Raw genomic sequence first — 72,089 nt, 5'->3', positions numbered from 1 at the left:
GTAACCAGAGAGGTGAGCAGAACCCAGGACTAAGCACCATCTGACTCCAGATATGTAAGAAAAATGTACTCATTAGAAAGCTATTCTGGTTTTATGGTTATTTTTATGCAATATTATTATAGTAGTTGACAAGTTATATGAAATTTTAAAGGTATGATGGAACATCTAACATGGCCCGAGTAAGCACAGAATAGAATAAGAGGAAGCGTTGTGTGTTGAACCCCTTGGTAAGTCCCCAAACATTTTGAGTAACTGATACAAGACCACTTTCAACACCTGAGAGAGAAGTCTTAAATGCTTCCAATATTTGACGTTTCTAGTATATTAACGCTGAAGATACAAGGGCTGGAGAGATGGCTCAGTGGTTAGTAGCACTTTCTGCTCTTGCAGAGGACCCGGATTTGATTCCCAGCACCCACATAGTGGGTCACAAACATCTGGAACTTTGATTCCAGGGAAACTAATTCCTTCTTCTGACCTTCATGGGCACCAAGAACTCACATGGTGTGTACATACATACATGAAGACAAAACATTCATAAAATAAATACATCTAATTTTTTAAGGTAACTTTTTCATTAAAGGTGAGGACAAAATGTAGAAAAAGTTTAATGTTTCTCATGCAATAAGTTAAGTATTCCTCATGCAACAGATTGAGCCTTTTAACATTGGGAGGGGCAGAATAAGCCTGTGTGCAGCCTTATTTGTATATAACATTAAATGCCTAAGCATGCCCTTCATAAATGTGAGAACTGAGACTAATGGCCTCTGTGTTGCCCTGTTCCAGTCCAGTCTAAAATAGAGGGTGTGAAGACAGAGGGGGTGTTGGTGAGAACTGAGATTTAATAATGACTCTCCGAGCTGAATTAAGATGAAGTGAGTCACTCTGAGTTGAGAGTAAGGAGAAAGTGCACCCTGATTGCTCCAGGGACCTCCCAAAAGAACCCCCACAGACACCTAGAAAACCCCTCAACCACAGCTAGAAGACTTACTGCATGGACCCCCATCTTGGCTAACTTGGCCACCAAAGAAGCCTTGAGTCATTCCACCAGCACCTCAATAGTTACAAATCTCTTAAAAACTAGCAGCAAGAAGCAGGGGGTAATACCGGTATCACATCGCCACCTAATGGTCATCTTGTAAAATCAAATTCTCCATATCTGAGGTTTATATGAGTCCTTGGAGGTAAGGCAAAGGCTGCTAGTAGGATCTAGAATTCACACACACACACACACACACACACACACACACACGGGCACACGGGCACACACATCCACATGATACATAAAACATAAACAGGTCTATACAAGATTCTTTACACACATCTCGGTATGTACTAGTGTGTAGTGCCTGCAGTTATTAACACCATTATTTTATTATTGTCACGCTACTGTAGAAATACCTGGCTGAGGCTTTGAACTTAATTGGGTTTGGGGGAAATTAGATTTTTAAGAGATATTAAGAATCCATTTCTTCCTTGATTTCATTCAATAAACGGGTACTAAATGTTTAGTGCACACCAGCACTGTGCTATGTAGCTGGATCCAAGTGAAAAAGATATTAAAACAGCTATGAGGTAGCCTCTGTGGTACAGCATTTCCAAAGCTGCAGAGGAGGTGAGCATTCAGGCAGCCCACTCTCAAGTGCTCTAAAGAGACCCTTCCCCACAGTGTCAGAGCAGTGGTGCCTGCTGGACCATTGCTGCAGCTTCCTTCAATGCAAAACTGGACTATGGACACTACTGTGGTCCCCCAGGGTGGAGTCTGATGGCAGCCTATCTTTGGCACTTTGGAGAGTTCTTGGATCTCAAGAGGCAGGTGGGAAACTTCAGGTGTTCTCAAGAATAAAGAGACTGTAGGTTTGTAAAGAATGATTGTGCAGTGGAACTTGGGATGATGGAGCAGGAGTGTGTTCCTGAGTGTTTGGGTAGCTCCTTAGTGTCCCTGTATTGGTGTCATTGGTGGGACGGGTGCTGGCCTCATGTTAGCCTTGAAGGCTGAATGAGTTTGTGCAAGGCACACTCTTTCTGTCATTTGCTATACCCACTGGATTTTTATTACCAACCATGTTCTTCGGACCCCTCCTTTGGACTCCTTGTCAGACCTGGATTCGTTTCTGTAGGCTTATACACCTTTTCCACTACTGAAAGTTGCTCTATTCTACCTCACCCTCATATATGGTTTGGCACTCTGCATCTACCTGTGGTTCCCCCGCCCCCCAATCAGCCATTGCACACTGGCAGCTGTATGGCCCAGGAGACTGTTGGAGGACAGCTAGTTTATTGAAATGGCAGAGCCTAGCTCATATGGCTGGGGGAGGGGGAGAGAAAAAAGGACCAGAGAGAAAATGCACCTAATTTACATATGTGGACCTGATTGAAAACAGGCAAACCTTAGTGACACGCCAATTTAAGTAACAAATCATTCAGGAGGAAACAGAGACTTTCCAAACTTTATCAGATAGATTAGCAGACTGCCTGTCACATGATCTCTGAGAAGCTGGTTCTCTGGTGGGGTAACAGAAGCCTGCCTGTATCTATCATGATGTAGCATTTGTCTCTAAGGAGTTGAATAGGCCCAAACCTGATTTGGGTAGGGAGGGACCTTACTCCGCCGTGCTCTCTGAGAGTTTGTTCCAGGCATGGGCAGCATTCTAACCTCCCTCATCTGACTTGGGAACCCATATCTCCCCATTTGTTTGTTTGTTTGTTTGTTTGTTTGTTTTTATATTGGTGCCACATCACCGTCATATGATGCATGTGTCATCATAGTCTGTGGGAATAGCTTGATATTGTACCAGAGCTTGGTTGGCAATGACTTTGGCTATATTAGTAACTTGTATTTTGAAAAACTGTATAAAGCATAGGATAAGAAGAGGGGACAGGGCTCTGATGGCTGGGATCGAGACCATCAGAGGCAAAAGCCAGGCAATGAAGGGGTTGGAGTACCAAGAGGTCAAGGTCATTGAAGGTGTATTGGACCTCAAATCATTGTGGAGCTTGCAGAGGGTCTTAATATTTTGTTCAACCAATCCCAATACATTTACATAGAAACAACATTCCTCTCCCAGGATGATACAAGTCCCCCACTGTTCTGCTGTCATAGGTTTAGAACCCTTCTGTGCATAGCACCACTCCAGCAAGGGTGGTCATTCGTCATTGGAGGGCTTCTAGGTTATCTGTGGTGGCATTCATGGCTTGATCTAGCCTGTCTTTGGAGTCCCCAGCTAAGCAGTGGGTCTGTACCAATGCCCTTCGTGCTCCCAGTGAAAGGGTGAGTCCCAGTGCCACCAGCAGAAGTGTGAAATTTTCTCTTTTTTTGTCTTGTGAAGTTACGGAGTAGACGAGCCACCTCATCTTCTTCATAGAGATATATCTGAGAAATAATTAAAAACACAAATGCAAAACTCTTTAATGGTTGAGTTGGTGCAGGAGCTCAATTATGTCCCTCTGGCTTATAGCACCAGAGGAATGGGGAAGGGTTGACACATCTGAAGCTGATAACAGTGATGTTAATCACACAGTGGGCATGGGATATTCCCATGGTCCCTCACAAGGCATAGAGGTAGAGGACCCTCAAAGACAGAGACTTCCTGTAAGGGTTGATTAAAGGAAGAGCTAAGGTTTGAGAAGGAGTCAATTAAGGTAGTGTTAGTGGGTACCGTGGCTAAGAGGGGGTGCAGAAAGGAGGCACAAAAGAAACATAGGGAGGCATTGGGGTCAGATGTGACGGGCAGCGGGTCAGTGACATATTGAACATATTATAGCCAGGACAGGGTAGATTGAGCATTTTTTTTCTCCAGTGTGTTTCCTGATCAAGAGTATTTTTATGAGTTAGCATGGACTGGGGTGCCCCCACCAGCTGTCAAGAGATATCAGTAGAGGGATGTGCAACATAACAGGGGGATATAGTTTTCCCATGATTCCCATTCTACATTCATCATGCCAGGGGTCATCTATAACAATAGTGAAACAGCTATTTAGGTTTCAAAATAGGCTATTTCGGGGAGAGCTGACTTCAACTTTACAGAACCAATAATGGCAGCCACCATAATGATCCTGCTGTGTGGGGCAGCCTGCTTCTCCTTTCTGACACTTTTGTTGGTAGGGAAGCAGAGAAAGGGGTTGGGGATCACAGAGTTGGAGTAGAATAGTCAGGAATTGAAATAGAGCTTTAGCACATTTGGTTGGGGCCTGATTTTCTGGTTCTTGCCATCATAGGTTTTCCAAAGAGGAAAAAAAAAAATGCCAGTTGTAGGTGTTGGGGAGAAAACTAGGGGTTGAGCAGTGGCAGGGTGGGCCTGAAATGTAGCAAAGACTACCATTAAAACAGCAGGGAGAGGGGCTTGAGGAGGGCACATGCTTTGTGCAGTTGTCACCAGATCATGAATGTTCTGCCAGGCAATCTCCTTCTTGGTCACAGGTGTCTCCTTCCGGGTCTCCGTCTTCCCTTTCCCATTAGTGATAGGCAGGTCATCTTCTTGGTGAACAGAGAAATGTTGGACATTTTGTGCTGGTATCCGGATAAGCTGAGGCTGATCCTGTGGGAACACACAAACAGAAACCCCTTTCTGTCTCAAGGAGGGAGTCAGGTCCTTTCCAGATCCCATCTCAGAGGTCCCACCATCTTACCAACAAGAGAGGATCAATTGTGGTGTGTGCCAATGAACAACACTGAGAGGACAGTGTGTATGTGTGTGTATTTAAAATGTTTAGTGTTGTTAGGGCCATTGCCAACTGAACACTAGGATGGTTAGAGGTTGCATCTTTCCTCTTTAGCTGGGTTTTGAGGGTCTGATTTGCCCTTTCAATTATACCTTGTCCTTGGGGATTCTAAGGGATCCACATGTGGTGAGTAACTTCCCATGCAGAGCAGAAGGTTTTAAAGTGAATGCTGGTGAAGGAGGGGCTGTTATCAGCCTTGACTTGTTGCAGGCCCATCAAGTTTTTTAGAGCTTTCTCGAATTTAGGTAAAAGCCCACATGAAGTGAGAGTAAGTGTCTATTATAACAAAAAAAAAAAAAAAAAAAAAAAAAAACCATATATTTTGTTGGCCAAGTTGACGTATATGGGTGACATTAATCTGTCACAGGACACTGACCTTGAGGCCTCAAAGTTAACTCCCATTTATTATATTACAGGGATGGAAATTAGCAAGACATATGGATCGCAACTTTCTATGATCCAGTGTAGTTAGTTGGATGAAATATGGTGGAATCGGGATAGTAATTCTTTAAGGGTGACATGAGTACGTGAGTGAAAATTCTTTGCTTGCTCCAGGGTAACTATAAAAATTCCCGTTGAGGCAACTTGGTCATCCAAGGAGTTTCCCTTGGGTGTAGTGCTAGGTAGGGGGGTATGAGATTTAACATGTTGGACAACAGAGAGGAGTAGTTCTCCCTTGAATCAAATTGGAAACTCTCATGAGCATTGTGGAGAGGGGATTTTCATCTAACTGGACAAAGGATCTGAAAAGTCAGGGAAGTAGCTTAACAAGATTCGCGCTGCCCACAGAGTTCCCTGAATTAGAGAGAGCAATCCCGGAGCTCCTGGAAATGAATAGATGGGGTTCTGTCTCCATAGTGGGAAAATATGACTGCAGCCACCTTAATTTCCCCCATCAGGAAAGATGGAAGGGGCCTCAAGAACCAGTTTTCATGAAGAGAGTAGGAACATGGACATGTCAAGAGTGGCAAAGCAGCAGCCCACTTCTCATTTGGATAATGATTATTGATTTGCCCAGAGAACCCCATTAGGTTTGTGGCAACACAGGAGTGATTTTAAAGAAACCGTTGGACATCCCAGAGAGAGAAGGGATCGTGAAGATGTCTGGTTCTTTGCCCAGTGTTTATAAGGCTCTGTCTCTTCCTGGCTTTATCATAAAGACCATGGCATCAGGCTCTGTTAGGAGTCTGAGAGCACCACCAGTAGCAGAATGAAGCCATTCCAAAACTCCTTGAGGCTGATATAGATTCCCCATGGAGGTGGAGGAAGGAGCTGGACAGGTTTGTCTGGTGTGTATTGGGCCGAGGATACGCTCTGGAACAACTCATTGATCCCGTGAAGGGCTTGTTTGGCCTTGGAAGTGAATGTTGGGGGGTGGAGTTATTTCCTTTTAGGAGGTCAAAAAGAGGCTCTAGGGGTTTTATAGGAATGGGCAGCCATGGCCAGAGCCAGCTGAGGTTCTCCTCCATCTGGCTTATAATAAGGATGAGAGAAAACTCCACTTATGATGCTCACCCTTGACCCTGGTGCTCACACAGACTGGAATGATGTCTGGTTTATTCCCAGGCTGGTTGCTCCATGAGGGTAAGGTCAAACATAGGAGATGGCGTATCAGCCCCACACTACCCATCCTGCTTCTTTTCAAATGATATCTCTGAAGGAAACTGTTTCACTTCGCTTGCCAGCTCATGTCCCCTTTTGTTCTCCAGGCTGCCATCCAATCATCTAGTCTGTAGACTGTAGATTGGATAAGGCAGGAGACATCATGGTCGGCCCTGTGACATCTGTTCTTGGTGCCATGGCCAATGTATGTGAAGCTTCAGCAACTACCTACGGTGCTTGTAGCCATTTCCTTTGGCAGGAATGGGGAGGGTGGGTCCAGATCCGTGATCACTGTCTACCAAAGTGAAAAAAAGCAACCAAGAGGTACACTGGGTGTTTTTTTGGATAAATTGGATTTGAATCTAGATTGGGAAGAAATTTATCTCAATGAGGTGAAGAGAAAAGGAACCCAGATCGTTGAAATGTAACTTTCCCACTTCAGAGTTTCAGTTGAAACCTCTGAATTGAGGGGGGAAAAAACCCCACTGCTGTGAAGATCCCCTCAGAGGCTCTAGGGCCTGATGTTGTGCTAGAGCTATGATCAGTGCTCCAACCTTACTTCTTGTTACTAAACAGTTGGGAGGACTGGAAGCCAGTGGGTAGTGACTGCTCATTCTAAGACAGCAGGGATCTCTTCAAAGCTTATCTGACTGGGAGACGACTGGGCACCCACCGAGTCAAGAAAAGTGCTGATATATGTGATTGTTTTGTGAGCTGCCTATAGGTCTGAGGCACTGTATCCAAAACTAAAGGAGAGCTGGGAGCCACACTTCCCAATTAGCAGGATGCTTTCTCAGCTAAAATGGCAGACAGTCACCTGGGATGTTGCAAAGAGGTTTATCTGCTACTCAACCTCATTGCATTGCCATTGTCACCGCTGAAGTCAAGCAGTCTCTGCCACAAGCCAGTTTCACAGCTCCTTCTGGATAGTTCCATCCTGGACACTAAAACCAAGAAGGCAAAGGCTGCCAAGTTCCTTCAAACATAAAAAAATAAAATAAAATAAAATAAAATAAGTTCCCTCCATAACCATAGTCTGTGCCTATGGTTACGGCACGCAGAGAATTCACTCACAGTTGCAGGCCGTGGATCCTTTAAGGAAATAAGAAGCTGTTCAAGGGACAGGAACACAGTTTGCTCCAGGCCATGGGCAGCCTGGAATCCACTGAGGTTTTGCTCATTCCTCCCATCACTCACACAATCCCCCAAATCACTGTCCTGGCAGCTCCAGCGTGGGGGCCCAAGGGAGCATTGTGTTCTTGGCTTCCTGAGCCTTGTCGGTTTTTCTGCCGCAAGAAAAGAAAGAGCAGAGGAAGCCCCTAGGGGGCTCCCATTCCCAGAGATTAAAAAACGAAAACAAAATATGGTCAAAAGAGGCAGAAGATTGCAACCTGCCACAGTAGTAGAACACTGACTTCTCCGTTCCTGGAAGCTCATCACTTCCGCACCTCACATAGAGACACGCCCCCTCGCTGAGAAGCATTGGGGGTATCTCCCATTCAGGAGTCCAAGCTCCCAGGATTGGGAAAGAAATATCCAGAAAAGAAAAGAAAGAAAATGCATTTATTAAGTTTTTGGAAATGCATTTTTAATTTCATTTAATCCTTCAGAAATGTTACTATGTTCTCCATTTTATGGAGAAAGAACCTGAGGCTCAAAGAAATGAAATGGGTAATCCTAAAATTACAGTAAGTTAAAAAACCCAGGCCTGGGGGCAGGGGGGAGAGATCAATAATAAATATAAATCCTTCATATGCCAGTCAGAAAAGGAAAATTTTCAAGTTTACTAACTAAGCACCAAGGTTTCCTAAGCCAGAGGGTCTTTTAAAAGAAGTTAATATTTTCCCCCAACTTTCATCCCAGGAATAATGCCTGACCCCAAGGCTGCTCGTGTGCCAGTCACTGGACAAATGTGGTTTATAAATGACATGGGAAAGGAAAAATAAGGTTGCTAACCAGCTCATCAGAGATTGGTCTTCCATTTGGGTAAGTGGAGGAAGGAGCCACAAGACCAGGAATGTGGGGTGTCTCTAAAAGGCTAAACAAATAAAAAAATTTAAGGTGAATTCTTTCTAGGCCACCAGAAAGCATTCACTCTGCTAAAATCTTAATGTTATCTCATTGAGACCCATGTCAAATTTTCAACCTGCAGAGATGCAAATTAATAAAGTTACAGTGTTCTATGCCACTGAACCTATAGTAATTTGTTGCTATAGCAATAGAAAGCTGACATAGCCAATGGGGAAACTGAATCATTATGCAACAAGGTACTGCTCTCCCTGTCATACTGACAGGCTATGAGTCTTAGATGTAGACCTAGACTCAAATTCCAGCCTGAGACAGCTTGATCCATGAATCTTATTCACAGTAGATGACCCCACCAAAGAAAACTGAAACAGCCAAACCTATCAACTAAAAGCCCATCTTAGTGGAATGGAATGGTTGTGTGTACATTAAACTTGAGCAAAGTGGGAAGGCTATGTAGAAGCATGGCAAGACTTACAGAGTCTCTCTCTCTCTCTCTCTCTCTCTCTCTCTCTCTCTCTCTCTCTCTCTGTGTGTGTGTGTGTGTGTGTGTGTGTGTGTGTGTGTGTGTGTGTGTGTGCGTCAATGCATATTGCTTTTATTCTTCTCTTGTTACAGACACTTCCTTGACTACTCCTCATTGGTACATGGCTTCAATATGACCATCCCTAGATGGCAGCTTTCTGTTCCAGTGATGCTCCAGCTTTCTAGCCTGTTTCTTCTTACAGCCAGCTGACCCAGTCTCCCAGCATCTAATTTAAATAGTTAGAACATGGAAAGCACCAAAAGCCAGGCTCTGCTGTGCCATCAATTATGGTCAAGGTACAGAGAATGGGAGCCAGGACATTCTCCTCGGAGACCTCATTTAGAGCTTGAGGTTGGGTGGTACCTTTAAGAAGGAAGGCATCGGAGGCATCAGGAAGCAGAGAAAAGATGGCTAACATCTTCAGCGCCTCTCTGTACCCTGGAGACTGGCTTATCTTTGGAAGCCAAAATGCATCCCCTCTGTCAGACAATCTGTTCTCTCCCATCCTCCCCTCAACAGGCCATGTTGAGCCCATTCACCTCTGTGAGTGCATTTTTCAGTCCTTCTATCTTTTGATTGACAGTATCTCTTTAAATATGTTAATATAGTCACCAAGTTACATTCAAACGGTGCTAGCCTGAGAACCATCCTGTTTATTTTTGGTGACTTTGCATATTTTACAGTTTAACTCTCAACGGAAAAGAATGGTTGCCCAGTTCTTGGAGGGATAATTCACGCTCACCGTGGGCCCCAAGTGCTGACCATTACAATAATTAATGATAAAATTATTATTAATGATGGTTCAAGAAATGCAAATCTTACCATTTAGTATGGCAGGGAGGGTAAATAACGGCACAGATTCTGACAACAGCACTCAGAGAGTTGAAAGGCTGTGTGCGAAGTCTTACAGCACTCTGCAGTACTCAGGCTGAAACAAAGCAGTAATGGTTGTCATCTGTAAAGTATAGTGCCAGGCAGCCTGCACTTAATATTTCTAATCTCACAGTAGCCCTTCAGTATATAACCTTCCCAATGCCCATAATTAGGAGTATCTGACTTGGAAGCCCAGCTCCTCCCCTAGAGCTCCATCTATACCCTTGGGTTCTTACGGGCCTCATATGAATCACTTTATCTTCCCTTCAAGGCTCAGCTCAGACCCCATCTCCTCTGCAAAATTTTCCCTTTATCTTTTTGCAAACTCAGGTGTTATTTCAATCCAGTACTCCCTAACCCATCAATACAATCAGAAACCCACTAATGGCTGCATACGCAGCCGGGAACTGACTCCCACCACCAAGGAGCTGATGTGTTCGGAGAGAAATATGGAGTTCCAAGAAAGCCTCCTCCATAGGGCACTGACCTCATCTGAAAGGCCAATCATTAACCTTCTTGAAGAAATGGCATGTAAGCTGCAACCTTCTCTGTTTCAGTTAAACCTTTGCTGAATGTGATGGGAAGTCCAGGTAAGGCACCTGCAGCCATAGCAGGGGCTTTGCCCAAGGGATGTGGCCAGAGGGGCTTTAAGCAGTGGGTAGTGCCAAGACAGAAGCATAATTGTCCCTTTGTGATCACAGGCAATTGGTCCTAGGGTTCTCCACAGATACCAAAATCTATAGGTGTCCTAACTCCTTATTTATAATTGTATAATATTTGCCTGTAATCTGTCACATGATCCTGTATGAATATATCCTTTTATTAAATCATCTCTGGATTATTTATAACACCTAATGCATTGTAAATGCTATATAACATTTTTAATGTAACCTTTGGGGAATAATTTCAAGAAAAAGTCTGCCCATGTTGGATGTAATAGCAATTATTCTCTGGATGTTTTTGATCCATGGCTTCCTAAAGTTCTAGATGTAGAAGCTGCAGGCACATAGGTTTCGCTCTATTTCTGCAGTGACTCTCCCTCTGTCTTCTTTAAGCTTATCAGCCATGGCAGCCATGGAAGGACCACCAGCCCATACTACCACAGTCTTGCTTAACAGAGGAAGAAACCAAAGCTTAATGAATGAGGCAGCTGGAAGAAAGGACCATAGCCAATGCACAACTGATAACAAAAATCATAGGTTCTCTTCTAAATGTTATTACATTTGTTTATTTAGTGAGCCTGTGTGTGTGTGTGTGTGTGTGTGTGTGTGTGTGTGTGTACATTTCTCTCTCTCTCTCTATCTCTCTCTCTCTCTCTCTCTGGGGGGAGGGGGGCACGGCATTCATGTGAAGGTCAGAGGACAATATCAGAACCTGATTGTCTCCTTGTACCTTGTGGGTTCCTGGGATAGAAGCTGGGTCTTCAGACATAGGAACAAGTACCTTTATCCACTGAGCCATCCTGAAGCCCAGAAGTGATTTCTTTATTCACAAACCTTCTGTTGTATTCTATGCCATCACCTGTGGGTTTCCCCTGGGACTATAATGAGAAATCATGACCTGTCCCCAATGGAGCATGCTAACCCAGGACTTGATGAACAATTGTGCCACCTTAACCATCACCACATGACCCCAGGGAGACATTTCCTTCATGGGAAGTTCATAATTCTTATTAAGAAACGGTGTACCTTAAAGAAGCTGGTTAAAGGGAGAAGCAGATGGGTGCTGACACATTTTTCCCAGGGTGAATCCCTCCATGGGTGATCCATCTGACTCAATTTCACAAGAAGCTGTATTGTGTTCCATGACTTTTTCACATACCTAAGATTCTAGGTACGAGATACAGTAATTAACTGTGTGTGCTAATAAACTGGGTGGCAATTAAAGCTGAGATTGCTAAGCAGGTCTTAAGAAGTCACATTATGTGGTGCGATTCTAATATTTTCTAACGAAGGTCTAAAGAGAAGCATAGAATGGCTCCTTCTATTAGTTATGTTTTAATTATTAAACCAATTTATATGGATGAAGCAGCAGGCAGGAATTGAGCTCCTTGGTAATCTGGTTCCTTGGTTTTCACCTAATTCCTGCTCTTTCAGCTACCAGACTGTGGGACTCTCAATGTGAGAAATTTATTCCAGAGTATGTTCTTCCTTGTGCCCCTTATCTTATATTCCTGAGACACTGGAGCAAGAAAGGACCTCCTAGGCAGGTAAAGTGATGTGCTCCAGCACAGAGTCATCAGTGGCTTTCAGTGGAAGGCTGGCCAATCAAAGTGTTCAGAATTGCATTGCCTTTATTACAGAGTCTAGAAAAACCTGGGAAAAGTAAATAAAATGGATATTGAGTGGGATGATTTTCCTGGACTCCTTGCTGAGTTGGGACTCAGTGTTTCCAGGGTACATTTACTGCATGTCTAGAGTTTTGTATGTTCTAGCTTTCTGGAAATAGCTGCTCCGCTTCCCTTAGAATCTGTTCAAGTGTGATACTTCTCTGCCCTGCGTTAGACCTAAGGAGCAGAACTAGGAGTCCAAGAGAAGGAAGGAAAAAAAAGATGATGAGAAAGAACCATGTCCAGAGAAAGCAAACACTCAGGGCTGTATTGTGAGGAGTGAGCTCCCCATCAAAAGTGAATTGAGGAGCAACATAGAAACTCACCCATCAAGGGTAGACCACTTTCTGTGAATGAGGAGGTGTGGCTTAATGCTAATCACACAAGTTGAGACTGGAGGAAGATATATAGAGTGTGCTTGGTACCTAAGACAAGGCTGCTTTAAAAGATGGGTCAGGATAGACATGGTCACATGTGATGGTTATCCATGTAAGAATGTACATATGTGCATGTATTTAGCAAAGGTAGCTGTGCTCTTCCTGGGAGGAATATGCTGCTACTATCATGGGCTACGTCCTATGATACACATACACATATCGCAATATACACAGGTACGTTCTAGTGGCTTCTTTGTTCCATTTGTCCTTCAAACTACTTAAACATCAAATCTATATTGCTTTTTTTATTGCACAGTTACGTAATATACTTTGATACCCTTCCAGATTCAATTTTTACTTTTTAGGGTAGCTAATCTATTACTGCATGTTTTTATTCCAGGTTCAGTTTCTCCTCAGCATTAAGATTCCCACAAATTCTTACTGGAATTTCTTTATAAATCAATTTTACTCTTTAAAAGTCAATTTTAGTTAAATTGGCTGAAAGGGACTTCCCACCAGGAACATTGTAGTTCTCTATTAATTATTATTTATCATTAATAATTGTTGACTTATTGATCCATCTTCTTGTGCCATTCTCTGCTTTCTACCTACCCAGCTCTGATCTTCAGAATCCAGCAGAATCAGCCATGGACATCTGTTTAGAGAGTGAGCTCTAAGGCTTCTCTGTCTCACCGTTTCAAATTCTTCCACATTCCTCCTGAAAACAAGTTCCAGAGGCCCAGGAACCACAAGGCCAAGTTTATTACAGGATTTACCCCAACTGTCTCAGTACCAATTGTCTATATTAGCTATTTATGGTGGCTAATATTGAGTGTCAACTTGACCTCAAGTCACCTAGGAGACAAACCTCTGGGCAGGTTTTGTGATGGACCTTCTGCATTAAGTTAATCACGGTTAGAAGATCCTCTCCACATATGGCCAGCAGCATCTCATAGGCTTAGGTCCAGGAACAACATTTAAAAAAAAAAAAAAAAAAAAAAGATCTGATGAGTAGCAGCCATTACTCTGTTCTGTGACGGACGTTGCAATGTACCCACCCAGTTGCCTAAAGCTTCTCCCACCATGACCTCTCCATCATAGTTGACTGTGATAGATTGATCCTCTCTTAAATTCCTTGAGTATTTTTTACAACAAGAAAAATAACTAATGTAGTACTTTTCTTTCTGATGGGACCAAAATACCTGCAGAAACAAGTCAAGGCATGAAGGTTTATTTTCCTTCATGGATACAGTGGGATTTTAGTCCACCCTGATAGGGATAGCAAGGCATAACAGTTCTGTCCATTCCTAGAGACCCACTCCTGTCAGGTTAGCCCTACACCTCAAAGCTTCCATAACCTCCTAAAATGGTTTTGGTTCTAGAAAAAAAAAAAACACTCAGGGGCATAAATCTGTGGGGGAACATTTCACATCTAACCCACTGCATTTTTTAGCCTGGGTGTTCTATTATATCAACACAGAAGTGACTAAGACACCAGAATTTCCCAAGCTGTGGAGCACATACAGATAACTGATGTACATGCTTTGATCGACTAATTTTGGGATGGATGCTGAGAATCTATGGCTCTTACCAGTCCCCAAGGAGTACACTGGTCCAGGGACCACATTTAAATAGCAAGGGCTCACAGCACAGCTTCACACCCTCATTTTTGCTTTTTCCTTCAGGTGACAGAGTCTCATATTTTCCCAGGCTGGTTTCATCTCTCTAAGTAGCCAAGGATGACCTTTAATTCCTGATCCTTCTACTCCCACATCCCAAGTGCTAAGATTATAGCTCTGGTCCAGGATGTCTTATTTTGGGTTGACATATTTCTTTATCACCAGAAGGTGGTCTTTGCATTATAGAATACTTAGTAACATCTCTGTACTCCTCTCACCACACCTCTTCCAAAATGTTTTTTCTTGATTTATTTATTTATTCACTTTATATCCCAATATCAGCTCCCTCCCCCTCCTATTACTCCCTCATGAAGACTCTCCCCCCATTCCTCTCTCCACTTCTCCTCTGAGAAGGAGAAGCCCCCCCCCCCCCTTTGGTTTCTTTTTTGTTTTGGTTTTAGTTTTTGTTGTTGTTGTTGTTGTTGTTGTTGTTGTTGTTGTTGTTGTTGTTTTTTCGAGACAGGGTTTCTCTGTCCTGGAACTCACTCTGTAGACCAGGCTGGCCTCGAACTCAGAAATCAGCCTGCCTCTGTCTCCCAAGTGCTGGGATTAAAGGCGTGTGCCACCACTGCCCGGCGAGAAGCCCTCCCCCCTTTGGGTATCTCTCTCATTCCTCATTCTCTGTCTGTCTATCTGTCTGTCTGTCTGTCTGTCTCTCTGCCTCTCTGTCTCTGTCTGTCTGTCTGTCTGTCTGTCTGTCTCTCTCTCTCTCTCTCTCTCTCTCTCTCTCTCACGCACACGCACACGCACACCAGGACACAACAGCACATCAAGTCACTACAGAACTAGGTGCATCCTCTCCCACTGAAGCCAGACAAGTTGACCCAGTTAGCAAAACAGGATCCTGGGATCCACAGGCAGGCAGGCAACAGATTTAGGGACAGCCCCCACTCTAGTTGTTGGGGAACCCACATGAAAACAAGCTACACATCTTGTATACATATGTGCAGGAGGCCTAGGTCCAGCCTGTGCTCACTCTGCATAGCACCTCTTCCAAATTCTGACAGCTAACAGGTCTTCAGAAATTGTCAGTAATACCTGTGAAGCAAAGCCCAGTTTTACAAACCTGAGGCCTATTGACTTAACCCATAGGGTACTGGGTGAGCTGCTTTAGAATGTTTAAATGTGTCAGACATGCTCAAACGTTGACCAGTTAATTAAGAGATTACATGTTAATCCAGCAGGCATTACTTGTCACAGGTAATTTATGAGAAAGATGGTCTCATGTGAAATATTTGAGCTTTTTCCTTTGCATGTTTATATAAAAACTTCCCTAGCTGATGTTCTTTGCCTTCCATTTAAATCATGCACTAGTCAAAAAATTAATTTTGTTTCCAAAAGCAAGAGTGAAATGTTATTTCATAATATATGTTTATACTCTGTCCTAGAGAATGTCATGTATAAACAGAGCCCAACAAAAGGATGAAAGCAAATTTTAGCAAATGTCTGCAAAGTACCAAAAAGTATTGTCTGTGGTGTTGCAATTACAGAATTCGTTTATAGAGTGTAGACAGAGCCTTATTTAATATATAAACAAATAGGCAGAGATAATAGGAAAACAGGGCTAACGATGATAAGAATAGAGAGAGAGAGACATCACAGCCTGTGGCTGACTTCCTGTGCCTGGTCATGGTAGACACTCGCATGTCATCACTGAACTGTGGTTGTCAACAAGATGCACTTCCCTCCTCTCTTAGATGAACATTCTCTAAAAATCCAACCAGTCAGTACCAGATCAGCCTGCACTATCCAGTGCAGCAGCCACTAGTGCTATGTAACTATTTAAATTAACTAAAATAGACAAAATCTACAATGAAATTCTTCACTCAACACTAGTCACCTTCAAAGTAGTCACAACCTCAGTGGCCATTGGCTATGAATTGGACAAAGATAGAAGACACTATTATCATTGTAGAAAATTCCCCCAGAGTATCCTGATTGCAAGAGTAAAGCCAGAGGTAGGTACAAGTTATGTTAGTACTACCATCAGTGAAGGCTGGGATGCTCACACGCTAGGAAGACACTCAATCATGCACGCCCACATAGAAGCATGCTGTGGTACAGCACTGCCCACACACTCATATTTTATCATTGCATCTACTGCAGTCATGAAAGCAATGAACACATCAATTTGAATCTTGAACAACCAGAGCAGGGGCCAAATAATTACAGGCACACTGTTTTCTATAAATGTCATTGTTTAGGCTCAAATGGCATCACAGATATTCTAATTATAGCAGAATAAAAGAGTACTATAGTAGTCTCCTATAAAATTGCTCATTTGGTTTGCATTTGTAAAAGGGCATGCTACCTTCTGGACTCACATTCTGCAAGGGGTATAGGCAGGACCAAGAGAAGATAGCTTAGAAGGGACAACATGGGACAGTCGCAGCAAGCAGAATCCTGTTCAACAGATAGTTGGCTCTCTTGGACATAACACAAGAAGGGAACAATCAGAAAGAAATATGCGCCTCTCCTAGGACTTGATAAAGCAATAACAGATAACAACAAAAGGAACACTACTATCAAACATTGGTCACATCCTAGAGCTTAAGCTAAATGAACTTAAGCTAAATGGGCAAAGAGGCACCTTGATGATCGTGGTGGTCTTCTATCAGTCAGGGGCAGAGCAGATAGCAGTTCTTTGTTCATTTTAGCTTGGTGCCTGGCTTGGTGGCCCAAGCTGTTTTATGTTTAGGACACATATAAATCAAATCAAATCTAATCAAATCCAGGCAGCACAGTGCAGCAAGATTGTCCTGGCCAGCAGGGCATTAAACAGGGGTCTGGGGAGGTCACCTGAAAGAGAAAGTGGGGGAAACAGGCCGATGCAAAGAATGGCGATCTGTCTATAGGCTGATCAAATTGCAATTTTTACTTTTTCACACAGGGGTTATATACACAAAAAGGCAGGATATGGGGAAGGGGATGACTCGGGAGCGTAGGTGTTCAGGGGGAGTACAGATATCTTCCAGAACAGTGTGTCAGCTGGGTGAAGGTTCAGGGGACAGTTCACTATGACTCCACCTATGATTCACTTATCCTTATCTAAGTTGGTACTATTCACCAAGGCTACCCAAGCTCTATGACTATCCACAAGACCTATGACTATTTGTTCCTATCCAGGCTGGTAAATTTCCACCAAAGCTGCCTGTTTACAATATGTTATAGTTATCTGTTTCGGTGCTTTTCCACAGAGACCCAAGACTTTGTGTTATGTTCTGTGCACCTCCCAAGTCCCTTTTCGCCCTCGAATAAGGACACCAGAGGCGGGTATCACTGCAAACGAGGATTTTACTTCTTCAAACGGTAAAGCGGAAAGACGGAAAAAGCCGGAAGCGGCCTAGCTTAAATACACCCTAGAGTGACGTATTCACTTCTGATTGGCTGTTCGCTCACCACCCAATATTACGCCTCGGAATTGGCCAGTGACTTGGCGGTCTTTCTGCCTTAGCAGTTGCTCAGTTAATTGTTTACAAGTGGGAAGACATGAGGCCAGCGCCATCTTGAAATGGAGCCACTGACCTCGGCTTCCTTCAGTGTTAGCAGGCTGACTTGGGCCTATGGCTGAATTTAGGCCTTCAGTGTATAAACAAAGCTGCCCCTGACACAGGAGAATGGTAGCAGAGACCTACAGTCCTCCATGCCACACAGTGAGGAAGGAAAAAGATGCCCACAGACCTGCCTTCCACCCCATGGCACTGGCAGTTCATAGACACCATCTTGCTTTCACAGCACACAGTGCAAGAGGGAGGATGTAACCCAGGGATCCGCCAGCCACGTGAGCAGCCTGCAGCAGCAGGAGCCATGACAATATACTAGTGTGTGGTGGACAGATGGGAGAGAGAGAAGAGGAGCAGCCTGAGCATTGAACAGAGACAGATGCAGGAGAAGAGTCCTCTTGTGGGTAGCCAGTCCTGTTACCTGAGCCCACAGTGAAGTTTAGCTCAAGTTGCCACTGAGACTATGTCTGGGTCTGTGGCTAAGCAGCACCTGGGGTCTGTGTTGATGTTCCTGGCTCATATTATCACTAGAGAACAATCCCTGTAAGGGCATGCCCCAGTCAGGGCAGCCTCCAGAGACCACATGGAAACCCAAAGATTGTGCAGAACTGGTCCCACCCTTCACTGGACATAGCACTTTGGAAAGCTGACCCTGTACCTTGCTCAAGCAGCATACTGGGACTGGCCCTAGTGGAGGGGGTGTGAGTGAGCTAGCCCTGAGGGTGTGAGTGTGAGAGAGCTGACCCTACCACTCGTTTGTCATGGCGTGTCGTGGGTTTAGAGGTGATGTCCCCAGTCCCTCCCCACCTCTGCTGTCCAAGAAAGCTGCCCACAGACTCATGAGCTTGAGAGAGCTAGCCCTGCCCGTCACTAGCTTTAGCACTCAGAAGAGCAGGTCCTGCAACTCACCTGGGCCTGGACAGCACAACAGAACTAAACCTGGAGGGGCTGGGGAGTGGGGGCAGTGAGCCAGCCCTGAGGGCAGGTGAGAGGGAGATCTGGCCCCATCACTCATCTGCCATGAGGTGGCAGGGGATACAGGGTAATGACATCCCTCCCACCTCAATCCCCTTCAGCAGTCAGGAGAGCTAGCCTTGAGGGCGTGAGCAAGAGAGCTAGCTCTGCCCCCCTCACTGGCTGTAGCACTCAGAAGAGCAGACTCCATAACTCACCTGAGTAACCTGAGCTGGCCTTGATGGGAAAGGCAAGGGTGAGCCAACCCCAAGGGTGTGAAAGTATGAAAGCTGTCCCAGCCCCTCACAGGCCGCAGCACTTGGGAAAGTGAGCCCTGAACCTTGACTGGGTAGTACAGTGGAGATGGCTCTGGAGGTATGGTTTGGGTGAACTGGCCCCAAGGGCATGAGAACAGGAGGGCAGACCCTGCCTACTACATTGGGTGGCAGCACTGGGTGGCCCAGCTGGAGCAGTGGTGGAGAGCTCACCCTAGTGGTGCAGATAGTGAAGAGCGGGCGTTCTGACAACCTCAGCTATCACCGAGGTCCAGATCCAGGGCTCTGAGTCGGCCTACCCCAAACTCTTTATCAACTGCGAATGGTTGGGACTTGTGGAAGGACCAGTCCTGCTGATCTAAGGCTGCAGGATCTCCATGACACTGGACAACAGCAGAAAATCTGGGAGGAGTCCCAGTGAGAATCCAATATTGATGGTGTCGCAGAACCCAGGGCTCTTGAACCAGACCAATGACTCATTACAATGAATATTTGCAAGTGAATATGTGTGGACAGAGGGATAGACTGTGGGGCACATTGTGACTCACTACAGCATCTATAGTGACATGTTTTCTATGCTTTGGTTTGGTGTGTGTGTGTGTGTGTGTGTGTGTGTGTGTGTGTGTGTATTTTGGAGGCGAGGGGCAGATATTAGGGGTCCAGAGGTGAGCAGGACAGGAGTGCATGATGTAAAACTCACCAAAAAAAAAAAAATCAATAAAAAGTTTAAAATGAACGTTTAAAATAAAAAGTTTTAAAAGTGTCCTTTCAGTTCATTGCTCTATATATTGGTTGAATGCTTTTGGGATTTAAAATGTGTGTGTATGTGTGTGTGTGTGTGTATGTGTATGTGTGTATGTGTATGTGTATGTGTATATGTACATGTCTGTATATGTGTATATGATGTATATGTATATGTACATTTGTGTATGTGTCTGTATGTGTATATGATGTATATGTGTATGTATATATAAATGTATGTATATGTAATGTGTATATAAAATATATAAAGTGCATATATAAATACATACTATATAATGTGTATTGTATATATAATGTATATAACATACATTATATTATATATGATTATATATTATACATTATATACATGATATATAATATGTATATATAACATATAATATGTATATATAACAGACTTTAATCCTTTGTTTGATACTTTGTTGGTAAAGATATTCTCACATTCTGTATACCATCACTTCACCCTGGTTATTATTTCCTTTGCTGTGCAGAAGCTTCTTAACTTCACATAATCCCATTTGTCAACTCCCAGTGCTGTTAGAGCCCAGTTCAGAAGGGCTTTGTGTCTATATCTTGAAGTGTTTTTCTTACATTCTCCTTCGGCAGCTTCAGATTGGATTTTCAGGTCTCCCACTAAGTCCTTTGGTCTGTGTTTCAGCTGATCCTTCTGAACAGGGGCAGAGTATCACCTCTCACTCCTCTCCACGTGGAAGTCGAGCTTCTCAGAACCGTTTGTTAAAGACGCTGTCTGTTCTGCAGCGCATGCTATTAACAGCTCTTCCCTCACCCATGCACATATGGTCAGCACTAATTGGACTCAAGGAGTTATTAATAATATTTTTTAAAAAGAGGATATGAAGCTGGGAGAAAGATGGTTTGGAGGGCCCCAGGAAAGATGGGGGAGCTAGTAGCATGTGAATATGATCAAAATATATTGTATATGTGTATGAGATTTTCAAAGGATAAATAAAATGTTATCTTTAAAATGTTTTCAATTAGGTGGTTGTACTGTGTGGGTTTATCTCTGGGTACTCTGTGCTACCCCCGTTTGTCTGCAGGCCTGGGGTGTGTTGTGCTTGTTAACATGGTTCAGTATATAATCTGGGATCAGGTGTTATGATGCCTCCAGCATTGTTCCTTCTGCTAAGAGTTGTTTGAGGAACTCTTAGTGCTCCCATGTGGGTTTCCAGATTTTTTTTTTTTTTACTTTTGTAAAGAATGTCCTTAGAAATTTGATGGGAATTACATTGAATCTGTAGATTCTTTTCAATTATATAGTAGCTTTTACAATATTAACGCTGCCCATTTATGAATGTGGACATCTTTCCATCTTCTGTTGTCTTTCTGTTTTCTGTCTTAATGTTTTCATGGCAGGAGTCTTGTACCTCCATGATTAGGCTTCTTTGTGGAGTTGGGTTGGTTTTTTGTGCATGTTTGCTGTTAATTCTTGTTTTGGTGTGTGTGTGTGTGTGTGTGTGTGTGTGTGTGTGTGTGTGTGTGTGCAGTTGCTCTGATTTTTTTTCTCAACAAGTCCATTACTGTTGTGTTGGCTTGAGTAATAAATGTCCCCCATAGTCTTGAGCATTTACACACTTGGCCCTCAGTTGGTGGCCTTGTTTGGAAAGATCTAGATGGTGTATCCTTGCTGGAGGAAGTACATTACTGGTGGCAGACTCTGGGATTTTAAAAGCTACCTACTAGTTTCAACTTGCTCTCTCTGCTTCATGCTCATGGTTAAGAATGTGAGAGGGAAGCTTCCTGCTCTGGCTGATGCCTGCTGCCATACCTCTTGCCATCCTGAAACCGTGAATCCAAATAACCCCTTCCTTTTATAGTTTGCTTTTGACCATGGTGTTTTATTACAGCATAGAAAGCTACTGACTTTTGTGTCTGTTACTTTGCTAGAAGTGCCCGTTAGGAGCACTAGTTACTACCCACTTATCCCCACAGACATGGGTCTTCTTCATCCGTCATCAAGAAAGGTTCTCTGCAACAAACAGAGAGCACTACAGAAAACCACGACCAATCCAAGTGCACACAGCTATAAACCTCCCTCTTTCTTTTCTCAAAAGACTTATTTATTTGTTTATTTATTTACTTTATGTGTATTGGTGTTTTGTCTGCATGTATGTCTGAGTACCCACATGTCCACAGTGCCTCTGGAAGCCAGTAAAGGGCATTGGAACCCCTGGAACATTAGTTAGCAGACAGCTGTGAGCCGCCATGCATGTTGGAAATCAAACCCAGGTCTTCTGGAAGAGCAGCTAGTGCTCTTAGCCCCTGAGCTGTCTCTCCAGCCCCTAAACTTTCCGTTTATAACTGCTTTACCTTTGTGGCAAAGGTTTTGGTAGATTGTGCTTTTACTTTCATTGTATTCTAGGAGCTTTTAAATTTTCTCCCTGGTTCCCTGATTTTGGTGACTCACTGGCCACTGGTGAATATGTTGTTTAATCTCCACGTGTTCATCCAGTTTTTATAATTTTTCTTGCTATTGGTTTCTACTTTTTTTTGAACTATGATCTGATCAGATACAAGAGAATATTTCAATTCTTTCTTATTTCTTGACTTACTTTATGACCTTTAATGGTGTCTGGTTTTGAGAAGTTTCCATGGGCTGCTGAAAAATATTCTGTTTCTTAAGTCTGTGTGAACATATTTTGTACCCTAGTTCCGAGGTTTCTTTGTTGATTTTCAGTTTGGATGAGTTGGCTAGAGATGAGAGTGGAGAATGGGTCTCATCCACTATTATTGTATCAGAGCCTATGACATTTTTGTTCATCAGTGTTTTGATTTATGAAACTGGGGGCCCAACATTTGATGCATATATGAATATTAATGAATCATTTTCTGTGTCTCTTCATTGATGACTTGAGGCCATTTACATTTGTGTTTTATAGTTCCTATAATTTTGTTGGTTGTTTTTCTGGCTGACAGGATAAATACATAGAGAGTATATATATTCTCTCTAGTAGCATCAAGGCTTGTGGCAAGAGTTCTGTCATTGAAGAAGAGATAGGCGGAGCTAGGGGTGGGGAGGAGGACGGAACGAGGAGGAAGGAGAAGGAGGAGAGGAGAGATGTCACCCGATGTCTGCGTGTCTCTAGCAGTCTAAAGTAGTTATTCTTATCAAGGTTAGGTAATTGGGTTAACAATTCTAATTGTGTGGGCATCTTGTGTATTGAGAGTTTGCTGAAATATAAATCCACTGGGCAATCTTTAAACATTAAGAGTCTTATTTCTACCGGGTACTGCGAGGATGGCAGTTATTGTCTGGGGTTGAGCCAAGCACTATGAGGGTGGCAGAGTTGGCCAAAGGGCCATGCTTAGAGCCATGGGGTCCACGGAGCTGACAGGTGAAGGCAGCAGCCACACCAACATCTTGTGGGTCCCGGGCCAGCGCTCCTGGCCAGCCAGTGCAGCATTTAGTGCAGGAACTTAGAGCGGGAACATGGGGGGCGGGAGCTAGCGGGACTATACCACCACCTATTCAAATACCTACCACTACAAAGGCTCTGCTGGTTTTCTGGGCTGATCATAATGGATTCCTTCCCAGTTCTCTTCTGTTCTGTCATTCCTCACTTGAAATTTACTCTTCCCTGCACTCTTGTGATTAAGACAGCCTTCCTTCTTTGTGTATAGTATTCCTTTCAATATCGCCTGCACCGATGGCTCGGGAGTCATGAACTGCTTTAGCTTGGGTTTGACTTGACATGTCCTTATGTCTCTATCAATTCTAAAGATATTTTTGGAGATAGCAGTTTAGGTTAACAGTGTTTGCTTTTCAGGATTTGAAAGATGTGTATCATCCCATCTTTGTGGGTTGCTAACAAGCAATCTGCTGTTATTCCTATGGAATGCCTGCTTGTAGACAGATTGGCATTCTACCTTTATGGCTTTAAATGGTGTTTCCTTGTGTTGTGTTTGGGAAGGTTCTCTCCTGGCCATATCCGTTTGGGGTTCTGCATGCTTCTTTCCCTTGGGTATCTGTTTCCTTCTCTAGACCTATGAAATCCTCTGCCACAATTTCACCAGCTAGATTCTCTCTGCCTTTGGTGTCTAAGTTTTTACAATCCTCCTATCTGTGGATTCCTTCATCTGTTCTCCTGATCTTATCTCAGAGTCCCTGGAGGTTATGGACATGCCCATGTACTTTTTCTGTATTAATATTTGAATGTTTTGTTCCATCAGCCTGTCCTGCATCCTTGGCATTTTTTTTTTCTTTTGATCAGTAGAGTCTCAAAAACATCAAAAAATATCCCCTGGGTGGAGCTATGGGTCAGCTGTTAAGAGCACTGTCTGTTCTTCCAAAGGACCCAGCATCCACATCAGATGGTTAATGACAACTGTAACTCCAGCTCCAAGGGAACAGATGCCCTCTTCTCATTTCCAGAGACATCTACACAGACACTTACTTATAAAATATAATTAGTTAGTTAGTTAGTTAGTTAGTTAAGAGGACATGGGTAAAGGTATAGTCTAGTCCTAGCACGTGCCTATTGTGCCCAAAGATCTGGGTTTGATTTCCAGTACTGAAAAAAAAATTAAAAACCACAATGTACAGGGGAGCTGGAGAGAGAGCTCAGCAGTTAAGAACACTGGCTACTCTTCTACAAGACCCGTGTTCAATTCCCAGCACCCACATGGCTGCTCACGACTGTCTGTAACTCCAGTTCCAGTGACCTGATGCCCCCCTCAGGCCTCTGAAAGCACTGCATGCACATGGTCCACAGATACAGCCAGGCAAAAGTATTAATACACATAAAATAGACAAATAAATCTTTTTTTAAGTTTCCAATAACAAGAAAGTTCAAAATCAAAATTAGATAAATGTAAGAAAAAATAATTTTGAAAGCGTAATGATATTTTTTAGAGCCAATAGAAGTAAAATGGAAACGCTCCTCGGTATGGGTGGGGAGGGGCAGACACATGGTGGGGGGTACTATTAAGGAACAGAAAACATTGCCTAGGAATTTCAAAAATGTGTGAGTAACATATGGGTGCATGAAGGGGAATAACACCAAAATTTTAAACCTAAAGTAGAATAAAAATTCTGCTAAACATTTAAGAAAAAGGGAATTGTGGGGTTACAAAAAAATGAGACAGTGGTTGAGCTTTTCCTCACAGCATGGGGACTTCTATTTGTGTGTGGCTCAGGAGAAACGTGAGCTGTAGGCTATTGGACTCGCTTCTAATGTCAGTCACTACTTACAGTGGGTCAGCGCCCTCTGCTGGCCACACTTAGTTTTACAGTCTGTAAACCCAGCAAACTAACTCTTCTGACTCCCCATATAATACTACCACCACCCACCCACCCACCCCCGCACCTCTCCCACACACATACACATGGGAATGGGTGTTTTAGCTTAGGAGCGTCTCATAGGTGCGCTGGGAGTGAGGAGGTAGCCACATCAGTGAGGCCAGGTTAGGCAGAGGACCCTCCCCTACATTAAAGGTCTCCTCAGTTGAAGCAATGCAGCTGTGGAGGACATCCTGGACACCATCAGAAGTCAGAGTTCTCTATCTGTATAACAGTGAATGCAGATAAGTAACTCCACAAGTTGATTGATCCGCCTACCTCAAGCTCAGATCCATCTGCCTTCGGGTAATTTTCAGTTGATGATGTCCCAGTCCACTGGGCTATCTCTCCTTATGTACAGCCATTCCAGAGTGTGCCATTTCCTCCTGGGGCACAGGCCCTCCTTTCTCCACAACCCTGTACCTTCTCTCATGAAGGCACTGCCAAACCAAACTGGGGCCTCTGAAACGATGTTTCCTCGTTTCAGGCCCCCGAGGAAGCTCGGTTTTTAAGAATAGATTCTCTCTCGTGATAAAGGCTGGCCACTGCCTTCCAAGGCATATGTTGTAACAAGATGGAGTTTCTCTCCTCCTCTAACCCTCTTCCAGAGAAGTGATTGTGTCACTAACTCCCATGGAAGGGTTTGAAGTTCATGCGGGCTGTATGCTTGCCTGAAGGTAGGGAATTTGCTCTTTCATCTGGCTTGCCTTTTAGGAGAGGCTTCTGAGTAGAAACACCATACCCTCCCTGCCCCTGCCTTATCTCACCCTACCTCATCCCCCAGATTCTAGCAACTCTGCTGTAATAGCCAGAAGATTCTGATGCAGGCTGATGTTTGAGAACCGTAGCCTTAGGCTGTCTCTTATTACACACACACAGACACACACACACACACACAGTGTCTGAACAGTGGAGTGTTGAGAAGCGACACACCCTGAGGAGTCATGGAGGCTCCTCAGCCTCCCTTGTTGTCTTCCTAAGCATCTCTTCCTGAGTTTGAATCCTTTCTAATAAATACGTAAATATAAATAAAGGGCCTCCCTGAGTTGTTTGACCTATTTGAGCAAGTTCACCAAGAATGACAGGAACTCCCAACTAAGAACTGGCCAGTTAAGGGGGAAATTACATAATTACATTTTAATTGAAAGAAATAAAATTAAAGAACTAGTCAGTCATAAACACTAGTGACCCAGACCTGTGACTGGTGTATGAAGTAGGGGCTGTCTGGTGGGACCAACTCTAAGGTGTTAAAGTGGTTAACACCAGAAGCGAAAGGAATATAGACTCTTGGTGGTGCCTGGAGAACTGTAGAAACAGTTGCTGGTGCCAGGAAACACACATCATGTGCTCAGATATAGTCTACATTCTCCAGGTGTGATTAATTGGTACATAATACAGACGCACACCATTTGTAAGGACTTGTAATCTGAAGTCTTTGGGGAGGTCTCTGGGGAGTTGCTGATGTTGTTGGGATCTGTACAAAGTCTCTGCCAAAATGGAGTCCAATGAGAAGCCACTGAAATACTGAGGTCCATGTGGAGTCGCTGCCATTGTTTTGACGTGACATCATCCCTGGTTCTTCAAAACATTTTCAGATAGGATTTGTGAAAATCAAACGGAGGGTCGTGCTTCACTTCTGACCTGCTAAGGAAGAAAGGATCAGAAAGAGCAAGTGCTAGAAACTAATTCCTGTGTCTCCAGTCAATTAGCTCAGTCCCCAAAGACAGAGGATTATCAACGAGGCAGGCAGAAACAAAAGATGAAGAAATCGGAGAGGGCCTTGAGCTTCCACAAAGTTCTAGAATAGCTATGCCTGGATGTCTTGGTTACCTCTCCTGTTGGCTCGATAAAATAGTATGACAAAAACAACCTAAGGAAGGTAAGGTGGGGTTTACTTTGACTCCAGTCCCAGGTGAGAGCAAAAAAGCAAGAAACTGAAGCAGCTGGTCACACTGCATAGAGAAACCATGAATACTTGTGGTCAGCTCATTTCTCCTTTTTATACAGTAAAGGATCTCATTATAAGGAATGGTGCCACCCACAGTGGGCATGTCTTCCCAACTCAATTAACCTAATCAAGATAATGCCCCTCAGGCATGCCTAGAGGACCCTCCCCAAGGAGATTCTAGACCTCATCAAGTTGACGATTGAGAGAGTAACCATTAGGCTGTGTTTCAAGAAGCAAGCACTCTTACAGCCATTTGAGTGTTTGCTGAGATACTCTCTTCAAGTCTGGATCTTCCAGCTTCACAGCCTAGTGAACATACCAAGACATGCCTATGTTAAACAATAACGATATAAGCCCTGAGGTATTTTAATGGACTAGATGGCAATGTTAACTTGGAAAAGACTTGGATTTTTCTTTCTGGGTTTTAGAAACACTGTTTTAACTCAGTTATACTTTTTAGGGTCTTGGTGAATTTTGCAGGCATAAAGAAAGGCTCCAGCTCATGACGCCCGTACCTCCACCTCCGCTGCACCGCGTGTGTTTCTCTGTAATCCCGGCTGTAGCTGTGGATGCTTCTGAGGATTCTCTTCCATCACGGCCTTAGGAATAAGATGCTTTCGCCCGCTGCACCCTGCCTTTCGAAGTTACCTTGATGCCTTGACCAGACCTGTTTCAGAAGTTTCCATGAAGACAGTGAATGGAAGACAACATGACTACAGGCAATACTCAGCCTACCCAGCAGTACCAGTCCGCCATTTTGCAACCAAGAAAGCTAAAGCTAAAGGCAAAGGGTGGCCCCAGGCCAGAGTGAACATTGATACAGCCTTGGTCGAGGATATAATCAGCTTGGAAGAGGTGGATGAAGACATGAAGTCTGTGATAGAAGCGCTTAAGGATAATTTCAATAAGACTCTCAACGTAAGGACTGCACCAGGATCTCTTGATCATATTACTGTGGTAACTGCTGATGGGAAGCTCGCTCTAAATCAGATTGGCCAGATCTCCATGGAGTCGCCGCAGATGATTCTGGTGAATATGGCCAGCTTCCCAGAGTGTACAGCTGCAGCTATCAAGGCTGTAAGAGAAAGTGGAATGAATCTGAACCAGAAGTGGAAGGAACACTAATTCAGGTACCCATTCCTAAAGTAACCAGGGAACACAGAGAAAAATGCTGGTAAAACTGGCCAAACAGAACACCAACAAGGCCAAAGAAAATTTACGGAAGGTTTACACTAATGCTATGAATAAACTGAAGAAGTCAAAAAACAAAGCCTAGGAGGACACCATTAGACTCCTCTAGAAACAGATCAGCCAAATGGCGGACGACATGGTAGCAGAGCTGGACGGGCATCTAGTAGCAAAGACCAAAGAACTCCTTGGATGAAAGTCAGCAGTCACAGCCGAACACCCAAGTCCAGTGTCTGCTTGTGCCTTGGGTGGCCTCCCTTGTCCTGACCATCCATCGGAGGCTGACACTGCTGCTCCGCCATGGGCCGCTCAGTCTCCCATTGGAATGCTCAGACTTAGGGAGTCTCTTCCTTATGTCCTTGCATAGCCTTGTTCTGCTCTGAATCTCCTGGTGTGAGGCTCTCAGAGAATCCGCTGTTGGCAGTGACCTTGATTGTAAGGAGTAAGGCCACTGTCAGACTTAGCAGCTCCTCTCCTCAACACAGGAGCCTCCTTTCAAACTGTGAATCATACCCCGCCCTTGTGTTACACTCATTTGGATTAACGTGGGCCTTCAGTCCGACTGCTAATGATCAAGCCTAAATAAATTGGAAAGTAACAACCACAAAAAAAAAAAAAGAAAAGAAAAGAAAAGAAGAGAAAAGAAAAGAAGAGAAAGGCTCCAGCCTGACTCTCTCTATTTTGCCGTGGACCGCCTATATGGACTGTACATAAACAGGGAGAGTGTTTCCTTTACTGACTTAGTAAACATAGACATCAGATCCCAGAGCCCTGTTTTTTGTAAATTTGGGGAGAAGGCAAGATAGCGTCCCTCTTAATTTCATTGTTAGAGTTACAACAACGGTCTGGGACATGACACTCACTGGCTGACATTGTCTAATCTATTTTGAAAACTCCACCAGGGAGGACAGCTTGACTCAAATAAGTCCACAGAGAAATTATGTGAAAAGACATGTGAACATCAATTAACACTGGCTAATGGTCCTGTGCGGTGCGATGAGGACCAGGCTAAACAGAAAGTGCCCATCCTTTGGGCAGCAATGCTCTGTGAGAAGTCCTACTCACAGCAGCAGTGACATCCTCCGCAAAACAAATGACCTCATTAATTAAATAGGTTAGCACTCCCAACACACTGTCCTGAAATTGTTCTTCTGATTTTCAAGAGAGAGATTCTGAGCCAGATTAAATGCCGAAAATCAATCTGTGTGCAGTTGTGGAGATAAGTCCACAGGCCAGGTGTGGTGCTGCACATCTGCAATCTCAACACTTGGGAGGTGGATGGCAGATGGCAGCAAGGAGAAAGTTAGCCTGGGCTACATAGACTGTCTCAAAAACAAACCCAATGAAGATAAGTTACCAGACTAGGATACATCACCCAGCTTACTCTATCTGCTGAGTATAGTTCCTGAGCACACCACCTGACTGGCCTTGTCTTCCAACCTGGCCAGAAACTGGGGCAGGTAGTCAAAGGCTCCCTGCATCTCTAGAATCTTTCTTTTCCCCACTTGAAGACATGTTGAAGTTGTTTTGTTCACTGAACCCACTTTGTTGGATACCTTCCTCTCTGTTCTCGGCACACGTGTAAAGCAGTAAGCATGACATACTACAATCATGGATGGACGTGGCTTCAGTTGCATAGATCGAATCTCATGTACGACATCACGTTCTTTGGATTGTATAAACATAGCACTCCTCTGTTGTGTGCTACTTAGCATTCATCCCTGTTCCTCTGAGGAGCAGTGACCCTTTCTCATCCAAATGGCTTCCCCAGAGCCTGTCCGGGTACACTGCAGCTGCATCCGTGAGACTCTGTGCAACAGACATCCCACTTAAAGCACTCTGCTATGGCTAAATTTTTGTCAACTTGATGCAAGCTAGAGTTATGTGAAAGGAGGAAACCTCAGTTGAGAAAATGTCTCCATAAGATCCGGCTGTAGAGCATTTTCTTAATTAGTGGTTGATGGGGAAGGGCTGAGCTCACTGTGGGTACCGCTCCTCATGGGCTGCTGGTCCTGGATCCCATAAGCAGGCAGAGCACATAATCACATAAGCAAGCAACTCTCCTCCATGGCCTCTGCATCAGTTCCTGCCTCCAGATTCCTTGCCCTGTTTGAGTTCCTGTCCTGACTTCCTTCAATGATGAACTACAATGTTGAAGGATAAGCCAAATAAACCCTTTCCTCCCCAGTTTGCCTTTGGTCATGGTGCTTCCCAGCAGCAATAGAAACTATGGCTAAGACAAACACTGGTTTAGATAAGATGGCCATTTATCTTTTCCTATCGTTTAGTCCAGAAGAAGACCCAACAGGGCTGCCAGGACAGCTGTAAAGTGCCATCAGTGTCCCCAGCTCCATTCATTCTCTGGTTGACTTTCCTTAGTGGTTAATTCCATCCTTAAGACTCCTTCATTGTCCCCTGGTGTCTGCCACAGCAATGATAGTCACACTCACAGCCAACACGGTGAGAAAGAGGAGGGTGGGAAAAGCGGTTGTTGTGATTTGACCATTGCTCCCCAGACTCATGCTGAAACTTAATTGCTACTGTAACGGTGTCAAGGGGTGGGAGCTTTAGGAGATGGGAAGCTCATGAGAGATCTCTCCTCTCAAGTGAGTTAGTGCATCATCCCGGGAGGAAGCCCCTAATACAAAGATAGACTTTGATTGGTTTTCTCTGTCTTTCTGTCAAACTCTCACTTGGTCCAGCCACATTAGGACCCAGTGCTAAAGCCCTCATCACGTGTCAGCTCTACACCCTTAGATAATTTAGCCACTAGAACTTCTTAGCCGGTAAATCCCGTCTTGATAAACTACCCAGTCTGTGGCACTTGTTATGATGGCAGAAAATTAGACTCATTCTAAGATTTCAAGAAGCTTTAAAAGACCTTCCTACATCTTTCCTTAAAATCATGTTGGTTTTTAAATTCATCCCTAAGTTCTTGTACAAGCCTTCTTCTGAAAAGTAGATTCTCTCTCTCTCTCTCTCTCTCTCTCTCTCTCTCTCTCTCTCCCTCTCCCTCTCTCTCTCTCTCTTTGTGTGTGTGTGTCTGTCTCTGTCTCTGTCTCTGTCTCTCTCTCTGTCTATCTGTCTCTGTGTGTGTGTCTGTCTGTCTCTGTCTCTGTCTCTCTCTGTATCTCTCTGTGTCTCTCTCTCTCTGTCTCTCTCTCTCTCTCTGTCGATCATGTTACTAATATCTAAGATGAGCAGAAAGAGCAGTGTGTGGCTTCTCTCTAGATTCTCTTCTACTGGGGAAACAAGCTGCCACACTGAGGAGGAACTTGCCAACTGTTGGCAAGAATTCTCCCACCCCCTGGAATACACTGGAAGCCTCAGTTAAGCTTTTAAAGGGCACAGAGCCTTGGCTGCCATTTTGGCCATAACTTCCTGACTGATCCTGAGCTGACAACCACCAGCTAAGTTACTCTACTTCTTAGCTCAGAAAAAACTATGTGAAATGATACATGTTTACTGTGCCAATGTGCTAAGTTTGAAGATATTTTGTGACACAGCAATAGAAAAGCAACACAAAAGAGGTACTAGCTTTGGTCAACACTGGTGGACAAAGTAGTTTGCATCAAGACCTAGTTGCTGCTTCTCTGAGTGCACAGCCAAACTACATTTCCCATCCCCCTTGCAGTTTGGATGTGGCCACGTAACTAAAATCTCTCCAATACAGGGTGCAAAGGAGACAGACACTGCTTCCAGCCTTGGTCAACAGGATGCACACAAGCCTCTCTGAATATTTTCCCCTTCCGTCAGGACTTTTCTCTCTTTGCAGCCCAAAGCAAATAGCCATGACAAGATCCTCAGAGAGGCCACACCCAAGCAGGAAGATCCTGAATGTTTGGGTAGTGAAGTTAACAAGGGTGGTCTTAGATGACTGGACATTTGACAGTGCTTATTAGAGAAGTGCAAAATAAATGGGTTTAGTCATGAGATGTTGTAGTTTTTATTTACTTTAATCTAGACTATTTGTCCAAATAAAGAAATTTTTTCCTAAACAAAACAGTAATGTTGGAAAGAAAAGAAGGTTAGTGAGTGGGCCCCAGTCTTTGACACAGAAATATCCAGTGAACTGAGTGCATGTGGCATCTATTGGCAAGTGTGAAAGTGGAGGCTTGTCTCTGAGATGGCTTATAAAACTCCCAGAAGGCAGAGCTGCATGGTCTCCGAGATCCTTGGCTATTCCACCATGAACTCAGACTGTGGTAAGGGCCACATTACATTTTGCTGAAAGACAGAATGACAGAAACACATGAGAAATCATTTCAGCAAGACTTCAGAAAGCAACTCTACCCAGCATTTACCACTAGATGGCAGCCACACCCCAGGAGCGGGCTATAGCCGCCCTCTGGCCCCGCCAGGCCCTGCCTTTACAAACAGGGAGCACCAGGCAACTCAGCCTTTCCCTTAGCGGCTGAAATAAGGGCAGGTCCTAGCAGTTAAGATGGCCTGGGAGCCTATGGTGGTCTCTGTCCCACTTTCTAACTCTACCTGTGGTTTATTCTTCCTGTCCCCAGAGGACTTCTCCCCACCGCTCCATTTTTCCCCAGGCAGGCCCCAGCTGGTTGTTGACTCACACCATCTGCTCTACTAACAACTCTGAGGAGAAGGGGGCCTTATCCCCTGGAGTGTTTCTCTAGGAACTTAAGACATTTTGTAAATTGTCAGGTGCGTGGAGTGCCAGGTAGGAGCAGAGGAAGAGGGATAGACAGGGAAAACGGGGAAATGCTTAAAGAATGTGGAAGCTGGGAGCGCGCGCGCGCGCGCACACACACACACACACACACACACAGAAGGATGGACAGCTGGGTGGACGGACAGATGGACAGACGCACATATTTTCCAAGAGTGTATGAAGGTTCCCAGCATTTTTTATGGTGATGCTCTGTCATTGCGGGTATGATACTACAATGTACAAATAATGGAGAAAAGGGGAAAACATGAGTGCCTCTTTATTGTGCTTCTTCTCCTTACTCCCAGCCACACTCCCCACCCCCCACACCCACATCCCGCCCTTGCTGTCCTCAACTCCAGGCTCCCACTCAAGCTTGGTCCCTAGACTGCGTTGGCAGGAAAGAGTGAAGCCTGTGCTTAGTTAGGGCACGGCCTGTTCTGAAGAGAGCTCAGAGACCTGAATGCCTAGCAAGTTCCTGTGTCTTAAGTCTGTCTTCTTGAGAGGCAGGGGGGAGGAGGAGAGAGAAATGATCCCTGAATTTAAGTCTTAGTCTTGGTCTTGGTGATGGTCACAGTACCAAAGCAGAGAAGCTGCAGCCCTACTGTGTCACAGGCTACTGTGAGGACCAGGGGAGACAGAGACACTTACTGCCAGGTACCTTGCTGAAGAGATGAGTGAAATGTGCTTCAGGTAAAAAGAAAAGCGTAGTTATTGCCAGTGGCCCTAAGGAGCCCATCACAGTGATGACCCTGAAACAGCAGGCCTTGGGTACTATGGGGGAAAAGTGATGCCGTACAAGGTCTTTATCAGTGACTTGTAGTAAGTCTTGCCAAAAGTGCTGCACCATTGAACTTTAAAATGCTTTGGCTCCTCAGAGGCTGGGCAGTTCTAATCCTCCCCTTGGCTAGCGTACATTTCCCTCCTGTAATCCCGGCTTAACACTCTCTAATTCTATATTTTATCTTTGTTGTCCTGGCTCCTTCTGGGCGGCTCCCTAGTCTTTGCTGGCCAAGATGCTTCTGGGCAGCCCTTCCCAGGCCACATTCCTTCTCACTTACATTTCAGATGATTTTCCTTCTGCAGCTCTAAATCTGATCCATCTCCCTCCGAATCATGGTGATTCTCTGTCCTTTTCTCCCAGTTCCTCACCCTCGCAAATCTAAAAGTCCCACCTCAGTCTGTCTGTCCAGCCATTGGCCATTGGCTCTCTATTAGTCGATCAAAAATGAATTGGGGACAAGGACATTCAGTGTTTGGACATGTAGAGTCCCGATTTTGGGGGCCTAATTAACTCAAAGCATTGGAACCAATCCCCAGCATAACTGATAACACATTGTTCACTAGTTTTCACTAAAGAAACCAGTTCATTCTACTGAGTTTGGGGCGTTCCTATTTTCAGCTCTAAAAATCTCACATCGGGAAACCCATCTATTTCCAGACAAACATGGAAGGTTAGTCACCTTAGAGTCTATGGTTATATGGAAAAATGCATTTACCCATAACAAGGCAGCAGAACTTAACTAGAGAAATTATGAGCTTCAGGCTTAATAATGAGTCTGCAAAAGAGGCCATTGCCAGGACCTGTTTACTACCCAATCAACACCAAACCTGAACAGCAACCCCATCAATCCAAGATCCCTCCCCAAGCCTGCATCCCTAGTGACTTCCTCCCTCCTCTGTTCTGCTAGAGGGAGCCTGCAGATGCCATTCTGAGTCTGACCCGTAATTTCAAGTGCTTTAGGTGTCTTTCCCGAATGCATACATGCATGCATATATTATGAATACGCATTCCACATATATATTCTTTAGGTAATTGCAATATGCATCTTCTCATTTGTTCCTTATTAAAACTTCATGGTGGGAGCCAGCAAGGTGGCTCAGTAGATAAAGGCGCCAACCACCAAACCAGCATCCAAGGTTGGCCTGAGTGCTGGGAAGAAGAAAAACTTACTCCCAACCTCCCAACTCTGGCAAGTTGTTCTTTAAGAACATACCCTCCTCAACTACACACACACACACACACACACACACACACACACACACCTGCTATACACAAAACAAATAAATGTGTTTTAAATTGGGGATGGTAACATCTAATAAATAAATAAGTTCATTGATAAATTAAGGCTTAGAGAACTAATTTGTGTACAGCCAAGGAGAGAATAGCATTATACCTCATATACGCCACATGGAGTTTTGCAGTAAATAGTAAATTATTACATAAATAAAATGCCTAGAATAATAACTAGCATAGAAGAAGCCATGGATTAGGCATTAACTCTTAGTGATGGTTACTTCTGCACCACGTAGCCACACCCCGAAGAAGGAAAAGAAAACACGGAAATCTGAATTTAAAGAAAAATAAATTTTTGTTTGCACTGCAAAGCAACTTATCCCAGCAATCCTTGGCGCTTGATACCTCTAGTCTCATAAACTGATCTGAGCATAGAGTAAGAGACACCTACATCAGAGAAGTGACGTTTACTAAATCCTTCAAAGTCATTCCCTGGACCCCTTAGCCTTCCATCCTTCCCTCCCCAAGCTGAAGCTTTCAACTTTCATGGAGAGACCAAGCATTGATGACAGAGCCAAACCCTCCCCTCCCAGCTTCGAAAGTCATGGAAATGAAAATGCCTGAGATGGAAGAGCCCGTGGCTTTGACCTTGACTGTCCTTAGGCTTCCCTGATGACTCTTGGGAAACTCCTCAGAGGAGCCCCCAGTGTACCCTTGCTAGTAGCAAGGTACCCCCTCCTGCCCCACTAGTAATGGTGCCCATCTTCTCTGAATAGCTGGAAGAAGAGAAGGACAGCCATTAGTTTGGCCACCAGAATCTTAAATAATATTGTCAGTCACAGGACATCCATCAACGTCTTGAGGACTGGCATCCCATCAGCTCACACCAGCTTCCCCCAAGCACAGGCTGATGGGGCTAAACAGTGGAAGTCTTTCTGCTGCTTGCCGTGATTTGCTTGCTTATCTTCATGATTATAACTGGCATCTCACAAAAAGAGCAATAGGGAACTATTGAGCTAGATGGGAGAAGCAAGAAGGAACTTCTTTACCCCCATCCCCAAGGGGGATGTCTTAGCTCCTGGCATTTTATAATGAGGGGTTACCCATCATGAGTGTGAGTGCTGGGATGCTCCCAGAAGTACTCCTTTCATCTTGGAACTAAAATTGTTCCCTAACTCAACACATAGCTCTCCAACATCCAAAGCAGGAAGAGAGGCCCAGATCTCACTATCAACACTGCCCCGAACACAGATTCGGCAGGTTCTGAGCCAGGCATAACACACGTAACCCACCACCACCACCACCACCTCACATCTCCCCCAACCCAGAACCTCCAAGGCTTGCTGAGCCTAGATGGAGCCTCCCTGCCCAGGCACTGCCAGCCAAATACACACTTCTACTGAAACTCAAAGGCATACTGCAGAAAAAGCTTCATTAATTTTTCACAAGATTTGTCTAATAGTGGCTGAGCAGAGCTGAGAAAACCCCGTTCTAATGCCTGTGCCAGCAGGTTGCAAAGAGTTAACCCATTAGGCCACATCCTGGTGAGCTCATCCCTGCCAGAGCCTGCTCAGTGGCTGGGATTTGCGCACACTGATGTGGCCAGGGTGGCTTTCTCCAGCTGGGATGAAGGACTTGAGCAGAAACTCATTGCCAGTTTCCTCCCTACGTGAGAGCCTACTGAGTCCCAGTTTCCCCATCTTCCCCCAGGACGTTGTGCACAGTAAGTAAGAAAAAGGAACCCTCCACCCCCACCCCAGCCCCAGCCCTTTGCTGTGTCTCCCTGGAAAGAAGGGAGGTTTGAAGTTTGCTTTGGAGTATGTTGAGTCTCTGAAGTGGAGTTGGAAGGCAGTGTGAATACCAGAGATGAGATGGAATGAAGTTAGCTTCCAGTGGGCTGGAGGGGCTGCCCTGAAAGACAGGCAGAAGTGGGCTGAGCTGGGTATATTTTGCTGTACACCTGGGGAAAGACACCATGTGCAGTGAAGGCTGCCGGGCTTGTTGAGCTTCTAGGCTTTCTCCCTCGGACGCCATTAAAGGTAAAGAATGAGCAGGTGCAGAAGTGCCAGCTTGTGAAATGCAAGGACACCCATAGACCTCAGAATGCTGGGCACAGACTGTCTGTCTCCTGGGCATCCTCCATCCAGCCTCAGCAGCTGCAGGTCTGTCCTTCTTTCCTGCAGGTGTGGCCAGTGCCCTGGTTGAGTGCCAGGGAAACAAGGTGGAGTAGCCTGGCTTGGGCAGTCTTCACTTCAGAAAGGAAAAAGTAAGACAGGTACATAAAAACAGACAAAGGCATGGCTTGCTCAGACAGATGAGGGCTATGGGACTCCGCCCCTCCCTTCTTTCCAAGAAGACACAGCAAAGGGCTGGGGCTGGGTTAACAACACATCACATCCTCTGGGATGTTTTTTTTTCCAGCCTGTAGCCCCACAGGGCCCATGTACTGTGTGTGACCCAAAGAGGAAGGTGAGTGACTCCCTGACCTCAGAGGGAAAAAAAAAAAAAAAAAAGATCCCCTTCCTGAGAATGCTGTGAGCTGGGAACAGATGGAGGTTGTGGGGACACCAACAACATATTCCACACTCTCTAGTCTCTACTTTATCAGGCCAGGCACAGGGCCACACACACCTTATCAGGGGAGTCGACATCACCAAATGAACTCCTGGAAGTGAGGCAGTACAACAAGAGGAGATAAAGACCCTGGGGATGTGCATCAAGCCCCTGGAGCTGAGCAGTGACAGTGGGAAATTCAGGGAGAGAGAGACCTACTCCCCATCCATATTGGGTCCTGCTTGGGATAAGGAGACCATTGCAGGTCCACTATGCAAAGCCTTTCACACTCCCCACCAGTCTAGCCATTCTGAGGTCATCGGTGCCCTCGCCTCTCCTCAGTGTCACCAGGTCCTTGCAACTCCCAGAATAGCCCAGTTCCTATCAGAGCTCTCTAGATGGAAGGGTCTGGGGAGGAGGGACAGAGGAGTCAGATAACTCCAGGCTTGAGTGCAGCAACACAGTAGGGACTTGAATTTTTAGCAACACACTTGAATTTTTAGTAAACAGTGGATGAGTTTTTTAGTATGTGATAGCCAAATAAGTGTTAGATTATTCTAATGCTAAAAAAGTATCTATTGAGTCAAAAACAAATTCAGCTGAGTACTTTGTCATTGCATGTACTAGACACAAGAACCCCATTCATTTTGACCCCATTCAAAGGAATGCAGTAGCACCACAAAAGGGCTGAGGAGTGAATTTTAAAGCAAAGACAGGCAAATAACGATGTGTTTATAAGAAGGTAAAGAAAGAGGAATATGTTCTATGGGGGTGTGGCAAAGTATAGGGGAAGGGGATGTCTCAGCGGGCCCATGATGAGGCATCTCTTCCCCATAAGGAACCAGCCATACAACTATAGGGTATAGTATAGAATAGAGTTTATTCAGGGAATGGGGGGGGGAGTTAAGAGGGTAGGAGAGGGAGAGAGAGAGAGAGAGACAGAGAGAGAGAGAGAGAGAGAGAGAGAGAGAGAGAGAGAGAGAGAGAGAGAAGAGAAGAGAAGAGTAAAGGCTGGTCATGAGCACTTGAAGGTGGGGGAAGGGAATGGGGAAGTGTAGAGGGACAGAGCAGGAGCAAGAAGGCCAGAAAACAAGAGAGGGAGGAGGGGGCAAGTAGCCCCATTTATAGTGGGTCAGGCCTATAACTGTGGGGTAGAGCATACCTGGCTGTTGCCAAGTAACTGTGGGGGTGGAGTTTAGACACAATGCTAACAAATATAGAGCAGCAGGATTCTAGGGGTGGCGGGGTAGGCAGTGAAGAAAAAAAAAGCCAAGTTCCATCCCCTAGAAAGAATAAAAAAGACTAGAGATCAAGCGTCTGGGAGCTTCAGTTTCCTAATCTGTAAATTGGTAATGATGTTGTGTCCGCCCTACAAAGCTAGGAGGACTCAGAGACTCTCCAACTAAAAAGCAGCAGATGTCAGAAACTGTATCTTCTGTAGCGATGGTGGCCACCTTGTGGCCGCTCTGCCATAGGCCTCTTGCTCTCCACTGAGCCCAGCTCAGGACTCACCATCTCATCCCACGGTTCCTCAGCTCACCCTTCACCCAGACACCATGGCGGTTCTGTTCACTGACCATGCTCCAGTTCAAGTGCCCTCCTTCTCACTGATCCCTCGTTTTGAAAATCTAAAGCAAAAGTGCCACCCAGAGGGCAGGATCAGCCTGAACCTGGGTGTGGGAGCCACAGACACCCAAACTCATATGTCAGCTTTGTCTTTCTGTTCACCTAATTGCTTAACACTCTCTGATTTGCAGTTTCTCATCTGTGAAATCGGGGGTGTGGGGCACCTCCCTCAGTGAGTTGCTAGAAGGACTTGGTAAAGCAAAAGAGCGCATGCCTGGCGTATAGTAAAAGGGAGTGAATGGTAATTAGTATTTGTGATGACGAGGAGTCTGGTATAACCCTTGGCCACCAGGGGGCAGTATTTGAAATGAGAGCCTTAATTGGAGATAGGAAGGGCGGGGCAAGAGATGTTGATCTGTCCTAGCTCCCACTTCCAGGTCCACAGCTGCCTCTCAACTGCCATTGTGCCAACCGCTCTAAGATGGGTGGGGATGGTTTACAACAGGCACGTGGGGAGGAACAGGGCCAGCAACCTAGCAATACAAAGCCAACCAGGTTTCAACCCTCAACAGCTTCAACAAAAACTGGAAAGAAAATTAACTCTGTGTAAATTGCTTGGCTAATACCTGCAAAGCCCGATCCCTTCTACCCTATCTGCCCAAACTCCTCTATTTCTTTAACCGTTTGGCAAAGTTCTAAGCCTATGCTAGACAGCACAGGAAGTGGAAGAGAACTTGTTTCAGCCCCGAGTCACTGAGGGAAGAAAGAGCTTCCGGAACCACAAAAATAGTCACAGCCAATGTCTGTCTTCAGATCGGTTGATTCATTTATTCTTTTCACAATTCTTCCCTTTAGTAGTACATTTCAGGCACTCTGGACTCTATGCAAGAAGAACATATTCAACCCATGTTGTCTTGGACACTCCTATCACTCTCAGCCTGAAGACCTTCAGCACCAAGCCATCGGCTAGAGGTGAATATGTCAGGAAAAAGCCAAAACATCCCTTTCATGGACATTAGTCCTCTCCCATTTCACTGAGGCAGCTGTATATCCCCCACCCCCACCCCAGGCATTGCTTCCCCTCATGATAGAGGCGGGGAGGAGCTGACTAGAAGGTACACTCTCATTTACCCAAGAGAGCATCCTCTAAACATCTTCTTGTTGCTTCCTGCATCCCCACGCTGCACTGTTCTGAATGTTGCATCTTAGCCGGTTCTTAGCTACTTCTAGAACATCCTAGAAGTGCAAATGTACAGTGTGCTCCTGTGTTACTGATTCCTCTTACCAGTATGTCTCTGAAACTCATTCATAATGTCACGTGTATCGGAAGTTGAACTATTCCGTTGCCTAAATTATTCCCCTCCTCCAAGTTTCTACAAACCTGCTTATTCGTGGGTTGTTTTTTCTTTATTTACCTATGTGCTTTAATATTTGGGAGTGGGACAGCTAGGGCAAGGGACAGGTGTGTGCTTAACTTCGTGAGATTCCTAGATTTTGCAACAGTGCGTGAGAGCTCTGGTTAGTCCACGTGTCATACAATGAATGCGATGTTGGGAGAGTCTGACATTTTAGCTACTCTAGTAAATGCATGGTGGTCTCTCCTTGAGGTTTGTTTTACACTATCATTGTCAATCACGTTTCCATGGGTGTTTGTGTTCATTTGTTGTTTGGTACTGAATCTGAAAATATCTTACCCATTAGTCATTATTCAAAAGAGACAGGTCCCTAGAACATATTGAACACATCTGTCACCTTTAGCCACTCTTCTGCCATCGGACACTTGGGAGGAGGTAACCCCTTTTGATAATATCCTTAGAGAAGAAACTGAAATTAAAGCCAATGGCAGATCTGAACCTAAAGTCTTTAAAGCCAGGTCTAACATCCTGGGAAAAAGAACTGACCGTCCACTCAGGGACAATTTAGCTACACCACCCTTCATCTGTGGTGAATGATCTAAGGAATTATCGTATAAGTCCTTGTGGAATTTTCTTTAAAAACAATAGTTCAGGTTGTTAGGAGGAAGAGACAGACAAATCTCTATGAGTTCAATGCCAGTTTGGTCTGTATAGTGAATTTCCACCCAGCTAGGGCTAAATAGTGAGACTTGTTTCAAAAGAAAAGGAAAGAGAGAGAAAAGGAGGGAAAGAAGGAGGGAGGAAAGGAAGGAGAGAGAGAGAGAGAGAGAGAGAGAGAGAGAGAGAGAGAGAGAGAGAGAGAGAGAGAATATGGAGAGTATGGTAGCTCAATGTGTAAAGACATTTGTTATGGAGGGCAGAAGCCTGCATTCTGTCCAGGGACCCACATGGCAAAGGACTAGAACCTACTTCCACAAGGTATCACCTGACTTCAACACATTAGCTGTGCCACACACACATCCATATAAACACATGTGAATAATAATAATAATAATAATAATAATAATAATAATAATAAATGGCCCACCTTCTAACCTCATCTGTTTCCAGAGCAAAAGAAACAATCATTAATCATTTCTCAGTGTGGCAGAGGCTTTCAGAATATTTCCAAGATGTTCCTATGCCACAGACCCATCCATTCTCTCCTAATTCCTCCCCTGGGTATCTTCTGGATCTCAGAGTCCCTCACAAATAAATTCCCCAACTCTTTCAACCCCCCCCCCCCCATGATATTGGTTCCTTCCTTTGACTTGAATCAAATGTGAACTAACAGAGTCACTGCCTGCCATATACGCTCTTTCCCAGAAACTCCCAGGAGGGGAACACTCCCCCCTCCCCTTGACTCATAAACCCCAAGAAACATCATCCGAATTCCCCAATGTGCTTCCAGGTTCTTCTTTATCACCCTCGTAATAAAAACCTCCTCTTACTGGAGACTCATGGTACATTTGTCTTAGGGCTTTCAGATTTAACAGATCAAGGCCACTGACTTAAACTGAGTTTCAGTAAAACAATGATCATGGTGACAGTAGAAGTGGCCTGTGCAATACTGAAGGCATGATTTCCTATTTTCAAAAATATCTGTTGCTTATCTCAAGTTCAAACCTGACTGAATGCCATTTCTTTAATCTGGCAGCAGTGTGTGTATCCCACCTGTCTCTGTCAACTGTGATCACTCAGCTAATCCCTGTTTTCCCTAAATGCTTTGCACTCGGGCTCGTGGTTATCATCATGTCAGGCTGTCTCCACTCTTTAATAAGCTTCTACTCCATATATTTCCATGGCTACAACCAAACACCAAGCTGCCCTGTCTCCCACCTGCACTGTTTGCAAGACTTTTTAAATTACTCTGCATCCTTTGTGGCTTCCTTTCTAACTCTCCATCCTGCAGCCAGAGTGATCTACCTACTGTGTGCTCCTGTAATTCAGAGCGCGTCTCTCCTCTTCCCTAACCCAATGCTACTCTCTGTTGCCTCTCTTTACCCATTCTTTGATATCTTCTATCAGACCCTGACTGCTGTGGTGAACGTCTTAGGTTTTGATGTCTCTGCACACTCTGTTGAATCCACTGAAATGACAGCACAGAAGTAGAGGCAGACAGCACATAAACTAAGGGGTCTGGCAGTGGCAGCCAAGCACTTGTTTAGGATTCCAGAATTCTACTTTTATGCAGTTGCGATGTATTACAAAGTAAACATTTGTACAAAATATAAAAAGTGTTCACCCATTGAGGGTGGGGGATCTTGGAACTGGAGAATGGCTTATGGGATGAAGAGCATATGCTGCTCTTGCAGAGAACCTGGATTGTATTCCCAACACTCACATGGTAGCTTACAACCATCCATAACTCCAGACCCAAGGGGTAGGATACCCTCCTTTGACTTCTTCAGACACCAGACACACACACACATACAGTGCACGTGCATACATTAAGGCAGAACATTCACATACATGGAATTAAAAATAATAACTCTGAAAACAAAAAGTAACAAATCTTTGAAAAGGTTAATTCCAGCTGTTCAAGAGGCTGAGGCAGGAAGACTGCAAGCTTCATTCTATCCTGGGCAAGCCAACAAGATGCTGTCTCAGAAGAGAGAAGTAGAGACAGAGAGAGAACGGGAGTATGCAGTGAGCACACTGGAGTTATAGCTCAATCACTTGCCTAGTGTGTGTGAGGCTCTAGGTTCAGTTCCCGACACCTAAATAAAAGTAATTAATTTATCTACTTGTTCACTAAAGTACAAAATGTTTTTGATCTTTATGCTGTATATAAACAGGTGGCAATCACAGCTGGCCAGCCCCTAAGCTCCACTCTGCACTCACTAAGCCTCCAAACTATGTGCTTTCTCCATCTTCTTGGCTACAGAGGAGCACCAGGCTGCTGTGTCTCTCACCTGAGCAACAGCCTCTAAGTGGCTCTGTCTCTGGGCTCAGGCTTCCATCTCCATTCCCAGGCTCACCATTCAGGAACCCTCTTACTTTACACTCGACTAGCACTCTTGTCTATGACAGAGTTGAATTCTGTACATTATCTATCCATCACCTATCCCTCAGTGTCACAGTCTCTCCTTTGCCTGCTTTTGCTTACTCCCCTGATGGCTCCATTAGCTTTCCTTCCACAAGCTATCCTTCCAGGAGCTTTTCTGAGGGTTCCCAAGACCAGCATCCCACTGTCAGTGTTCTAAGGTGTCCATTATGGGAATATTGCCATAAGTGTGGGACATACTTGTTTCCTCTCAAGCTTGGCCCTCTTGTAAAAGCCAATATCTGCCACTGTGTTCTCCTGGATTTGGTCTGTCTAGTGCCCAGCTCTGTCCCTGGCCCAGGAAAGGCCCAAACAAATGTTTTCAGTTGTCAGTACGGCTAGACTGATGATGTATGTTGGTGCATGGCTGCAATCCCAGTGCTCAGGATGTGAAACAAAGAGAATCAGGAGTGTCCAGTTATTCGTGAAGCTATAGAGAAAATTCTAAGCCAGTCTGGGGTACTATGAGATTCTGTCAGAAAAAAAAAAAAAAAACACTAATAAACAAACAAAAAAATCTAGAACAAATGATTTTAATGTTCTTATCACAAAGAAGTTCTAAAATATTTAAGGAAGTAGATGTACTAATTACTGATTCAGTTTGGCATCTGTTCTGGGAAGCTGGGTCTGGAACCACCCCCATGGATACCAAAATCTGAAGATATGCAAGACACTTTTATAAAATGGTGAAAATCTGCTTAGCACCAAATGCCTGTTCTCTTGGACACTCTAAATGGCCTCTGGGTCTTCTCTAGCTAATTGTGTTAGGCTATGTCCTAAGGGAAAACGTCTGCTTCCTGTCCATCTTCCCCAGCCTGCCTGTAAGCTCTGGACACTTGCCTATAATACCCAACAGGACCCTAATGGGAAACACAGGGTTCCTGCTGTGCTCCTCATTCATCCGAGCACTGCAGCCATGGAGATTGTTCTGCAATGCTGTTTAGGGAGTGATGGTAAGGGAAAGTCTGTGTGTAAGGAAGCTGTTCTCAAATATTTTGTATCCAAAGTTGGTTGAATCTGTAGATGTTGAGATCCAACTATATATCTAGGATCAAAACATCATATTAGAGAGCTGTGTGTGGTGGGGAATGCCTTTAATTACCTTAATTGGGAAGCAAAAGCAGGCAGATCCCTATGATTGGCTAGCTAGATCTGGTCTACATAGTAAGTTCCAAGCCAATTGGGGTCATACAGTGAGATCCCATCCCCCACCCCCAAAAAAAGCCAAAACAAAAAAATCCAAAATCTTCACATTATAATTCATAAGTATGTTCAGCTGTATTTCAATCAAAGTTTTTAATGTTCTTATTTAAATAAGTGAAATAAAGTGGTAATGCACTAGAAAAATAATCTACTAGAATAGAAGACAGAGACCACCTTTGCCTGCTATATTTCCCTTGAGGAGCCTCCCTTTCATCCCCTCCACAGGTCATGAGCTATGTAAGTAAAGCTTGCTGACAGTGGATGGAGGCCACAGGTCTCTAAGGAGGGAAATGGACTTCTCCCAGAGGAGAAAATTCATCCAGCCTAGGATCATGTTTCCCTACTTATCCCGAATTTGTTCTCTTCAGACTCCCAAGAAAGGTCTGCGCTGAGCTATGGCTGGTAATTTTCTTGGTGTAACATTTCAGGGGACCAAGAATTTACAGCAGAAAATAGTCATACCGCAGTGTGATGTTCCACTGTGACCTGACTTTGGGAGCACCCTGCCCCGAGTGGCCACTCTCCTGACCTGTCCTAGCACAGATAGGTTTATTTGGCTTCAAATCTTTTGTAAATGGAACCATAGCCAAGACTCTGTGTCTGCCAGAGTTGAACTCTGCATATTGTACCTCTATGGAGCCCTCCTCTTCCCAAAGACAGCACAACCTGCCACTGCCAGCTGCTTGCCTAAATAAGACTGCCCATTAAACCTACTTCAGGCTTCCTAAACCTGACCTCTAGGAGCTGCAGCTTCTTCTCAAATGTCTGCCCTGAAGGCAGCAGACATTCAAATGTATACTTTGTTCAGGAGGCCCAGCCCTGCAGCCTTTCACTGGCCTCTCCAGTCCCACCCCTGCGTTGTCTAGGACTTTAAAGGAAGCTGAACCATATTCATTTTTTTTAAGCTGCCATAAAACAATCACCATGGCTCTCTTCACCGTGGCTCTCCCTCTCTGTCTGTGTTACCTGTCTGTCCCTTCCTCTGATAAACACACATCGGATTCAGATAGCAGAGCAGACCTAGGACAATCTGCCTCCAAATTCTGTTCTTTATTCATGTTTTCATTAACCTCATCACCCTGGGATTTCTTGCCATTGTCTGTGCCAGTGGTGCCAATGAGAGGCCAGCAGTGATTTAGGTGAGGCATCTGTTTCACAGGAGTCCTAATATTTTTTCCAATTAATTTTTTCATAAATATATTTTGATCATGTTTCCCCTCCCCCAACTCCTCCCAATTTCTCCCCACCCATGTTCTCTATTTATCTATATACTATATACCTATCTATCTATCCAACTATCATCTACCTATCATCTATCAATCATCTACCTACCTATCTATCCAACTATCATCTATCTACCTATCATCTATCAATCTATTATCTATCTATCTATCTATCTATCTATCTATTTATCTATTTATCTGTATCTCTCTGTGTTCTTTGACTTTAAAACTTATCTTTGTTCCATATTAGATCACATCCTGGGGTTCTTTTGAGTCTTCCAAGGAGCACAGCATAACACCACAGTGAGTGAAGGGTACCCTAAAACACACAGACTAAACCCCAGTATCTCAATTGATGTTTGAAAGGGTAGTTCTCTCTGGACCAGTTCCCCAAATGTCAACCCACCACAGTTCTGAGCGGTGACCCCAATTCTGAGCTGTGACCCCAAGATCAATTCCTCTGAGCTAAGTGCGGTTCTGTGAGCCAGACTCCCTGGAAGCATAGGAGGAGCCCCACCCCTACCCCACCCCACAGTTTGCAAGGAGAGAGGAGGAAAAGCTGGCATGTTGCATTGTGGTACCTTACATCAATGATTTTACTCCCAGGTGACATCTGGTCATGCCTAGACTTATTTTTAAACTGTCATGAGTGGGGTCTGAAGGGTTGCTACTGGCACCTGGTAGGTAGTAGCCCAGATGCCACTAAACATCCCACAATCGTATAGACTCCACCTCTATGACAATGAGAGGGCAAATCCAAATATGTCCACAAAGCTCCTGGTCAGAAATCATGGCTGAAATGAGCTGGGCAAAGGACAGAATCTTCAGAGGACTGTAATAAAATGTGGGAAAGCCTCTCAATTAGTGATTTTTATGGAAACCTAAAATACTCAGAGTTCAAATCAACTAACTAGCCACCCATCTGAAATAACATTAGAAGTCATCCAACCCAACTCCTTCATGTCACAGATAAGGAAACAGGGACAAACTGATCATACTGGCAAGGGAGGGGCTGGTCCTCGATCATCACAACATGCCCAGTGGTGGCACAGTAGTGTTCTGTTCATGAACTTTGACAATCACAACAACTCTATGAGACCAGTGCTTTATGAGCCATATATATATATATATATATATATATATATTGCTCTATGTTTCTAGAGGCTTCAGTGCCTGCCCAGGACCCTACAGCTTATATATTTCTGCCCTACCCCAACCCCACTCTGAGCTCTGGGATCCAAAGACCTGAATCTTTTTATGCTATAGACTTCCTAGAACTGTGAGTGACTGGGCCTAAGTCTTCCCTGCACCAGGTCTCATCCATGGTCTGGTCCTACCTGGACCCCTGTTGGTAGTTGTCCCTTGCCTCCAGTCTGGTCACAGAGGAAGAAGGCATGAGAGGGGTGAAGGAAAAGAGAAGCAAGAAGGAAAGAGAAAGCATAATCCTTGTCCTTGCTCCAGGAGACTCCTGCAGTGTCTCTCCTTCAGTGACCATCAACAAATACTTCTTCCTGCCCCTTGAGTCCCAAGGATCCACCCTTACTCCATGTAAGTCATCTCAGTCCAGGTTTCCATTCTTTGAGATTTCATGAACCCCATTACAATCTAGAAAAATGATAGATAGAATGATGGATAGATAGATGATTGACAGATGACAGGTGAAACACACATATGCACATATACAGAAGACAGATTAATGACAGATGGATACCTACATGATAGCTCAATCACAGATGATAGCTATATAAAAGGAAAATAAACTGATGCCCTGAGAAAATCGATACAGGAGACAGATAGAACTTTTCTTGTCAAGTACAAGTAGTAGTAAAATCAATAATCACAGGCATTTCATAAAATGAAGATCATACCAATGTCAGAAAGAGAAGGGAGAGTCTAAGCTCAAAGTAGATTAAGCAGAAAAAACTATGGATGAAACCGTGCTTTACCTCCCACACAGGCAGTAGTCAGTGTTAGAGAACTACAGACCTACATCCTCCCCTAGTCAGTGAAAATTACTTCAGGGATGGAGGAAAGAATTCACAATTCTTGTAGCTGATCCCTCAGGACTCGGCAGTTTAGCTGTTGGGTAGCATAGAGTGCTTTGCATTCAAACACCCCTGTTTGAATCCCCAACACAGTGACCTGAAAAGCTAGCCTGGGGTCAGGGAGCCACAGCTTGTTGTCCAAGCTCCTTTTAGGTGTAGCCTAAGCCCTTGCAAAATGAAACTAAGCTAGTAACTGTGTTGGTAAGAGCCAAAGAAAAAGTGTGGGGCACTTTCAGCAAGCCTAGTGATAGTGCCATTCTCTTCTCAGAACCCAAAACTCATTTCCCCTGCCTCTACTGTGGCACATTCTGTTCAGGAGGACCTGTCATACCCCATATAGCAGTTCAGCGGAACCAGTCCTTCCTGGTCCAGCCTCAAGACTTTTCTCAGATACAACTAATAAGTACTACATTCCAGCTCTGCCCCATCCTAAGGCCCAACCTACCTCCTCACTCCCCCAACTCCATCCCACCCCTGCCCACCATCCCGGCAACCTCAGTCTCTCCAATATCAGTGTATCTGCGTCTTCCCTAAGAAGTGCAAAGGAATGGACGGATACCTAGAGAAATCCTGAGGTCGACTCACACATCCTCCGGTGACCACAGGTTGGTTGTAATAAGCATCCCCAAGGTTTTCCAGCGTGCTCTATGTCTCTTCCCTGCCCCCAACCCCCTGGATAGATCACCTTTTAAATGATGACTTAGCTTATGCAAATACACCACCATTCCCAAAGGAGGCAAGCACTTCTGTGCCTATGGTTACCGAAACACCAGGGCAGTTTTTGAAAGCAGAGACTCCAATATCCTCTCTCCACGGAGTGCATCTGAATGTGAATGATGTCTAAATTCTGAAGGCTTCGGTAATTCTATGATTTTTATTTCCTCCTGTCAGTGGGGAGGGGTCTATTATTGCTTAATCTAGAAAGCGGAAGCTGTAAGGACTGTGCTTTGAGGTGCAGGAAAATAACCCAGTGCTCAGTTCTGGAAGGAACTGCGGCGGTGGGTGGAGAAAAGGAGGTGGGAGGGGTCAGTTTGTACAACACTGAAGGAAGATTAAAGACAGAAAGCGCTCCCAAGGCACAGGACTTGGGAGGCCCCGGCTTCAGATGGCTGTCCTTTACTCCCATGCTGCCTTTTACTCCAGAGGTAACGACATGCTTTTCCCAAACGCACCCTGCCTTCATCATCTTTCGGCCACGGGTGCGCTCACTAGCATGGCAACTGGGGTGAGCAAAAGGACTTCATTATGGTTGTGATGAACAACCCACCATCCCCAATAGACTGACTGCTGCAAGAGAAACCCTGGTCCTACGCTGGCATGTGTGTGCACACTGAAGTCAGCAGGTCCTGAGTCTGTGGCACAAAAAGCTCCGAGAGGAACTCACATGTAAAGTACCTACTGCACAGGTAGGGTACACCTGGGTTTGTTGGAGTGAGCAGGAGAAAGGAGAGGCGAGAGGGAAGAAAGGGGGAGATGTGTTCAGAGCTTACTCACTCTGTCAAAGGTTGACAAAGTGCGAGGCACAGTACCAGATACATCCTAGTGATGTGGGGCAAACCTCTGAGCCCCCTCAGCCTTGCCTTCCTCCTAGACAAAACCTGTTCACAGTTGGGGAGGGGGGTGGCATCTTTTATCAGTCATTCATCTCTTACGCCCTTGCTGCAGACACATGGGTGTTTGCACTAGAAAACATTTCCGTTTTGAAAGGCTTCAATCCCACCTTGAAGAAACTTGAGACCACGCTGATCAGATGGAGACATTTCTGGCAGGAAGGTAGGGCTTCTCAGCAGATCTGTATCACTTTATTCACATGAGGAGCTGCATCCCCTGGATGGAGAACAGGAGATGAGGGAGCCCCGAGGGACTGAGCAGTCTAGAGAGAGACATTCAAAGAGGCGGCGTCTGAGCTGGATAGCAGGCCCTTAGATTATATACAACTACACTTTCTGTTACTGTGATCAAATAGCTTCAGCTGGCTAGTTTATAGAGAGAATGTGTTTATTTTGCTCAGTTGAGAAGGTACCAGGGTCTGAATCGATTAGTGACTCCTTGTAAGTAACATCAGAGATTGGCACAGAGAATTATGCTGGTGACAGGAAGTACTCAGGTGTGTCTGACCTCTCCTCCTTTGCTGAGAAATGCACAAGGACCCAATCACAGACACCCCATCCAACCTCGACTAATTCAGCCACCTCTCCAAGGCTCCTCATGTATATCACAGTCAGATTAAGTTGCCACTCTCTCAACCTCACCAGGAACAGTGGGGACACATAGAGACAAATCAAAACTGAAGCAAAGCAGGAAGGTTCAGCTCTGCCACAACAATGTCAACGTGAGGGGTGGGGTGGGGGTGTGGTCAGAGGAGCATTACGTGGTAGAAGATCACATGACACCATGTGAAGCTGAGACTCCCAAGTGGACAAAGCTTGTGAAATCCCAGGTACTTGAAGTTGCACTGTCCTGTAGGTGAAAACTCTTAGGAACTAATTTGCCTCACCTCTCCAAGTCTCTGCTTTCTAGTCTGTAAAATGGGACTAAATCAGTGCATGGGAATTATGATGTTACTTTAGTCTGATGAGAGGAGAGTTAAGCAGATATTGGCACACAAGCATTGCCATCCTAACAGGGAAACGATATCACTTAACAGAGCACGCAGAATATGCTGAGCATCAAGCCCGTGCAGTCCACACTTGCACTCCTTTAACCCCTTTGAAAGCACTGTGAGGACGCTAATTTTGCTCTCATTTTATAGATAAGAAAACAGAGAGGTTGATAACTCACCTGAGATCACACAGCTTGAAAATGACACATCACTCAATAAACTATGATTTGTGTTTGTTGGTTCTTAGATGCAGGACTGTTCACTCCTTTAAATATTAAAGGTGACATTAGAGTGGCATGACATTAACCCAGTGTTGGTGACACTTGCCTGTAACCCCAACACTCAGAAAGTAAAGGCAAATTTATAATTTGCCTCTAGATTGCACCATGAGTCTCTGTCTTAGAAAACAAAAATGAGAAGAAAAATTACTACCTTGTATCACTTCTTTGTAGTTGGTGTGAACTATATGTGTGTGTTCATGAGTATGGAGGGGCACTCTTGTGTATGTGGATGTATGTTAGAGGCCAGAGGGTAACACTAGATGTCAGACTCAATTGCTCTCCACCTTAGTTTTTGAGAGAGGCTCTCCTGTTGAACCTGGAGCTTGCCAATTTAACTAGGCTGGCTGGCCAGAAAGCTCCCAGGACTCTCTTGTCTCTACTCCAACTTCTACCCCAATATGCTACCATGCCTACTTTTAAAATAGGTGCCAGGGATCCAAATTCAAGACCCCATACTTACATAGCAAGCACTTTACCCACTGAGCCATCTCCCCTGAATGAGTTGCTTCCCTGGGGTGATTTTTATTTATGTAGATTTGACCTGGTTTTACCATTAATTTTAATGTGCATGCCATATTCTCCTCTACTGAGAGCCAGGCTGGAGAAGAACACTAAGTACAGGAAGAATCTGAAAGGATTCCTTAGGCTTCACCATCTTTTCTAATTGTTGCCAATACTAGGTGTCCATTCTTGAACAGCTACGACAATGGAGGTGCTCCCCAAGGCCCTGGAGGTAGACGAGAGGTCTCCAGAGTCCAAGGACCTGCTGCCCAGCCAGACAGCCAGCTCTCTGTGTATCAGCTCCAGAAGTGAGTCTGTCTGGACCACCACCCCTAGAAGCAACTGGGAAATCTACCACAAGCCCATCATCATCATGTCAGTGGGGGCTGCCATTCTGCTCTTCGGTGTGGCCATCACCTGCGTGGCCTACATCTTAGAAGAGGGGCAGAAGGTTGTGCAAGTCCTCAGGATGATAGGGCCTGCCTTTCTGTCCTTGGGACTCATGATGCTGGTGTGTGGGCTGGTGTGGGTTCCCATAATCAAAAAGAAGCAGAAGCAAAGGCAGAAGTCCAACTTCTTTCAAAGCCTCAAGTTCTTCCTCCTGAACCGCTGATGACAGGTTGTCCAGAAGATCTGCAACCAATAAGCAGCCTCCTACCTTTTCTGCAGGTACCACGAAGCTGATTCAGGCAAATCCTCCTCTTGACCCTGTGGGTGGGATAGAGCTCAGGGCTTCACCCTCATACAACCTAGCAGCCTCGCTGGCTGAGTCTCACCTGATGTCTCCATCGCTGTGGATGCTACGCCCTTGGATACTCTCATTACTCTCATCCCTGGCACCTGCATTCAGCCATTATCCACCCCACTCTCTCTGCCAAGGGCACTGCGTGCATGCTGGGAAATTCTTCAGGGGTTGACTATGTTCCCAAGGAGAACTTCATGTTATAGTTGTGTGCCTGATCTTGAATTCACATCTGCATCCTCTGGAACCAAAAGTGATTGAGGAGAGAAGATTGACTCCAGACTGAGTTTGACAGTCTTGGCTCTCTCCTCGGATGAGACATTGACTAGCATCACAAGAGAAAGAACATTTCTCATGTATCACACATTCCAAATCTGGACAGTGATGGGGGCTGAGGGTGAGGGAAACACTATCTAGAGCAGACCATTCCTGTGGGAGTAGTCTGGAACTTATACGGTGAAGGAAGTTAGCTCCTAAATATATGGTATTAACACAAGAGGCAATAAGCAGGCTAACCGGTATCACAGTTTCCCCTTGGTCCTCCAGTGCACTTCTTACAGACCACCTTCATCTTAGCAATTAGTCAAGAACAAAAGCTCATTGTTCTAACTTCCTTCCCCACTATACCTATGCCTCTACACATCTCCAGAACAGAAGGATGGAAGGTTACAGATGGGACTTGTAAGGTCATCTCCCCCTCCTCTCAGTTAAGACCTAACCTGAGATTGAATGCCATGTCCAAATGATGCTCCATGGGTGTTTAGAGATGGGTTCATTGGGGAAAAAAAACCCCATCCTCTATCACCCCATTCCTCCCTACCAAACAAGCAAGTATTTATTGGGTTTTCTTTGCTGGGCCTAGGTTGGGAACAGCCAGACCCAGTCTCTGATGTCATCTTATTTCCAAAAGTGAAAGAGGGAGAAATGTGGCCAAACCAACTGGCAATACTCCATGCTGAGTTTTTAGGGTGGCCACGGGAACACATGGGTCTAACAAATGTACAGGGAGACAGGTTTCTGGAGACCATGTTCATCTCTTCTGAACATGAAGGGGAAGGAAGTGTTTGGGATGGGCAAGACATGCAAGGAGTCAGCAACTCCCTTGCATGAGGAGACACTAAGGGAATTGGGATTCTGCAGAGCTCCTGGATGCTGTTCCAGCCTCTCTTGCCTACTTCCCTCTGTTCCCCCAAGTGCCTTACATCCAGCTTCTCCTTGGTACACTGCAGGCTCCTGGGGTCAATAAGGACTGGGAGAGGCATCTCCAGAGGGCTCCAAAAGTAGATATAACCCAAGAGGTAACTGCCCTCAAAACTTCAAAAGACACAAAGACCAGGTGCCTATAACAGATTTCCAAAGCTGTTCCAGGCAAGGCCAGGCCAGAGAGCAGAGGAAATTACCTGATAGCAGTGAGTGACAGGAACTACATTGGTTCAGGTTGACTCTCTTCATCCCTTAACCTTCAGGCATCTGGGAACACCTTGGCAAACAACCTCCAACAGGTCTTCAGATATCTCAGTCCTTCACAGTACTTCTATAGGCAGTCAGAATCCATCTTTGTTCCTGTTGCATTGTGGGACATTCCTTGGAGGAAGTATTTGTTTTGTGGGATCAACACACACACACACACACACACACACACACACACACACGCACGCACGCACGCACGCACACACACACACACACACAAACACTGACTCCCTAAGTAAAAAGTCACAGTTTGGGAAGCCTCTAGCCTTTTAAAGTTCACTTAAGAAGCTCATGTCCCTCATTAAGACTCACATCAGGGAGCCCAGGTCCTGCAGTCCACCCATTTTCTTCATACATGCATGTCAGGACCAACCCTGGGGTTATTGAAATGCTGCCTAGTGTCTCCATGGATGTCTAGTGCCTCCATGACAGGTTTACAGACCACTCCTTTCAGCCTTGTGATGAAGCCTTGTGATGAAGCCTTACTCTTCTGTGCCTTCATGAAAGGGAGCACAGAGATGAGCTCACAGCCGGCTCATTTAGAGTTCACACCCCATACAGCTCATTATCCTGAGAGCTCATTGTCTGGGCATAGCTGTGGGAGGAAGGTCTTTGCAGACATCACTATCAAGTATGTCTCAATGGAAAGGAATTTGAGGATAATTATAGTGCCAGGAAATATTCAAGTTCTAGACATCTTTCACAGCCACATCAGTACCTGCTCCCCAACCTTGCTCCTCAAGGTAAGTCCTCAGCAAACAGAAGCAAAGAAGAGCCTTTGAGAAAATATCCCAAATATCGGTTAACTCCCCTGCCCTACACCAGGCCCCCCACAAAAGTGATGGTCAGGAAATGGACAGAGTCACCTCCAAAAGTTGTTACTTGGTAATTTTTGCCAAAGACCATTGCCTCATGAAAGCCAGGGGTGGGGACAATCTGTGAGTGCAGCCAGGTTGGATGCCACACTTCTGCAACAAAGCATTCTGGGTAGTGATTTCAGTCATCTCAGAAGATGGGAGGGCCATCCACAGCACCATTTCACCAGATTGTATTACTGGCTCCTCCTGTTGCTCTTCTGTTTTGGAGAATTTAAATCTAATCGAGCGCCTAATGGAATCAATGTCATGTTAAATTGTGTTCTATTTAACAGTGTCTGCCATCTTTATTCTTTTCTACCATGCATTCTAGGGCTGCCCCCCTTCTAAAATACTCCCTCATTGCTACATTTCCTTTCTCAAGAAGGCTGCCAGGGAGAATAAAGACAGATCGCTTTGTGCTTGGCTCTTCGGGAGCATCCTTGCAACTGGTAGCTCTACTCCAAGACGGTGGCTGTGCAGAGAAATCCCACAAGCCCAATATCGAGACCCAAAACTTAACCTGAAGAAATAACATTCCAGAATGCATCTGTGGTCTAGATGAGGCAGACAGACACCAAGTCCAGGAGAGATGCAATACAAATCAAAGTAGAAAATGATCCATTTGGAGCTTGCTTTCCTCTCCCACCCTAGAAGCCTATGTGTGCATAGCCTGTGTGAGGACAGCTGTTCATGCCTGAGACGTCCTTCTGACAGTCTCGGACAGCCTCAGAGAATCTGCTGGCCCAAGCAAGCACTTTCACTCTGTAACCAAGTTCCTTAGGTCTGCAGGAAGGGACTTCTGTCTGAGAAAGGCTGTGCTCAGTTTTCCTGCAACCTGCAGGTACAGATGAGAGGAACCCCAGGCCACCTCATAATCTAGGTCTTATACTCTAAGGGAAAGACAGGTTCACTAAAGGGTACCCCAAAAATGAGACCATCTCCCTGCAGATTCCTCTGGAAAAGCCACTAAAGTGACTGTAAAGAAGAGGGGAGAGTCATTGTCAGTGTCCTTCAATCAGTCAGTCACACATACTAAGTTGGAATTGTCTTCAGTAAATGACAAGAACATTAGTGGGAACTGTGTGCTTTTCCTGGGCTGCATAGAAACTGTTTGCAGCCACAGCTGTACCACTGACTCCTCAGGCCCCTCCTTCATTCTGTTCTCTTCCTCACACACCATCTCTAGCTGAAATTTCAATTGCCCAAGTCTATGGATCCGAACCTGGATACATAATGAAGGGGAAGGTCTGACCTCAGGAACAATCAGGATAATCCCCAGAGAAGAGAGACAAGGGAACCCTCGGGTATAATACAATATGATCATGGTGGGGGGATGCTCAGATAATGGTTCCCAAGCCAACCTGACCCAACCTGTCTCTCCAGGCCTCTGGAATACAGCTATGCCAGGTTTTCACATCAGACTTAGGGGGAGGAGGACCAGGCAAGAGAAAAGAGGGCTTCTTGCAGGCTAGTAGGAGAAGATAACCTCCACCTTGACCTCTGGTCCTACCCATCCATCCCAGCCTTCAAATTCTGACATAGATGTATGTTTGAAGAATATGCTCAGGATTAGGGGATCAAGGGCTCCCCACATTTCTGTCAGTCTATGCTGTTCAGAGATCCATCCTTCAACACACCAGCGTTATGGTTCTGCCCTTTTCTGAAACTTTTCCTTCACCAGTCCCCATCTTTTCTTTACTTTTCTCTAGGTCTGGAGAGATGGCTCAGTGGTTAAGAACACTGGCTGCTCTTCAAAAGGACCCCAGTTCAATCCCAAGTGCCCACATGGTGGCTCACAACCATCTGTAACTCTAGTTCCAGGGGATCCAATGCCCTCTTCTGGCCTAGGGAGGCCCTGTGCATAAATACACATGCAGTCAAAACACCCATACACATAAATTAAAAATAAATAAACCTTAAATGAACAGTTCTTGGAGTGACTTACACAGCAATTGCTTTTATTGTGGCTAGGTAGAAGGGTGACCCCCCCAAACCACCCCATACATCTGATTTTTAGTGGATTGTTATGTTACCTTCCTGCTGTGACTATTTAAAATGTGTTATCTTACAGCTCTGAATGCTGGAAGTCCAAAGTGGATCTCAGAGAGCTAAAGCACGGCATGGCCAGGACTGCCATTCCCTCTAGAGGGTTCCTACTTTATATAGCTTGCATCGGCTGTCTATGTTCCCATTTGTAGACTTCTTCTATTTCTTGAGAGAGAAACTTGAAGGGTTTGGCCTCCTATGCCATCCCATCTTATCTCCTCCCTGCCTCATAAAGACTTTTGCTCTGGGCTTTATGTGGGTCTCTTCTATTGAGACCTTATATCAGCACAGGGATAGCCCAGGAAAAGCTCTCAGGCTCAAGCTCTTTGTCCTAGCTGGCTAATACTTCTATGACAAAGTCTCACCAAGCAGATGGCTTAGGCAGCCATCTTGTGGTCGTGGAAGCTGAGAGGTGGCGGTAAGGGACCAGAGATGGTTTCCTTTGAGGCCAGTGTCCTTGACTAGCAGATGGAATGTCCTCTCTGTCTCCCCATGTAGTCCCCTCATCCATGCAGGTCTGTGGCCTAATCTCATGTCCTTATAGAGCCACCAGCCATGTTTGACACGGGCTTCTCACATGCTCTCCTTTAACATTGTTACTGCTGTAAAGACCTTGCCTCAAATACAGCTACATCCTGGAAGCCTGGGGACAGGGATTTCATTATGTACATTGGGTAGGGGGAAGCCCAACCTCTAATACTCTTCGTCACATCAACAAAGTCCCCTTCTCCATGTAGGGCAACCTACCCACAAGCTCCAATTATGTGTCTTTATGAGGCTCCATCATTCTGCCAGCCATAGAAAACTTCACCTGGGGATTAGAAAGATGTCTCAGTGGTTAAGAGTGTTTACTGCTCTTCCCAAGGATCTAAACTTATCTCTCAGAACTATCATGGAATAGGGAGTAGTCACAAGTGCCTGTAACTGCAGCTCCAAAGACTCTTAAAATCTTTTCTGGCCTCTTTGGGCACCCATACACAAGTGGCATATGTTAACACAGGTACACACATGTGGCCATAAGCAAAAATAAAAATATATCTAAAAAAAAATAAGAAAAAAGAAAAAAACTTCAAGGAACGACTCCAGAGGCTTTCACTCAACCTGTTTTAAACTCAATCCTTTCTCCCTCCTATGTCTTACATTAAGAAATGATATAACCCTCTGACACCATTCAGCCAGAGAGCTGGAGCCTGGGAGGAAGTGTCAGAAAAATCCAACTTGCCTGTCTGGTATATTTTTCCCCAATGTATTTGTTCTGGCTGGTTTGCGTGTCAACCAGACACAAGCTGGGGTTATCACAGAGAAAAGAGCCTCTCTTGAGGAAATGCCTCCATGAGATCCATCTGTAAGATATTTTCTCAATTAGTGATCAAGGGTGGGAGGTCCCATTGTAGGTGGTGCCATCCCTGAGCTGGTAGTCTTGGGTTTTATAAGAAAGCAAGCTGAGCAAACCAGGGGAAGCAAGCCAATAAGTAACATCCCTCCATGGCCTCTGCATCAGCTCCTGCTTCCTGACCTGCTTGAGTTCCAGTACTGACTTCCTTTGGTGATGAACAGCAATGTAGAAGTATAAGCTGAATAAACCCTTTCCTCCCCAACTTGTTTCTTGGTCATGATGTTTTGTGCAGGAATAGAAACCCCGACTAAGACAGTATTTGTAATAAAACCTCTATTTTATCAGAAATAGCAGTATAACCAGATAAATGTGATTTTCCCCCTTACAGATACTCACTGACCTCCCTGGTAAGAGTTGACCAGGGATTTGCATGTGAACAATTACTCAGGAACCAACAAAGAACATCTGTCCAAAGCCATTGCCCCTGGTTCAGATACAGATGTAGATGTAGATGACGTAGATATAGATGTATATATAGATGTAGATATAGATGTAGATATAGATGTAGATACAGATGTAGATATAGATGTAGATATAGATGTAGACATAGATGTAGATATAGATGTAGATACAGATGTAGATATAGATGTAGATATAGATGTAAACATAGATGTAGATACAGGTGTAGATATAGATGTAGATATAGATGTAGATGTAGATATATATGTAGATATATATGTAGATACAGATGTAGACAGATGTAGATACAGATGTAGATATAGATGTAGATGTAGATATATATGTAGATATAGATGTAGATACAGACGTAGACAGATGTAGATACAGATGTAGATATAGATGTAGATATAGACGTAGACATAGATGTAGATATAGATGTAGATACAGATGTAGATATAGATGTAGATATAGATGTAGACATAGATGTAGATACAGATGTAGATATAGATGTAGATACAGATGTAGACAGATGTAGATACAGATGTAGATATAGATGTAGATGGTGGAAACTGCAGCTGCCATCTAAAGACCTCTGAGTGACTGTGAGAAGGGAAGCTGTTACCAAGTATATAATACAATAGAAAATGGAGAGATGTCTGTGACCTTCCTGTTGTCTAGAGAGCTACTAGACAACCTGGAGCCACCCAGGCTTCTCTTGCAAATGATTAAAAGGTTCTTATGAACCAAATACACATTATTAGGTTGACATCTATTATACACTTTATAGTCATTGTTCATAGGCTCTACATCTGCAGATTCAACCAATGGAGGACTGACAACAATGAGAAAAGTGTGTCCATACTGAGCATGTACAGACCTCTGACTGTCATTACCCTCTCTCAGTTAGGAAGCACAGTATTCACACAGCATTTGCACCGAATGTCATACTGGAAGTCACCGGCACATTCCTTAAACAGAAGGATGTACATAGGCTATATGAAATATGATGGCATTTTATGTGAGGGACGTGAGCATCTGTGGACTTCGATGTGAGAAGAGGAGCTGAGGAAGCAGGAACGCACAGCTACAGAGGAATTCGGTACTTAGGAGAAAAAGGAACCTGAAAATGTAAGGTCAAAATGAATGTAGTTTTTCCTTCTCCTTTTTTCTTTTCCTTCTTGTACTTAAAAAATAGACAGAAGGAAGGGTAAGTGGCAAGGTTTTCCATTTGTGATCCCTCCCTCCCTCCTCCTTTTGAGGCAACAGGACATTTTCCAGACTTGACACCCACACAGGGCTGTAGATTCACATACAGTCTCCCAGGCTGCCCCACCTGTTCTAATGAGGCAGAGGTGGGTGAAGTGCATGCCATATAATCATCCTTGGATGAAGAGAACAGTTATCTATCTATCTATCTATCTATCTATCTATCTATCTATCCATCCATCCATCCATTCATCTATCTATCTACTTATTGTATAACTGTCTATTGCTGTTAAAATTAAGGTAATCTATTAGGAGAGGTCATCCTTGGGGAAGACTATTTCTCTTGATCTCAGCATGCCTTCGGTTCCTGTAGTTCTCTGGCTATGGGTAGGATCAGTGAGATTTTCCCCTTCTATGTTAGCACAGCTAATGCTGTTGCACTTGTTTGGGTCTTGTTTAGGAAGCCATATTGCTGAGGTATTGTGGGTGAAATTTCCCTGTCATTTCGAGGAGACACATTTCCACAGATTCACTGGTTCTCTGGCTCTCACCATCTTTCCATTTCCTCTTCTGAAGTGTTCCTTGATTGAGTCTTAGATGCAGGTGTAGAGGTCAGCCATGACATCATATACATATGAGTAGCACTGAATGGATTAGCAGGTTGTATTTATATGTTTAAGAATAATTAAAAATAAAGGCCATGGTTTTAAGAGGGAGCAAGGAAGGAGGTGGGGAGATATGTGGGAGGAATTGAAGAGAGGAAAAGAAAGAGGGTAAATGATGTAAAAACTTTTTAAGGGGGTAAATGATATGTTAACTTTTTAAGGAGGTAAATGTTGTAATGACATTTTAGTTAAAAAGAAGAAATTAAGGTAACATAACATTACTTAACATATAGCATAATATGAAATGTAGGCTAACTATTCAGACCCTAGATACAGCCTACACTTCCTACCTGGGCTTTCCCAGTTCCTTGATCTTGATCAAATTACTTTTCCATGGCCCTTATCTTCACAACTGTGTGATGGTTAATAATTAAAAAAAAAAATGCTTGTTTCCTTTGGCACATTACTTGGGAAAGTGTGTAGAAGGCTCATATACCACACTGAATAAAGTTAACTGTTAATAGCCCAAAAGGTAGCCCAAAGCTGACCAGACAAGATTGGAATGGTCTGCGTGATTTTGAATCAGGAGGGAATGTAAAATTTTGGCAAGTACTTGTGAGCTGATTGGAAGTAAAGAATTTGGGAAGGGAGCTGGTCACTGTGAACTACGCTCTTGAGTCAACAGGAGCATGTCAGAGCAAAGGTTTCCTCTGCCACGCCTGACTCCTCCCTCCCCTATGCCTGACAGCACCTCACTAGTCAGCGCCACCTTGCCTTCTGCAATATCTCTCAAGGGTGCCTATTTCTTGGGACTCTGCTCATTCATTACTTCTCAGTAGAGAGGAGAAGAGCAGCAGTTGAGCTCCTTGCATCAAGCTGTGACCATGTTCTGAATAGAAGACCCCACGGGCTGAGCCTTATAGGCTCAGATCTTCACATGGTCATCTCTCTCTACACAGAACCACTGTAGTCAAGAAGCTCTAGTCTCTGTGGTCAGGAAGCCCCATGAAGACCCAACTGTGAACTTGAAATGAACAACTTTATTGGGTGGTTAAAATAGTGAGGTTTACTTGTTACAGCAGCCAGCACTGCCCCATGCATAGATCGCTGTCATTGTCACTGTTCATGGGAGCTACACAGCCCCTGTCTACTAATCTCTTTCTGATTAGCTATGGTGTCCTACCTGTGTCCTCCATCCAACTTATTCTCTTATAATCCATGCTACATGCACCAGGATAAAATTTTTCCCAAATTTTACACATATGTGTATTTTTTTTTTCCTGTGTGATATGCTATCCTCAAGTAAGTGAGGCTGGACTCAAACTCAGTGTGCTTGCCTCAAATTTCCTAAATGCTAAGACTGCAGGTGGGTAATATCGCACCTGGCGCCAAATGCAAAATTCTTTTCCATCATTGCCTCATTATCATTTTTAACTTAGCATATAAAATAACAATTTTCACGGTAACATTTTTCATACATTCGTATCATTGCATTTTGTTCACACGGATCCTCTTTCTGTGTCAAATCCTTCCATGGCGCCTCGTCTTGTTGTGAGGTCGGAGTTCTCCATTTGACTTTTGAGTCCACATCTCTTGCCACCAACTTCCTGGCATCAAGGTGGGCTCCATGCCCACTGTTGTGGTTTGAACAGGAGTGGTCCCTATAGGCTCATATATTTGAATGCTTGGTCGTTAGGGAGCAGGGAGAGGTGCTACCTGAGAGGGATTAGGAGGTGTGGCCTTGTTGAAGTGGGTGTGGCCTTGTTGGTGGAAGGGTGTCCCTGGGATGGGCTTTGGGGTTTCAACTGCTCAAACCAGGCCCAGTATCTTCTTCCCGCTGCCTGCTGATCCAGATGTAGAACTCTCCACTACCTCTTTAGCACCACATCTAGCTGCATTCTGCCATCTTCCTGCCATGACGATAACAAACTAAACCTCTGAATTTATAAGCAAGCCCCAGCGACACGGTTTCCTTTATAAGAGTTGCTGAGGTCATGGTGTCTCTCCACAGCAATAGAACACTGACTAAGAAACTCACCAAATGTCTTGTGGATCCTCATTCGATGTGCAGGAACTCCTTGCTCCATTCTGTGCCTGACCTTGTTCAGCCTACTATGTCTCCCAGCAACATGGCTTCTCAGCAGCTCCTCCCCACCTTACCCTCACTTTTTTCTGTTGTACTTTCTTTCTCCAAACCCCTGTGCTCATCACTATTAATTAGCCCCTTACTTGCTGAAAAACAGTTCTTTTCCATGGGAAAATGGGAAGCTTTGGTGCTAAACAGACCTGGATTATTCAAATCCCACACTACCAGCTTTATCACATGACTTCCTGTCTCAGGTCTCAAGTTATGTATTGTAAGGGTTCATGATTCGCCAAAGAATGATACCCCAGACTCAAATAGTATGTAAAAGCAGAGTGTTTTATTCTGCAGAAGTCCAGCATGCTGGGGCCTCCCATTCCAAGATGGAGACAACCAAGTGACCTTGAAGGCACAATTTAAAGCACACTATGGGAATTCTGGGGTAGGTAACCTTTATCTTGCTCTATCTCTAGAGACATTCCAGAACCATTACTAGGGTTTGGGGGCTAGAAATTGTCACTGGGGAGGTCTAGAAACTGTTGTCGCCCTTGATTCAGGCCAGGTGGCAGGGCAGCTTCTGATGGCAGGGCAGTATCTGACTTTTTTTTTTTTTTTTTCTAGTAACTGACTTGCCTGGGCTTTCCTGGGCTTGCCTCGTTCTTAGGTCTAGTCTCTTGAACTGACGATTTGAACCTGTCTTGGAGTCAACCTAGCCTTCTCAATATGAGAATAGCAATTACCCATTAGGTACCCTAGGATTAAATAAGAAAAGAAAGGGTGCTGGAAGAATATATTCAGAAATTTTGCCAGTGCTCTGTGGTCCCTCGCTGTGGTCTGTGGTCCCCTCCCCCACAAGTTTTGAAATCTAATTGCCAAGGTGATAGCATTTGGAGGTGGGGAACTGGAACAGTGATCAATTTATGGAGATGGTTCTTTCCAGATGAGGATTAGTTACCTCAAACAGAGACTCAGAAAATCACCCCCCCCTCCTCTCTGCCATGGGAGATTACAAGAACCCAGGCAACTGCCACCTGAAAGAGGCCTCTCACCTCATCCTACTAAGCAGTCCTTCACCCCTGTCTTCCAGCCTTTTACTCATGAGAAGTGACTTATTGTTGTTTGAAAGTCACTCAGTTTGACACTTTCCTCTTGGGGCTAAATGTTCCAAGGCCGTAAATATTGAATAAAATGCAGGTATTGTGTTATCTTTGTCCCAGGAAACCCCATACTATGACCATAATACAAAGGTTCCCAAATCCTCGGGATTTATTCTAGCTTGAACCTGGGAAGCCATAGATAGATTCATCTCAGGCAGCTGAGACCCCAAGTGCAGTATCTTACCTGTGTGTTATTGTGATTATTAAAGACCCTCTCCTGCCTCAGGCTGATTTGTATATGCACATCCCCACTCAGAGTTTGGCTCAATGTCCACATGACAACTCCAAAGCCCGTCATTCTGGAAAGACTCCATCGGGCCTCCTTCACAGGGAAGAGAGAAGAAAGAGCCCCATTGAATGTACCTGCAGGAGAGGGTGTGGCAACTTTCTGGGACTGAACTCAGAAACCAGACTAGAGACTGGCACCACAGACAAGGTCAGAGCAATGCTTTTAGGCCCAGCCCAACAAAAGGATGAAGGGGAGGGGGGCAGTCTCTGAGAAAGTGTGGCCAGTGCCTGCATGTGTGTGAAGGGGGGTGCGGCTGGAGGTGGGGTAGGGCGAGTATAGCCCCACAGGGCCAGACAAGCTGCTGGAGACTGAGGTGTGCCTGCTCACTCTGGAGGAGGGATAAGATGCCGGCCAGAGAGTGAAGCTCATGTGGGAAGGGCATGGGACAGCTTGTTAAGCCTTTTCCCATAGTCTGTGCAAGGTGACACTCATTCAGTCCTTCACTCAACAAATGGTCACTGAAACCTTCCTAAAAGCTGCTCTGAGCACTGGGTGGAAGGACACATATGAACAGAGCAAAGCAGAGTAGGCTCATGTGAGCTGCAGAGGTGGGGCAACTGCAGATGTCTGAATATTAAATGCCCACAAACCTCATATGTTAGAGCCTTTGTCCCCATCGTGGTACTATTGAGTAAGGGCGGAACCTTTAATAAGAAGAACCCAGTAGGACAGAGTTAAGACATTGAGGTCCTGTCTTTGAAGGAAATACTGAAACCTCAGTCTCTTCCTCTCTTTGCTTTCCAGGCACCATGATGTGAGCATCTTATTACACCACACACTCCTGCCATAATGCACTGCTTCAACACAGGCTCAAAGGCAGTAAGACAAAGCAACCATGGACTGAGATGCTCAAAGGTGTGAGTAAAAACAAACCTTTTCTCTTACAAGCCAATTGCTCAGGTATTTATGATAGTAAGAGTGTCTTAGCTTGGGCTTTACTACTTCGAACAGACACCATGACCAAGGCAACTCTTATATAAACATTTAATTGCAGCTGGCTTACAGGTTCAGAGGTTCAGTCCTTTATAATCAAGGTGGGAGGATGGCAGCTTCTAGGTAGACATGGTGCTGGAGGAGCTGAGAGTTCTACATCTTCATCCAAAGGAAGCCAGGAGACGACTGTCTTCCACATGGCTAGGAGGAGGGTCTCAAAGCCTACCCCACAGTGACACACATCCTCCAACAAGACCACACCTCCTAATAGTGCCACTCTCTGGGCCAAGCATATTCAAACCACCACAAAGGGAAAGCTGGCTAATACATCACGTCTCTTCTCTCTTTTAGATAAGACTTCTACTCTATCTCTACATAGTTGGGCCTTGAGGAGAGGGGACCTGCCAATTGTACTGTTCCTATCACTTTCTTTGCTACATGTGATTGAATTTCTTAGGCTTCTGTTTTATGATGGAGCTGGAGAGATGGCTCAGGGGTTAACAGCATCTCATATTGCTCCTCCAGAGGATCTGAATGCTGTCCCCAACACCCATGTCCAGAGGGTCACAACATACTATAACCCCAGGAGATCCAATACCCTCTTCTAGCTTCCAAACACACCTGTACACATGAGCCATACACTCATAGACACATACATACACAGAAATAAAAATATAAATAAAATCTCTTTTGACTTTTCTTATGCTATACAATAACTTTTAAATAATTTTTAAACTGTAAAATATCATAAAATTCCAGCTATACAAAATGAATACATTTGTTAATGCAAAAAAAAAAAAAAAAAAAAAAAACCCACAGCATTTACCTTAAAAGGGAAATAAAAGAGTTTATTCCAGGGCCATTTTGAGTGACCATGGCCTGGAAACACAGATTTAGGTTACCCCAAATTCCATTGTCCAACATGGAAGCAGTTTATAAAGTTTTATGGGTTTTTACAGAACAGTAAAATAAGTCATAAATCAGGGCAAGTTTAAAATATTTGGTGGGTACATCAGAGAGGAGGTTACAGTAAGATGGGGGGAAGCTTTGCTATATATAATCCCTCAGCTGTTGTCTGAGGACATTCTTAAGTTTGGGTTGGTGGAAGGTAGTCTGCTACATTAATAGATTCTACAAGGTTTTTACCTGTTACTAACACAATGTCAACCGACAAAGAGGTGGGCAAAGAATGGCTGTTCAGAGGCTAACTCTAGCCTAAAACAAGGTAGGTACCCTCTGAACTGGCCATATTCCAGCTTCTCTGCATCCCTGCAGCTCTCATCAGTCAAGTGGTCTCTGTCAACACAGCTTCTTCCCAAGAACACTCATTCACACATTCAAGACATCTGCTGTCCAATACCGTGCCAGTAATTAACCATAGGTTTTTGTGCACCTAGAAATTTGTTAAGGTCTTCTGATAAATGGCTCAGGAGATTAGAAAGTTGTGTGAATGCCACTATGGTCTGGTGATGTCACCCCAATATGCTCTTCTGGCCTGGCTTACTATAACATGTCTCCTGCCTGCCATGCTCTTGTTCTGTGCATATACGTGTGTGTGTGTGTGTGTGTGTGTGTGTGTGTGTGTGTACATGCACATGCACATGCGTGTTCTGCATACATGTACAGGTCCTATTGCCTATTTGCAGAGGCCAGAGGAGGACTCTCGTGTCCTGCTCTATCACTTTCTACCTTATTCCCTCAAGACGGGGACTCTCACTGCCTCTGGAGCTAGGCTGGCATCTAGCAAGTTCCATTGTTCTTCCTGTCTCTGCCTTCATGCCCCCAAATGCTGAGGTTACAGGGGTGTACTGTGCTAGGCTTTGGAAGTGGATTCTGGATATTTAAAATCAGATCCTTATTCTTTCTCAGCAAGCATGCTTACCCACTGAGGTATCTCTCCAGTCCCCACACTCCTGCTCTTGAGTCCTTCTAGTCTGTTCAGTCAGGGTCCTCCTTCAGAAGCCTAGATCCCAGCCCGTTCAGCTGAACACTCTCTAGAAGCCTCCAGCTCCAGAAGAAAGATGTTCATGCAGCTCATGCCCCATTATCCTCCCTAACCCAGCCACCCAGCACAGCCTTCACATAGCTTTGCCTCAGCCTAGGATGACTTCCCCTTTCATGGGGCCTCACCCATCCACCCTGTGCATCTCAACGCAAACACAAGATGCTTTTAAAAATATTTCTGTTTGTTTTTGTTTGTGTCATTTCCCCATCTCCTTCCCTCCCTCTAAACTCTCCCTTGTACCTCTTCTGCTTTCTTTCAAATTGATGGCCTCTTATTCTCTAATAGTTGTTGTGCGTGCGTGCGTGTGCATGCGTGTGTTCCTGAGTGTCTCAGTAACTCCAGGGATGTTTACTTCACAGCAGTGACAGCCGTCATACATAAATAAACAATAATTTACTGGATTGGCTAATGTAATGTCTGCCCTCCCCTTCTCCTTGCCCTCCCTCCCCCTACTTTAAGTGTCCTTTAAGTTTTTACCTTTTCTCATTTACAGAGACAGACAGTCTGTGACCCAAAACAGCCCAACTTTACAAATGAAAAAAAACAAAAACAAAACCAGCATGAAATAGATGGAAACTGATAAAAACAGGAGTTGGAATGCTGAGTCCCCATCTTCCCCTGCCTGGTGAATGAAGCTAAGTCTGTCTCCATAGCTGCTGCTCCGAGTCAGTTTCCTGGTGATGAGGAGAAACTGGTGTATGATGCACTGTGCGGCCGGCAAGTCTGTATACAAGTATTCAACCATCTACAGCATGCATGCAATACTGTGAGGCTAAAGGTAAAGCTGAGCTATGATGTTTGGCTTGATAAGGATAATTTCAACCTGTAGTGGGTTTCTTTTTTTGGGGGGGGGGGGTGAGGCTTATCATAAATAGAGAAGAATACATACCTGATGTTGTACCTAAAGATGTCTGAGGAACCAAGGGCAGAAAGGCCTGAAGTTTGAGCCCTGGAAGCTATGGGCAGGTCCCAAGCAGAGTTCCTGGAACTTGGTCCTGGGCCTGGCTTGGAGAAGGCAGAGGTCACGTACAGCCAAACCCTGCGCTGGCTCAACCCTTGAACTCTGCTTACAGGCTCTACACTTGACTAACTCTGTAGCAACCCAGGGAGAGCTATAAAAATTTCGGCAGAAGAGTGGGTTCTAGTCCAGGTCTCGGCAGATATCCTGGTGGGAGGCTTAGGATTTGTGTGTCTGATAGCTCTTGCTCTGTGCCCAGAAACCAATTCAGAGCAGGTGTCATGAAAGGGTCCATAGAACTAAACACACATACACAAGGACACCCAGAGTCTCTATGAGAGAATGTGCTTTGTGGAGCTAATCTGCTTCTGGAGGAGTAATGGGGGCCCCGTCCTCCAAAATGGATTGGGGAGTATCGAGAGAGGGAAGACATGAGGTGGAACTGATTGGAGTTACAGGGTTGGTGAGGGAGGTCAAGCTCAGGCTCTCCGATAAGCTGGTAGTATCCCAGGAGTTAGGAGATAAATTTCTTACTCCAAGGCCAAGTTCTACATTGCCAAGGAGAAGGCAGGGTTGTCTGTCCCCTCACTGTCCAGCCAGCCCATCCACTGAAGGCAACAGAAAACCAAATAAATTGCTTCCATAAGTGTGGCAGGTGCTACTGTAAAAATAACAGCTGAATTACACAGAAATCCACCTTTCACAGTAGAACAATAAAAATTTAAAAAGGAAGAAAACAAATCTTGGTGAAGATTGGAAAGAGACCCCCAACCCTCCTCCGCTGCTGTAGAAATGTAAAAAGTGCAGCCACTGTGGGAAATACAATGGGCATACAAAACAAACAAACAAACAAACAAAAAACAAGACTAGGACATCACATGATCCCCCACAGTTCCATGTCAGGATGTATACCCAAAAGGATCTGAGAAGGGCACAAAAAACTATACTCATGCATCTACATTTACAGCGTCATTACTAGCAATAGCCAAAGGTGTGTGAAACCCAACGTCTATCCACAGATAGGCAAGAATACAGACACAAATAAATACTGTTTATCCCTAAAATGAAGGGAATTCTGACATGTGAATGGTCTTTGGGGGACGGACCTGCTGAGTGAAGGCAACCAGTCAGAAGGGTCAGTGTTGTACGGTTTCATTTCTGTCTAGAATAGTTAAATTCATCGTGACAGGAAGTGAAGTGGCTTCCAGGGGCTGAGCAGAGGCAGGAGGAGAAGAGGAGTGAGTGTGAAATGGATGAGTTTCAGCTGAGGAAGGCGGGGGCGTTCTGGAGATAGACAGTAGATATGTACACAGATCCATGTCCTCGGTACCACTGACCTATACACCTAAAAACAGTTCCGATGGCAGGTTTGTGGGGTGTGTATTTTACAAATAGAATTTTGCAAGATCATTTTAATTAAAATGATAAGAAAGAAAGCAAGTTGGTCCTCTGAGCAGAGGAGGGGGAAAGAGGGGGGAAGGGTAGTGTTTAAGGCACAACAGCTGCCTAGAGCAGGTTCTCACTGCAATTGTTACTGACCTACTGAGTGAACCTAGGCAGACCTCTTCACTGCCCCCAGCTCTTAACAGGAGCAGGGCTGATGGGAGGACTGGGAACGGCTGATCCTGAACACCGATGGGTGCCTGCTGCACCCTAGTTCCTGCAAAGACCTGCTACCCAGGGTAGGTAATGATGGGAAGGGGGTGCCTTTAAAGCTTTACTCCAGCCCAGTGGGGAGTGAGAGGAGGCCAAGGGAGGCTGGAGAGGTTGTTGAGGAGCTGGAGGCTCTAAGCATGGATTTCAGAGGCCTGGGTACCCTCTAGAGTCTTTGGAGCCCCTCAGTAGCTTAACAGAGGAAAAAGGATGGGCTTTGAAAATTGTCAGGCACTGAAAATACTGATCCTCAGTTTCAGCCTGGGGCAAAGGAGAGGTAAATAAAGATTGATCTCCGATCATTGATCTGGGCTGTCCCCTGGGCCATGTGCTAATGTGCAGGCTCACGCTGAAAGACTTTGGCACTTCTGTTTTCATTCCGTTTTTTCATATGACTTTCAGGATTTTATCTGATTGGTACAAGCGTGTTTATACTCCCTTTAAAATCTGTGTATCTTGAGCCTTTATTTGAGAGAACAGGACTCCATCTCATCAGCTTTAGTTACCAGCAATGTCTAATTAAAAAGTCAACACAACCTACTTGTTTTCTAAGTAAAATCTTATTGGAACATAGGCACACCCATTTGCTTTTCTATCACCTACAGCCATGATGTCACATTTGAATGGTTGCAGTAGTGACTACACTGTGTAACATGGCTGACCCACAGATTACTGTCTGTTCTAGTACAAAGAAGAAAGAGAAAGAAAGGAAGAAAGAAAGAAAGAAAGAAAGAAAGAAAGAAAGAAAGAGAAAAGAAAGACAGAAAAGCTTAAAGACCCCAGTCTAACTTAATTAATACTCCCCTCATGTGTGTGTATGTACTTAAGTGTTCTTTATTATAGATGATACGAGTTTCTGACATATTTAAAAGTACTTCAGTGATAAGGCAAATATATATGATTAACTAATAGATAAACTAGTGCTGTTTGATAAGCAGAAGTAGGTACATCTAGGGCATATGTATAACTAGGGCTTGGGGAGCCCCAGATTAAGGAAATGAGGGAAATCAAGGGATGAGGATGGTGACCAGAGAGAGCCATTTGGCAAGGGAAGAGAAATGGAGGGACATGAAGGGGTCTGGGGAGGAATGGTTATGAGCCTGCCATTTGTGTTTATTTCAGAGATGGACTAGGTGTGTCCTGATGGACTTAGTAAGGATGGGACATGGAAGCTGGTTAAAAAAAAAAAAGCGTAAAGGATAAAGATAGCTCCTTTCTCCTGGAAGCCACAATGCTGAAAAACTGATGATATAAGAGACAAGATTTACAGTGCAGGTTCTACAAGGCCCTGCTCTGTGACACAGCAGGGATGCCCGATGAACAGGGCAGCAGGGTCAGCCCCACCCAGGAGGTGACTGGAACTTGGTCATTCACAGAGTCAGGTCTGGAAAGTGTGATGCAGGATCACCTGAGCACAGGGCTGGCCCATCCCTGCCTCAGCCTTAAATGCATAGTAGGAGCTAATGTCATGGAGAGACTGTCATCCTGTGGTGTCACATGATGGTGGCTTTGTCAAGAGACCAATGTCTCCATTGCTGAGAAGAGGCAGAGCTGTGAGCAGGAACAAGAAAATAAATCCCTCTGACCCACAGGGGTAACTAGAGTCTCAAAACCTAAGAAACCGAAGACAGGCTTCAGATGTCAAAGCCTGGAAGACACGCTGGAGACTGGGTACTAGCTGTGCCTGCCCTACACACCAAGCTCATAGTGTGGCAAGCAAACCTGCCATAGTGTGTACAGGTACCTAGACTATTCTTTACCTGGTTTTGAGTTTACCCTATTGTGTTCATTGTGTTCATTAAGCATTCAAGATTATCAATTCATGGACTTCTCAAATATTAGCTAACATGTGTTACCTGTGCCATCAGATCCTGCATAATTAGCGGGTAATTAATATTATTTTTAATAATAATAGGCTTCAAATTGGTTTGTGTAGTTGGCTTTAATTTCTGAGGCAGGATATTATTTAGCCCAGACCAAACTTGAACATATGATCTTCCTGCCTAAGCCTCCTGGGAGCTGAGATTACAGATATATCCCACAACACCTATAGGGGTCATTTGGGGCTATGAGCTCATTGGTTTGGTGATAAGAGTAGCCAGGGTAAAGCTTGCCTTCTTAGCCTTTCTTTCAATGAAGCCAGAACAATGAATCAATTCTCAGCATTCTTCCTGATGCCTGGAGATATGGTAGACCACCTTTGGTGAGGTGCTGACATTTTATAATTACATGTGTCTCTGAGGAGTGTGGGTTTGGAAGCTTGTAATATTCTACTGATACCACAGTTGGAAAGTCAGAGGCTATCCATACATACAGATTTCCTGGTTGGTTTTCTAGGCTATGAATTGAATTATGTCTACCAGCTTCATACACTGAAGTGCTAACCCCAGAACCTCAGAACATGACCACATTTGAAAACGCAGCCCTTGGAGATACAATTAAATATCAGATTAAACGCCAGTAGAGTGGCCCCTAATCCACAGAGACACATGCACAGGGACTACCCCAAGGTGAAAGCAGTGGTCAGCACAAGTGCCTCTTCCCAAGGACAGCAGAGAGGCCAGCCACCCACAGAGCCATGATAGGAGGGAGCAGCTTCTGACACCTTGGAGCCATCAGAGGTACCAGCCCTGCTGACACTTGTTCTCAGACTTTCAGTCTCCTAGCTGGGAAACAACGCATGTCTGTCATTTAAGCCACTTATTTACTGAAGCAGCAGCAGAGGGCGTGGGTACAGCAGTGGGTCTCAGGGGGTACAGAGGTAGTAGTGTCTTTGCCAACACAAGGTGCCACCAGCTGCTCTTGGTTGGGTCAGGTGAGTGTTTCTTACTAATGAGTTGTCCCAGATGCAGGGTGGGGACCCCTACCTTTTTCCACTACTCCATGCAGTGCTCTCTGCCTGCTCTTGTCTTCCGCCTCCTCTTTCCAAGCCGCCCTTCTCTCTTGCTCTCACTCACCCAGCTTTTCACCAAGCCTCCTGTTGGTCTCTCCCAGCTGTGCAAATAGCTATACTGACTTCACACCCAGGAGAGGCCACTTTAGGGAATAAGAACAGAGAAGAGACCCAGGCAGGGTGGGGAGGGGGCTCCTTGTGGCCTGACCAGTCTACTGGAGCCTCCAGTTAGCTATAA

The 72,089-nt window shown here is 44.8% G+C and overlaps 1 protein-coding gene, 1 long non-coding RNA gene and 1 pseudogene across 6 annotated transcripts; 2 read left to right on the top strand and 1 right to left on the bottom strand.

Annotated features, from left to right (window-relative positions):
- Positions 1 to 27,552: 27,552 nt before the first annotated feature.
- LOC117711979 (ribosome-recycling factor, mitochondrial pseudogene) lies at positions 27,553 to 28,252 on the top strand (annotated as a pseudogene).
- A 3,734-nt stretch (positions 28,253 to 31,986) lies between these two features.
- LOC143442776 (uncharacterized) lies at positions 31,987 to 48,473 on the bottom strand. The gene is made up of 2 exons (XR_013111255.1): positions 48,335 to 48,473; positions 31,987 to 32,283 (listed from the first exon to the last, which is right to left on the bottom strand). It is a non-coding gene; the product is annotated as an uncharacterized LOC143442776 (long non-coding RNA).
- Positions 36,328 to 54,518, top strand: Pirt (phosphoinositide interacting regulator of transient receptor potential channels). Of its 5 annotated transcripts, XM_076936605.1 has the most exons (3): positions 36,328 to 36,468; positions 39,720 to 39,836; positions 51,339 to 54,518. In XM_076936605.1, exon 3 carries the CDS (start codon positions 51,365 to 51,367, stop codon positions 51,770 to 51,772), a length of 408 nt encoding a protein of 135 aa, XP_076792720.1. In that variant the 5' UTR covers positions 36,328 to 36,468; positions 39,720 to 39,836; positions 51,339 to 51,364; the 3' UTR covers positions 51,773 to 54,518. The 5 variants fall into 5 exon arrangements, with proteins under 5 accessions (XP_076792720.1, XP_034363064.1, XP_076792721.1 ...); XM_034507173.2 differs by lacking the exon at positions 39,720 to 39,836; XM_076936606.1 differs by lacking the exons at positions 36,328 to 36,468; positions 39,720 to 39,836 and adding an exon at positions 48,494 to 48,634.
- Positions 54,519 to 72,089: the final 17,571 nt, after the last annotated feature.

Source organism: Arvicanthis niloticus, chromosome 6 (genome assembly GCF_011762505.2).
Source record: "Arvicanthis niloticus isolate mArvNil1 chromosome 6, mArvNil1.pat.X, whole genome shotgun sequence".
NCBI classification, from domain to species: Eukaryota; Metazoa; Chordata; class Mammalia; order Rodentia; family Muridae; genus Arvicanthis; species Arvicanthis niloticus.
The sequence above is the reverse complement of the archived record's forward strand: the minus strand, read 5'-3'. Positions and strand labels throughout refer to the sequence as shown.

Coding starts and splice junctions, on each gene's coding strand:
- Pirt (XM_034507173.2), top strand. CDS start 51,365: ATGGAGGTGCTCCCCAAGGCCCTGGAGGTAGACGAGAGGTCTCCAGAG.